Source organism: Mauremys mutica, chromosome 7 (genome assembly GCF_020497125.1).
Source record: "Mauremys mutica isolate MM-2020 ecotype Southern chromosome 7, ASM2049712v1, whole genome shotgun sequence".
Classification (NCBI taxonomy): Eukaryota; Metazoa; Chordata; order Testudines; family Geoemydidae; genus Mauremys; species Mauremys mutica.
Genome location: NC_059078.1, coordinates 106,722,821 through 106,794,909, shown reverse-complemented (window position 1 = coordinate 106,794,909; position 72,089 = coordinate 106,722,821). Strand labels below are relative to the sequence as shown.

General features: G+C 43.9%; 1 protein-coding gene across 5 annotated transcripts; it reads left to right on the top strand.

Annotated features, from left to right (window-relative positions):
* The first annotated feature begins 12,074 nt into the window (after positions 1 to 12,074).
* Positions 12,075 to 70,008, top strand: NPS (neuropeptide S). 5 transcript variants are annotated; one of them, XR_006581226.1, is made up of 6 exons: positions 12,075 to 12,213; positions 20,859 to 20,952; positions 38,631 to 38,707; positions 42,559 to 42,775; positions 44,637 to 44,738; positions 66,324 to 66,357. XR_006581226.1 is itself a non-coding variant. In XM_045025246.1 (3 exons), exons 1-3 carry the CDS (start codon positions 47,306 to 47,308, stop codon positions 69,046 to 69,048), a joined length of 297 nt encoding a protein of 98 aa, XP_044881181.1. In that variant the 5' UTR covers positions 47,243 to 47,305; the 3' UTR covers positions 69,049 to 70,008. The 5 variants fall into 5 exon arrangements, 1 of the variants encoding a protein (XP_044881181.1); XR_006581227.1 differs by lacking the exon at positions 38,631 to 38,707 and adding an exon at positions 33,434 to 33,557; XR_006581224.1 differs by lacking the exon at positions 38,631 to 38,707.
* Positions 70,009 to 72,089: the final 2,081 nt, after the last annotated feature.

The following is a 72,089-nucleotide window of genomic DNA, read 5'->3' as shown; positions in this document are numbered from 1 at the left end:
AAGATGACTAAGGCCTGGTCTACACTAGGAGTTTATGTCAAATTTAGCAGCGTTAATTTGACTTAACCGTGCACCCGTCCACACCAGGAAGCTAATTAGTTCGACCTAGAGGGCTCTTTAGTTCGAATTCTGTACTCCTCCCCGATGAGGGGAGTAGCGCTAAATTCGACATGGCTATGTCGAATTAGGCTATGTGTGGACGGAAATCGACCTTAGTAGCTCCAGGAGCTATCCCACAGTGCACCACCCTGTTGACGCTCTGGACAGCAGTCCGAGCTTGGATGTTCTGACCAGCCACACAGGAAATGCCCAGGGAAAATTTGACATGCTCCGGCGCCTTATGGATGTTCTGCAGGACTGCAGGCAGGAGGACAGAGCCCCCCTGCACTGTATCTGCAACCGCCCTCCCCCGCCACAAAGTTCCAACCTCCCCTCACCCAAAGTAACAAGAAGGAGGGGCGACAGGGGCCGTGAAAACTGTCACTGCACCCCTGCAGAGTGCACAAATACAAGGCGGCTCTCATTCCCTAAATGTTGAGAAGTCCTTCCCTTCCTGGCTCACCGAAGCCCCAATCCCAGTTTCATCCCCTAACTGTGTAGTTGATTATTAAAAGTAGTTTGCTGTTAATTACTATTTCCATCAAGTTTTTCTACAGAAGACTGTCTGTGAAGGGGTGGGGGGAAGGGGGTTGTTAATTGCATAGGACAGTCACCTTTACCAGGGTACAGACACGGGGGCAGGATCAACAGCAGGTCACACACACAGTGCAGTCAGCAGGCACCCTGGTCAGTCTGGGAGGTGTTTTCCATGTTCTGTGTGGGTGGGGGGTACGTGACTTTGTGGCATGGGAGGGCGGTTACAGAACTTATGCAGCGGTCCTTGTCCCGGACCACAGAGCCACGCAGCAGGGGAATCTGTAACCATCCTCACCCGCCACAAGGTCGCGTAGCCCCCGCACACAGAGTCCCGAAAAGGAGGGATGGCAGGCTCCGTTGAAACAACCAGTCTGGCACTGCAGACCGCTCTAGGAGCAGGAGCCTATCATTCCTCGAGTGTAGAAGCGGTGTTAACATCACTGCACACCCTACCCACCAAAGTCTGCGTCCCTGTTTCAACCCTTTAACGCAAAATCATTAATAAAGAAAACGTTGTTAATTAACAATGTTCCATTAACTTTATTTTTAAACGTGTGTTAGAAGGGGGGAAACGTGGTGAACGGGGTATGTAACCGCAGAAGAAAGTCAACAGTAACTGAAGCAGGGGCAGGTTCAGCTTCTCTGTAAAGAAACTGAACAGTCACACGTTACCCTGCTCCCTGAGGAACCTAGCTTTAAAAGCCTCCCGGATGCACAGCGCTTCCCACTGGGCTCTTCTAATTGCACGGCTGTCTGCCTGAGCATAATCAGCAGCCAGGCAATTTGCCTCAACCTCCCATCCCGCCATAAAGGTCTCCCCCTTGCTCTCACAGAGATTGTGGAGCATACAGCAAGCTGCAATAACAATGGGGATATTGGTTTCGCTGAGATCCGAGCGAGTCAGTAAGCTCCTCCATCTCCCCTTGAGACGTCCGAAAGCATGTTGAATGATGACAGTTACCCAAGACCACCCTCGACACATTTTTCCCTCCAGCATGCATTGTGGGGAAATCCCAGAATTCAAATGGGCAGCGGGGACTGCGGGAACTGTGGGATAGCTTCCCACAGTGCACCGCTTCCAATGTCGACGCTTGCCCCGATAGTGTGGACTCACAAAGTTGAATTAGTGTCCTTAGTGTGGACACACAAATTTGACTTTGTGAAGTCGATTCCACAAATTCAAATTAAGTTAAATCGAACTAATCTGGTAGTGTAGACATAGCCTAAGGGGAGATATGATTGAGGTCTATAAAATTATGACTGGTGTGGAGAAAGTAAATAAGAAAGTGTTATTTACTCCTCATAATACAAGAACTAGAGGTCACCAAATAAAATTAATAGGCACCAGGTTTAAAACAAACAAAAGGAAGTATTTCTTCACAGAATGCACAGTCAACCTGTGGAACTCCCTGCCAGAGGATGTTGTGAAGGCCAAGACTATAACATGGTTCATAAAAGTACTAGATAAATTCATGGAGGATAGGTCCATCAATAGCTATTAGACAGGATGGACAGGGATGGTGTCCCTAGCCTCTGTTTACCAGAAGCTGGGAATGAGCGACAGGGAATGGATCACTTGATGATCACCTGTTCTGTTCATTCCCTCTGGGGCACCTGGCATTGGCTATTGTCGGAAGATGGGATACTGGGCTAGATGGACCTTTGGTCTGAACCAGTATGGCCTTTCTTATAACTTTCCTCTTTCCTCCTCCTTGTTTCTTAGGTAGGTGCTCAACTTCCTCCACTCACACTATATTCAGGACATTTATTTCTAGTACCTCTCTCATCTCATTTACCACAGTAGTGAACAAGATGGTTGTCAACTTGGTTGCATAGGGCACAGATGTAAATGCAAGCAAAATGATTGTAGGGTGTTGATAAAGTCCTTCACATGGTGGCCCCAAAAAAGGCCCATTAGGTTTGGTAACCTTAAACTTGCTGGTCTGATCGAAAGGCATGGGCTCACATAAAAGTGACTGATGCACTTTTGAGTAAAGTTCAGGTTTGAGTAAAATGAAGTGTTTATTTTAAAAAAACAGAGTGGTTTTCTACATCAGATTCTTTGTTACATTCCATCCCTAGCCTCTGCTCCTGAGGTTCTTCTTCGAGTGCTTGCTCATATTCATTCCAGTTAGGTGTGTGCGCGCCGCGTGCACGTTCGTCGGAAGACTTTTTACCCTAGCAACACTCGGTGGGTCGGCTGGGCGCCCCCTGGAGTGGCGCCACCATGGCACCGGATATATACCCCGGCTGACCCATCCACCCCTCAGTTCCTTCTTACCGCCCGTGTCGGTCGTTGGAACAGTGGAGCATGGCTTAGCTGACCTCCACTTCCCTAGCTTCCTCGTAGTTTTTCTCGTTATTATTGTGTACATAGTTAGTTTTTACATATTATATAGTTATATTTACTGTTTAGTAGTATAGTTAGAGTAGTATTAGTTAGAGGGGTTCGGGGATTAGCCCCTTCCCCGCACCCGGTGCCGGAGCTCATGCCCGGCTCCCCGGGTTTCAAACCGTGCTCGGCCTGCCACAGGCCGATGCCAACAGGAGATCCTCATGACTCCTGTTTGAAGTGCCTCGTGGAATCAACTGCTAAGTGCCCCATTTGCAGAGCTTTCAAGCCATGCACTAAAAACATAAGACTTAGACAGCTCCTCATGGAGGTGGCTCTCACCCCTCCATCTTCGGCACCGAGCGCTGCCCAGTCGGAGACTAGAAGTGCCTCCTCAGCACCGGCCTGTACCAGTCTACCAAAGACCTCTTGGCACTGGACATCGCCGGCACCGAAATCGGGCCTGAGGTGCTCCCTCTCCCCGAGGGTAAAGAGAGCGAAGCCTGCTGCTGCCTCCGCACCGCCCGCATCGAGGCCAGAGAGTGCGCCTAGGTCGGACCACCCGGCGCCAACACCCGCCGCGGCACCGACTAGGCTGGCACCGCCGACTCCGGTCCCGCAAAGGCCATCGAGTCCGGCACCGGTGACCTCCCTGGCACAGGCCGCGGTAGAGCTCACCATACCATACACACTGGAGGCGTTCGCAGCGGCAAAAGACCTGATCGCCCTGACAGACTTGGCATTGCCTCCACCCACGGCACCTCCAGTGAGGGTGAGCCAATCAATTGGCAATCCAGCCTTGATTCGACCACCGTCTGTCAGCGCAGCAGACCAGCACCGCTCATAATCGCAGTTCTCATGGACTCTCCAGGTCTCGACGACACTCCCGCTCTCATCGCCGATCTCAACGCCGCTCGCAGTCCCGGCACCGGTCAGTCACACGGCACCGGTCAGACTCGAAGCACCGGTCTTTCTCTCGTTCCCTGGCTTGCTACTCCTGGCACTGCTCCAGATCCCGGTACCGCTACAGGCACCGTACCTCCCGGAGCCGCTCACGATGCCAGAATTCGAGATCTCAGTCGACCTCCTGGCACCGGCTTGGTCACAGGTCCCGATCTCGATCTCGCTACCAAGACATTTCACGGCACCGATCCCCAGTGCGTAGGGGAACAAGATCCATTGGCATATCTGCCCAAGGCTTCTCTGCTCCTCCTTGGCCCTCCAGACACACATCGGTGTCGTCCCGAGCGGACAGCTATTACGCTGAGGAGCGTGATTTGGATGTGCCCGCCGGGGTCTTCCAAGAGGCCAGGCATCCAAACCAACGCCCTCAACAATGGGGTTTTTTGGACGCCTTGGGCATACCATCAGGCCCAAGGTGCTCCGTTGCCTCCCGCTCACGCTGCGTCTTCGGAGCACCGTGCGCCTGAGGCCACAGTTAGCCGTCCCCCTCCGACTGAGATGGATGACCCGCTACCTCACTCTCCGAATTCCCCGGTACCGCCCGGGCAGGAACTGGTTCAGGACCCAGACATTGTACAGGACCCGCTCGTCCCAGGTGCTTCATCCTCTTCCTCTCCAGATAAGGCAGTGGCGGGGTCCTCTTCCTTGGGTCCACCACCGATTGACCTAAGGGCCCATCAGGACCACCTCAGGAGGGTCGCACTAAATATGAATCTACAGGTGGAGGAGGTACCGGAGGTGGAAGACCCAGTAGTCAGCATTTTGTCCACAGACACTCCCACCAGGGTGGCTCTGCCGTTTATCAAAACAATCCAAGCTAACGCTAACACCTTATGGCAGTTCCCCACCTCCATCCTCCCTACAGCGAAAGGTGTTGAGCATAAATACATGGTACCCTCTAGAGGGTACGAATACCTATATGTCCATCCTCCTCCCTCCTCTTTAATTGTCCAATCGGTCAACGAGAGGGAGCGCCACGGCCAGCAAGCACCAGCCCCAAAGTCTAAAGAGGCTAGGCGAATGTACCTGCTCGGTCGGAAGGTATACTCCGCAGGCACCCTACAACTCCGGGTAGCGAACCAGCAGGCACTACTGAGCCGGTACAGTCATAACACCTGGGCAGAGCACGGCAGATTTCAAGAGCTATTCCCACAGGACACACGCCAAGAATTTGCTGCTTTCCTGGAGGAAGGGAAGAAGGTGGCTCGAACCTCCCTTCAGGCCTCCTTAGACGCGGCCGATTCGGCAGCCAGAACTTTGGCCTCCAGTATAACCATGAGGCGCATCTCCTGGCTGCAATCCTCCAACCACCCACCGGAGTTGCAGTATATGATCCAGGACTTGCCCTTTGATGGGAAAGGTCTTTTTTCAGAGAAGACGGACCCCAGGCTCCAAAGCTTAAAAGACAATAGGATGATCATATGCACTTTGGGCATGCATACTCCCGTGACCCAACGCAGGCCTTTCCGCCCCCAACCTTACCGTCCATACTTTGTGCCTAGGAACAGACAAGATTTTTCTAGGCGACGCGGTCAAGGTGGGCGTAGGCGCCAGTCAGGACCCCAGACAGGCCAAAACCATGGTCCCTCAAAACCTCCGGGGGGTCCAAAGTCTACCTTTTGAAGGTTCGCCCGGGGACGGGGTACCAGTTTCTGGACAGGATCCTTTTCCTCCATTCGCCAACCGCCTTTCCTACTTCCTCCCGTCGTGGTCCCAACTGACTGCAGACATCTGGGTACTACGCACTGTGAAACAGGGATACCACCTCCAATTTGTTTCAACCCCGCCTTTCCACCCCCCCCATCCCGGTCCCTCTTTAGGGACCCCTCTCACGAGCAATTCCTCTTACAAGAGGTGCAGTCACTCCTCACTATCGGAGCAATAGAGGAGGTACCAACAGAGGAGAGGAACAAGGGGTTTTACTCATGTTACTTCCTGATCCCCAAGTCAAAAGGGGGCCTCAGGCCTATCCTAGACCTACGGGGCCTCAACAGGTTCATGACAAAGTTGAAGTTCCGGATGGTCTCCCTAGGGACCATTATCCCATCCTTGGATCCTGGAGACTGGTATGCTGCCCTCGATATGAAGGACATGTACTTTCACATTGCCATTTTTCCTCCGCACAGGAGGTATCTTCATTTTGTAGCCAGCCATCGTCATTTCAAATTTGCGGTCCTTCCCTTTGGCCTCTCCACAGCCCCAGGGATGTTCACAAAGTGCATGGCCGTCGTCGCCGCACACCTCCGCCGACGGGGGATTCACATGTTCCCTTATCTGGACGACTGGCTCATCAAGGGGCCCTCCGAGGCGCAAGTCCAGCAGCACGTGGGCATCGTCAGGGACCTATTTACACGTCTAGGCCTGATGCTCAATACCGAAAAGTCCACTCTAGTCCCCACTCAGCGGCTAGACTTCATAGGAGCTACCCTGGACTCCACTCTATCCAAGGCCTACCTACCTCAGCCTCGATTCCAGGCAATGGCAGTAATCATACGGTTCATGCAGAACTTCCCCACGACCTCGGTTCATACCTGCCTCAGTCTTCTAGGTCACATGGCGTCCTGCACTTATGTGACCAAATACGCCAGGCTCCGCCTTCGCCCCCTCCAAAAGTGGCTGAATTCTGTGTATCGTCCAGGCAGGGACCCATTGGACACAATACTCACCATTCCATCGAGTGCTCTACGCTCCCTGGACTGGTGGCTAACCCCATCCCAAGTGTGTGCAGGGCTACCATTCCACACGCCCCAACCCTCACTATCCCTGACAACAGACGCGTCGTCCCTCAGAGGTCTCCATCCCTACTATCCCTACTATCTTGGACTACCTCTGGTCCCTCAAGGAGCAGGGCTTGGCGTTGTCCTCCTTATGGGTGCACTTGGTGGCCATCTCCGCATTCCACCCAGGGGAAAGTGGTCACTCAGTTTTTTCTCACCCCTTAGCGACTCGTTTTCGTAAGGGACTCGAGCGCCTCTACCCCCAGGTACGCCACCCTACCCCTACCTGGGACCTCAACCTAGTCCTCAACAGGCTTATGATCCCGCCGTTTGAACCACTAGCCACTTGCTTACTGGAAGACAGTTTTCCTAGTAGCCATTACATCAGCTAGGAGGGTCTCCGAACTTCGGGCTCTTACGGTTGACCCGCCGTATACTGTTTTTCACAAGGACAAAGTGCAGTTGCGACCACATCCGGCATTCCTCTCGAAGGTGGTATCGGCCTTTCATACCAATCAGGACATCTTCCTCCCGGTTTTCTTCCCGAAGCCTCATTCATCCCCACGGGAGCAGCAGCTACACTCCCTAGATGTCCGTAGGGCGCTCGCTTTTTATATTGATCAGATAAGGCCGTTCCGCAAGTCCCCCCAACTATTCGTTGCAGTGGCCAACCGGATGAAAGGCCTATCCATATCCTCACAGAGGATCTCCTCTTGGTTAACGGCGTGCATACGCATGTGCTATGACTTGGCTCACATCCCTCCGGGACATCTCACCGCCCATTCTACCAGAGCGCAGGCCTCATCAGCCGCCTTCCTGGCCCATGTACCAATCCAGGAAATATGTCGCGCAGCTACATGGTCATTTTGGGAATGAGAAGTTTCCCACTCACCCACAGGCTTATCCTCCAAAGACTGTGTCAGTTTTTGAAGGTTACAGAATGTGCTACTGTTGTTTTGTTGTAACTTTACTTCATTTCTTCTTCTCACTGTCAGGGACTCTAACCCCGATAGCGAAGTTCGTTGTCTGACCAGAGAGAGACAGGCAACACCAGCAAGGTCCGATCAAAAGCTCTTTATTGACAAGTGCACGCATCAATAGAGAGCAGCTCGTCTCCAGAGAGAACCAGCCCCTCTTTACAGCTTAGTATTAGCCTATATAGACAGTTTTATTACGTCATAGATCATTCACTTGAGCAACCCACCCGCCTTTGTCTAACAACTTGAAACTAGACACTTTTAATATACACACATGCCTAGACTTTATGTCTACAACTTTAGATTATTAATAATACCTTAACAAGCACCAAAAGTTAGGAATGCAGGGGAGTTTTAAACAAGCCGATAACTAAACCAGGGAGTGAGAATCTGAACTGTGGGATTCTAGGGTTTCTGATCAGTTCTTCAGACACTATTCTTAACACAGCACAGCTGGTACTATGCCAGGAATGCAACCCCTGGCTTATCTCACCTTTTTTTCAGGGCTTTGTGAGACAATGCTGCTTCTCAGTATTTTTCCACTCTGGGATTACCCAGAAACCTCTATTAGCCTGACTTCAGTCAGGTTGGCATACCTGTTTTGTCTGCTATATCTTTATTCAGGCCTAACATCACCTCCCAGCAGTTTATGGTTGGGACCTTTACCAGAAAGGTCAAGTTCGGGTAATTATTGTTAGGGTGCCTCAGAAAGGTCCATTCCATGATGCAGGATTTCACCCTGCTGGTCTTGAACGTTTTGTGACGTAAAGATGGGCCCCAAAGCAAAACCTCAGACAAAGTAAGTTCCAAGCCAAATGGGGAGTTCATGGCTGATACCTCTATAAAGGATAAAAGCAAATCCCTATAGAATTTTGGATGTTTTTGGATCAGTATCTGAACTTCGAGGATGAGGCCTGTTGTTAGGCCAAAAGCAACCTATTATCCAGGATACACTGCTCAGTAGACGGGCCTCCAGAAAATCATCAAATTAGAAGCCTGCAGAATTATTTTAAACCAGTTTCCATTGAGTTGCTTATCCTTTAAAATTGCATTTATAGTGATCAGAATTACAAAAGATAATATTGTCAGCCTGAGATGCAGAATGCCTTTGTGATTCAAAAATAGCAGTGTCTTTCTAACCAATGTGCATCTTGATGTTATATATGTGCTCAATTACATTTAGTTAAAATGATTTTGTCTCCTGTGTTCGCTAATCATAGAATATTATTTTAAAGGAACTACAGTAAAAATGTTTGCTCCATTTTAGTACAGGAAAAGTATATCCCCAGAGCAGTGTGACCTCAAGTTGGCAGGTAATTGACAGTAGGGCACTGATCTTTAATGGGAATAAAGCAGCACTGCCATGCTTTCACTGAGATTCTGACAGGGTTATCTAACATATAATTATGTAACTTCAGCAGAAATGTTTTCTTTTTCTGTAGGCCATTATAGTACTGAAGAAACAATTTCTCTGCTTCGAACTTATTTTTCTGCATTGCTCTTTGTTTCTGGCTGACAACAAACGTTAGCTGATGTTGCAACATAATTGGAAGTGACCAGTGACCACAAAATCTTGTGTGGGAGTTCTTCCTTTAAAAAATGTTTGCATTGAAGATACTTTTTTTCCTCTATTCCTCGCCCTCTCTCCAGTCTGTGGAGGAATAGTACATTGAATGCACTGTAACCACCAAATTACAGCACAACATACAAATGTGTAAACATTTTAAAGCAGTACAGAATCTCCATTCATTTAGCATATCGCACCTTACTTAATCAGGGGAATGTTGTAAAAACATATTTCTGGGTGAAATTTTTGCTCGTGCAACTGAGGATTTAAAAGCATTGGCTGTGAGAGAGAGAGGCTCTTAAAATGATTAGGGACCTAGCCTTGGACTCCAGAGGCCCGGGTTCAGTTCAATGCTCTGCCTCAGACTTCTGGGTGTGATGTTGGCAATTCACTTAGCCCCTCTGTGCCTCAGTTCTTCATCTGCAAAATGGGGACAGTGGAACTCCCATACCTCAGAGAGGTGTTATGAGGATAAATACATTTACAGATTGGGAGTTGCTCAGATACTGTGGTGCTGGGGCCATATAAGTTCCTAAGATAGATGGTATGCTGGCTTTATGCATGCTTTCAGTCACAGCTCTGCCAATAAACCATTATCCTCCCTTTAAATTAAAATAGTATAATATTCTACAGTAATCGTCTAAAATACTACAGTTTGCAGTAATGTTATGGCTTAATACCCTAGAATATTTTACAAGGTCTGATATACAGCCTTCCCTACTACTATTAAATCTTTGGGATCCATTCAGCACCAGACTGGCCACTGCACCACACTGCCTAGTGTTTTTTTTTATTTCAGCAAATATCCGCTAGAGTTAAAATTACATGGCAACTGACACCATCCTAGCTTCCCTCTATTTCTGGTTTATGGTGTAATGGTGAGTCCTCACTCTGAATGTGGCATATTGATGAATATTTTGAAAATTATGAGCAATAGAGCAAACAAGTAAGCAAGCTTATACAATATACGGCAGTGTATTTAGATTTAGCATTTACTCCAAGGCTCAATATTTTAGTTTCTAATGAGCCATTCTTGCACAGCAACTGCATAGTTTCACTTCTTGGACTGCCTTGCTTCCCTAAAAATCTATGTCCATGTGTTCCGTTTATCATGCAGAATTGCACAGCCTCCATTTTCCCAAGGATAACATTTCATTCATAAACACCCTTGCTGGCAAAAAGGTGCATGAAGCCCCAAAATTGTGATGTAGGCCTTTTTCTTTCTTTCTTTTTTTTTAAGTGGGTATCTTTGCAGCTTCCCTGATGTTCACAGTTCCATATGTGACGTCATTAGACTATGTTAAGAGAAGGCATCATCAGGGAACAGACACTAGAGGATTAGTCCTCTTTTCTAGCAACAAAGCTCTTCAGGGGACAAAGGAAATTGCCCAATTCCTATGACCGTCCCAGCTAGTGACTGACAACCCACCTCCACTCTCAGCTTCCAAAGTTTCCCACCTTCCTTCAGAAGCCCAAACCATCCTGCATCTTGTTTCACAATAGCAAAAACAACTGTTTTGGCGTCTATCTTAAAAGGACTCCTGATCATCCTACTGGTGGTCAAGCAAGGCCTAATGGGCCTTCCTATATCCATCCCATTTCTTTAAAAAACTGTCTCTTGGAATCCTACCTGCTATCCAGAAGCAACTTAAAGTTTCTTCATGGTCTAGTTGCAGGAATTATGGGATCCATCTGTCCATTGGCTTCTGAGTACAGTTCTCAGGCAACACTCTGAAGTCAGATCTGCCTGGAAATCAAAGCTAACTCAGCTGCAAACAGACAATGGACAGATAAATACCACACTAAGCCAACATGGAACTTCAGGTGCTGTTTGGACATCAGCTAGACCTCCCTGCCCTCCAACCTGCCCTGGGATGCTGTGGATTTCTTAGACCTCACTAAGCAATGCGTATAGATGGAAAATGAAGTCTCTGGTAACACACAGAACCTGATGGTAGTCTAATGCCCCACCTTGCAAGGGTTTTCTGGGGGTAGGGTTCTTAGTGTCACACAGAGTCACTTTTGATCCTGAAATTAATCAAAATTTTAATGTAATTGAATTGTAATTAAAAAGTCAAGTTCTTACTCCTGCTGAAGAACTAATACAGTATTGGCTTTTTTAATGGTGACCACTTTCTGAAGCAAATCACTGATCATCGAGGATCTGCTACAGTCAAAATGGCAGACATCTGAACTAGCAAGGCATTCCTAAAGATGAAATTTTGGCCTTATTTAGTCAATAGTAAAACTCCCATTGACTTCAATAAGACCAGGATTTCTTTCTATTTCTGGGCAGACACTGAAACTTCTAGAAAGAAACGCTCTTTTAGGAAATGGTGGCTCTTTTCACAGTGTGCAAGATTCAAGCATCTGAAAAAACAGGCAACAAAACAAACAGAGGTACTCTTAAGTACTTCACCACACATGAAAATTTATCACATTGCAAAAGTCCCTCTTTGCATGGCACAAGTTCAGTACCATCTCTTTTAAAATGTACTGCATTGATATATTATTAATCTTGTAGCACTTTTCTGACCTGTGTTCATAATAATAAATCCAAATGTCTGAAATAACACAGTGTGCTGATTAAATGATTCAGGTGGGGTAAGTATGCCCTTTTTCAGGTAATTAAAAAAAGAGAGAAGGACTTTGAGGAGACATACTGCAAAATAAATAAAATCTTAACCTGAGATATATAACAGATGTGATTTTCCTACCGGAAAATAATTCATTTGATCAGCAGACCTGGCTACAGTAATTCCCAGTCTGTTGGTGGTGGGGTTTTTTGCTACCCACTGTTACTTTACAGCCCCCTGTTTAGAATATACAGATGTCACAATATGTTACTGGGAGTTACAGAATGCTTTCATAATTTTCCAGGAACCAGAATGCTAGCATGTGTTCTATTTTGTTCTTAGCCAGTTCTGCTCTTGCCTGAAGGTGCCTTCAGCTGCTCCATCATTCCCTTTTACAATGGAAGAGAGAAATCTAGGAGACATTTATTTTATAGCTCAAACACAGGTAAATTATCTAGAAATAGGTGAGAGCTTGGCTTTCCTCTCCTCAGTTTTTCCTACCATAGAAATAAAACACAGTAGATTTATTATTTTTAACAATAGCTAAGTTGGCTGAAGCAATATTTTCCATTCTCAAAGCATAATTATTAATAATTATATTTACTATAGGTTTTGCAATGCTGTTTAAATCAAAAGCCCATGCAACAGGAGAGACAAAAGAGTGATTTGGGGGGGGTTAAATGATGAGCTTCTACCCTCTAGAATTTTAGTTTAGACCAGGATGGAAATAAACTTGGTGGCCCACAGAACCACCAAATAATTCCCCAGGTCTGTGTTTGAAGGTGCTTAATCATATTGGGAAGCAAAGATTAAAGGCCAAAATATGGCAAGTTTTTGGGAAAATCATGGAAATGAGTAAAGTGAAACCCCGCTATAACGCGATAATTGGGGTCCAAAAAATTCGATCACGATAAATGTGGGGTCGCTTTATAGTGGGGTTACAAAAATTTACCATTTCAAGCCGGTCAGTTTAAGTCTTGTAAAAAAACTAACAGTTATCCCAGCGTGTTTTAAACACACCAGTAGTAACATGTACTGTACATGAAAGAAACATGTGAAATCGACTATACTAATCATTGCGCAGAGTGCAAAGTCAATCTGGTTGCATGACTCCATAATTTTAAATTTTATCCCTTCTTAAAAAAGTGTGGTCTGCTTATTTGCCGCGGACTGTTGGCTTCTAGCAAAGTCAAGTATGCTTCTGAGTTGGAGGATTTTGATGCTGTCCACGTCTTGAGTTTCCAGCCACCTCAAACTGGCTTCTTGGTGCTTTAATGCCTCAGACACTTTTGGTGGGGGAGTTGAGGTGCCATCATGGTCGTCATCATCATTAGTGCCACTGGTTTTGGGCTCTGGTGGTGCAGCTTCATTCTTCCCGCTGACATTTGCAACAATTTCGTCATCTGAGATGTGTTCATATATGGGGCAGATGTCATCTGCTGAAAACCAGTTGAAGATATCATGACGACTGTGCTCATATTCTCTGAGTGCTTTGGCTAAACATACATCGTCTTCAATGAATCTTGTAAATTCAGGCTCATCATCGTTACCATCATCGTATGTAGATGACGGAAAAGCTGGACCAAGACCCTGTATCCAGCATCGTTCAATGCAACGTGCAGAGAGAGCATCCCAGGCTTTCCTGCCAAGGTGACAGACTTCTTTCAAGCTGAGTGATGCCAATGATGTGTCGATGGAGGAGTTGTTATCCGCTACCATCCGCTTCATCATTTCGCAATGATAGTTTTGCTTAAATACTGATATGATGCCTTGGTCCAGTGTCTGGATTTCTGACATAGTGTTCTTCGGGAGATAAGAGACTTTAATCTTGCCATCATGACTGACAAGATTTTCTGCTGGGGGATGGGCAGAGAAATTATCCAGCAGGAGGAGAGCTTTTTCCTCCTGCTTGAGTTTCACAAATGAGCCCGAACTGCTGGCATGAAAGTTTTATGGAACCAGTCTTTAAATATGGAGCTATTCATCCATGCATTCTTGCTGTTGGTGTATTCAAAGGGAAGGGCCTTCATATTAACATGATGAAAACATCTGGGAGACCTCGCTTTTCCGATCATCAGAGGTCTGATTTTGTGGCTGCCAAACTTGTTGACAGAAAACAAGAGAGTGACTCAGTCCTTCCCCTGCTTAAAGCCTTCTCGTTTGTGACTATGGGTACGTCTACACTACAAGACTATTTCGAATCTACTTAATTCGAATTTGTGGAATCGACCTTATGAAGTCGAATTTGTGTATCCACACTAAATACACTAATTCGACTGTCTGAGTCCACAGTAACGGGGCCAGCGTCGACTTTGGAAGCGGTGCACTGTGGGAAGCTATCCCACAGTTCCCGCAGTCCCCGCTGCCCATTGGAATGCTGGGTAGAGCCCCCAATGCCTGCTGGGGGAAAAAATGTGTCGAGGGTGGTTTTGGGTAACTGTCATCATTCAACCGTCACTCCCGCCCTCTCTCCTTGAAAGCGCCGGCGGGAAATCTGTTCGCGCCCTTCTCTGGTCGGTTACAGCTCGGACGCCACAGCACTGCGAGCATGGAGCCCGCTGCGATCATCGCTGCACTTATGGCCGTTGTCAACTCCTCGCACCTTATCGTCCACCTCTTCCACAGTCAGCTGCTGAGAAATCGGGCGAGGAGGCTCCGTCAGCGCGGTGAGGACAGGAAGTCACAGAGTGGCGCAGACCTCTCACAAAGCAGGGTACGCCGCGCAGTGGAGATCATGGTGGCAATGGGTCAAGTTCATGGTGTGGAACGGCGATTCTGGGCCCGGGAAACAAGCACGGACTGGTGGGACCGCATAGTGCTGCAGGTCTGGGATGAATCACAATGGCTGCAAAACTTCAGGATGCGTAAGGGCACTTTCCTTGAACTCTGTGACTTGCTGTCCCCTGCCCTGAAGCGCCAGGACACCCGGATGCGAGCAGCCCTGACTGTGCAGAAGCGAGTGGCCATAGCCTTCTGGAAACTTGCAACGCCAGACAGCTACCGGTCAGTAGCGAACCACTTTGGCGTGGGCAAATCTACCGTAGGGCTTGCTGTGATTCAAGAAGCCCATGCAATCGTTGAGCAACTGCTCTCAAAGGTAGTGACCCTGGGAAACGTCCAGGTCATCATAGATGGCTTCGGCGCGATGGGATTCCCAAACTGCGGTGGGGCTATAGATGGGACTCACATCCCTATCCTGGGACCGGCCCACCAGGCCAGCGAGTACATTAACCGAAAGGGCTACTTTTCTATGGTGCTGCAAGCACTGGTGGACCATAGGGGACGTTTTACCAACATCTACGTCGGGTGGCCGGGCAAGGTTCATGACGCGCGTGTGTTTAGGAACTCTGGTCTGTTTAAACGCCTCCAGGCAGGTATTTTCTTCCCAGACCACAAAATAACGGTTGGGGATGTGCAGATGCCTACAGTGATCCTCGGGGACCCAGCCTACCCGCTAATGCCCTGGCTCATGAAGCCCTATACAGGCGCCTTGGACAGTGAGAAGGAGCTCTTCAACTACCGGCTGAGCAAGTGCAGAATGGTGGTGGAGTGTGCTTTCGGACGTCTCAAGGGGAGATGGCGGAGCTTACTGACTCGCTCGGACCTCAGCGAAAAAAATATCCCCGTTGTTATTGCTGCTTGCTGTGTGCTCCACAATCTCTGTGAGAGCAAGGGGGAGACCTTTATGGCGGGATGGGAGGTTGAGGCAAATCGCCTGGCTGCTGATTACGCTCAGCCAGACAGCCGTGCCGATAGAAGATCCCAGCGGGAAGCGCTGTGCATCCGGGAGGCTTTGAAAGCTAGGTTCCTCGGAGAGCAGGGTAACCTATGACTCTCCAGTTGATTTACAGAGAAGCTGAACCTGAGCCTGTTTCAGTGACTGTTGACTTCGATCTGCGGTTACATACCCCGTTCTCCAGGTTTCCCCCCTTCCAACACACGTTTTAAAATAAATTTAATGGAACACTGATTATTAACAAAGTTTTCTTTAATTATGAATTCCTGTTCAAGGGTTGAAACATGGACGCAGACTGTGGTGGGTACGGTGTGCACTGACGTACAGACCGCTTCTACACTAGAGGAATGACAGGCTCCTGCTCCTGCAGCGGTCTCTGGGGGGAGGACGGTTGCAGGTGAGTGTGCAGGAAGGGGTGGGTTTGCAGGAAGGGGTGAGGGGTGCCGTCTTTGGGACGGAGTTTGGATGCAGGCTCTGGGCTGGGGGTTGGGGCGTAGGAAGGGGTGAGGGGTGTGTGGGAAGGGTGAGTATGTGTCCGTGGATGAGGGCTCTTGCTGGGGCTCAGGGCATCGGAGAGGCTCGTGGCTAGGGTGGAAGGGCATGGTAAGGGCAGCCTGCCTTGCCATTTGTGGATGGCAGGCGCTAGGACCCTGGGGCAGCATACACCTCACAGACTGACCCGGGACAGCATACACCTCACAGACTGACCCTGGTGCCTAGTGAGTGCAGTCTGTGTGTGTCCTGCTGTTGATCCTGCCCCCAAGTCTGTACCCTGGTAATGGAGGCTGTCCTATGCAATTAAAAAACCCCTCCCCCCCTTCACACAAAGTCTTCTGACAAGGAAAACGTGACGGAAACAGTGAATAACAACAAACTACTCTTAATACTCAACTACACAGTGGGGGGATGAAACTTGGATTTGGGACTGGGTGATCCAGGAAGGGAAGCACTTCTCAAAATTTATGGCATGAGAGCTGTTTGGTACATGAGCACTCTGCTGGGGTGGAGTGACAGTTTTCACGGCCCCTAGCGCCCCTCCTTCTTGTGATTTTGGGTGAGGGGGGGACAGGACTTTGTGGCGGGGGAGGGCGGTTGCAGATACAGTTCAGGGGGGCTCTCTCCTCCTGCCTGCGGTCCTGCAGAACATCTACAAGGCGCCGGAGCGTGTCCGTTTGCTCCCTCATTAGCCCAAGCAGCGTTTGAGTCGCCTGCTGGTCTTCCTGCCGCCACCTGTCCTCCCGTTCGCTGTGTGAGCGCTGGTGCTGACATAGGGTCTCCCTCCACTGTCTCTGCTCGGCCGCCTTGGCTCTGGAGCAGGCCATCAGTTCTGAGAACATGTCATCCCTAGTCTTTTTCTTTCGCCGCCTAATCTGCGCCAGCCTCTGCGAGGGGGAAGCCGGGGCAGTTCGTGAAAGAGCCGCAGCTGTGTGATGGGAAAAAGGAAGTGATTTCCTTGAAAATATACATGTTTGCGAACACTGAACACAGTCTAGTCAGTTTCTGTGAACAAGACCATACAGGGCACCTAGTCTCACGAGCTCTCAGGACAAGTTCGAGATTTCGGAATACGCTTTCATTGGCTGCGGTCGTGCACAGGAGATCGGACAATCGGGGCGGTACAGCTGAATCCGTGTAGCAGCCAGGCCTGGTAAGCACTACACTATAGGCTGCTTAACAGTTAATGGATAAGCTGTGCCCTCCCGCTGAAGGCAATCTGGAAAGCATAAAGTCTGACCCTGTTCCAGCCCCTCGCGGCTGTGCCCGGGAAAGATCACTGTATGCTTTTCCTCTGCGGCCTCCAACACATGGCTGTTAAACGAAGGTCATTGCTATGCAAAGTAAAAGTCAAGCATTCACAATAGTAACAGTACACTAATTGCCCTAATTAGATGCAGCAGTCGCCGAACGAGATTACCCTGAGGCGGGTCACTCGGAGAGAGAGAGAGAGGATGCTGCGAGAATCCCTGCACAGATCAGGACCATATACTGCCATGCTGGTGGAGGCAATGATTCCGCTGTACATTAGGATGGCCTGGCGCGGAAGAGTGTGCTTCCACGGAGCACCAAATAAGGCACCTCTCCCCAGGAACCTCCTGCGGAGACTTTTCGAGCTGCTCTACAAGAGCTTCGTGGAAGTGTCCCAGGAGGATTTCTGTTCCATCCCTATATGTGTGGACCTTCTTTTTATATAGTTTTATAGGGAAAAGTTTTTATATAGTTTTTATACATTTTTTATTCCTGTTTTTTAAAAAATAAATGTTTCCATGTTTATAGCACTTACCGACTGATCCTTCCCCTGATTCTGAGTCCGGGTTAATGGCCGGGGAGGGTTGGTAGGGGATCTCTGTGAGGGTGATGAAGAGATCCTGGCTGTCGGGGAAAGCGGTATTGTAAGCGCTGTCGCCTGCGTCGTCCTCCACAAACCCTTCCTCATCTTCCCCATCGGCGAACATCGCCGAGGAACTGCCCGTCGACACTATGCCATCCTCAGAGTCCACGGTCACTGGTGGGGCAGTGGTGGCAGACCCACCTAGAATGGCATGCAGTGCCTCGTAGAAGCGGCATGTCTTGGGCTGGGCTCCGGAGCGTCCGTTTGCCGCGCTGACTTTTTGGTAGCCTTGTCTCAGGTCCTTAATTTTCACGTGGCACTGCGTTGTATCCCGGCTGTATCCTCTGAGTGCCATGGCTTTGGAGACCTTCTCGTAGGTCTTTGCATTCCGTTTGTTGGAGCGCAGCTCCGAAAGCACAGACTCATCGCCCCACACACCGATCAGATCCAGGACTTCCCGGTCTGTCCATGCTGGGGACCTCTTTCTATTCTGGGATTGCATGGACTCCTCTGCTGGAGAGCTCTGCATCGTTGCAGGTGCTGCTGAGCTCGCCCCGATGTCCAACCAGGACATCAGATTCAAAGTGCCCAGACAGGAAAAGGAATTCAAATTTTCCCGGGTCGTTTCCTGTGTGGCTGGTCAGAGAATCCAAGCTTGGACTGCTGTCCAGAGCGTCAACAGAGTGGTGCACTGTGGGATAGCTCCCGGAGCTACTAAGTTCGATTTGCATCCACACATAGCCTAATTCGAGATAGCCATGTCGAATTTAGCGCTACTCCCCTCGTCAGGGTGGAGTACCGAATTCGAACTAAAGAGCCCTCTAGGTCGAATTAAACGGCTTCCTGGTGTGGACGGTTGAGCGGTTAATTCGAATTAACGCTGCTAAATTCGATTTAAAGTCCTAGTGTAGACCAGGCCTATCAGTCCTGGTTGCGAGGATGTGATCAGGAAACATTTTAAAGCATAAACCAGTCTCATCGCAGTTGTAAACTTGATCGGCTGTGTAGCAACCTTCCTCCAGCAACTTTTTAAGCTCAGTTAGGTAGGAATCAGCAGCCTCTTTATCAGCTGAGCAGATTTCCCCAGACACAAGAACTTGGCTTATAGTGTGCCTTTTCTTGAATCTGTCCAGCCAGCCGTTACTCGCCTTAAATTTGGATTCATTTCCATTGATAAGGCGATCAAATTTCTCTGCTTGAGCTTTCAGAATAGGGCCAGAAATGGGAACTCCTTCTGAGCGAGCCTGAACAAACCATTGATACAAGGCTGAATCTAGGCTTTCATCATTAGCAAACTTGACCTTTCTACTCTGTAAACCAGTTTCCTCTTCAAGAATGCAGGGTAGGCTACGGAGCTTTTCTTCTTCTTTTTTCCACCCTTGCAGAGTGGACTCGCTAATTCCTAGATCTCTAGCAAGCTGAGTTTGTTGTTTGTTGTTTGCCCTTCTTTGGTTGATTCAGGGCATACAATTTCTCTTGGGCAGAAAACAACTTACATTTGCGAACTGGCGTATCCATAACGGTAAAATATTTTTAAAAATATAGGAAATTAATAACAAGTTGATAGGCAAACACCATACACATGTACAACCTGAGAACTAAGTGCAATGGGCCTGCAATGGCCACGAGTCACTTTATCCTGTAAGACCAGAAGAACGCGGTTTATTTATAAATGTCGTAAAAAAAGTATTCTGGCAAAACGCGAACAGTATTTACAGCCTTAAAGGGGTGCCAATTTAAGATCGTGTTATATCTGAATTTGCGTTATCGCGGGGCACGTTATTGCGAGGTTTGACTGTACCTAAACTGTCACATCTGACATCACATAATCCATAGTTGAAAATAGTGTTATTGTGGTTGTTTTGATCCCAGGATATCACATAATCCAGTTTCGTCCAAGGAGCAAATACTTAAATTTGGCCCTTGAACCCCACTTTCAACCCTGCTGGACATAGAGCACAGCTGGGCCTAAGAACCACTGGGTGAGATCCTGGCCTCACTGAAGTCAATGAGAGTTTGCCATTGACCTCACTGAAGCTAGGATTTTACTGTTATACTTACATTATGCTTTAATAAGCTCTTTGTCCTTTTTTTGCTATATAATTTTCTTAAATATTTAATTTATTTAAAGTGAATGGGTTTATAATACAAAGCATAAAGTCTGAGTATTATATGTATAAAGGATACATTTTTACACTGTATTTTAATGGAGCTGCTGGATATTCAGAACTTTTGAAAACCAGGCCTCTTTTTTAAGTACCTAAACATGGATTTAGGAACCTATTTTCAAGCACCCATTTTTGAAAATGTTGCTTAAATTTTTCACACCAAAGGGAATAAAAATCTGAAGAAAACAGACCTCAGGAATGTAGTGAATGAAACCTCAGTTGGTAGCAGTTCTGTACCATAAATTGACCATAACAACTCTTTTAAGCCCTCTAACTGACGTAGTCATCTCGACCAACTGTTTCTTGAAGTCCTATGTGTGTTAGCATTTGTTCCTTAAAATGTTCCACTATCACTACCACTCATGCAGTGTAGCTGGTGCTGGAAATATTGGTGAAAATAAGGCATCATTGGCATTTTAAGCTCAATTTGAACTGTCATTTCGTCTAGCTCTGCTCAGAGTAGATCTGTATAGCACAGTGGCTAAAACACTGGTGTCTGCTGGTGCCTTTCATACCCTAGAACTCCCATTGTTGCTATCGTCAGCAGAACTGCAACAGTGGAAAACTTTAGGGTGGAACAGTTTAGTGTAGACTGCCAAAAAATCTGGCAATATTCCCTAATTAACTGCTCTTGTGCTCCTTCTGTGTTCAGGTTCATCATCCTGGCTTTGGTCTCAAGATTATCTTCCCTATCACAGAGCATGCTATGTATCATTATAGGCAGAATTAATAACATAACTGAAAGAAGCATTTTCAGTTTCCTTAACATGAGCATCCAAATCTTTGATCTTGACATGGTCTCTCAATTCTGAACAAATTCACTGAGTTTTTTCTGTGCCTTTTCTCATTTCTCTTAGTCATAAAAGCCCTTCAAATTCTGCATATAGGTCTCCCTTCGGCCTCTCTGCATGGGATCAGAGACTCACAGTAACAGCAACAAGGCTGCAAAAGGTGAGTGTATTTTAGATTTAAAAGGGTTTTCTTTTAAGTGGATTAGATTTTTATCATTGTAGATGATCAAACTCTTCCCAATGCATCAAACTCTTATCAGCAGCATTGTAGCTGCTATTAAAAATGGGAATCAGCCATTCTGGCAGAGTTATAGGAAAAATATAATTGTCTAGACACCCCATCCCTTATCTAAGCACTAGAAAACACTCCCTCCATACTTTAACTCCAAGCTTTAAAGGCAAATATTGTAATAATATGCCAATACAAGTATAATGCTAACTTAATGTTGAAATTCAGAACCTGAGGTGGATCAATTTTACAATTTCTCTTTTAACTTTAGACTTGTCAGATGCCATTATTCTCAATACAGTCTGACAGTTCTAGGTTAAAAAGACATCAATTACCTTTTGAAATCACCCTCTTTGCTATAGGATTAGCTGAATTTCTGCTGACATAGAAAGTTCATTGTGCACAGTAGACTTTGAAAAAATTCGTAAAGTACTATATATAACCCTTTAGTGGGCACTGCAGTTGTGGCACCACTACTGAAAGTACATCCTGCTCTTGCTTGAATGCATCATGCAGGCATTCCATTCATTAACAAAAACTATGCTGATGAGGTTTGTGGTGCCATTTCACTAAACTTCACCTAATATGTGAAACCTGTACATTTTATATTTAAATATTGGATTATTCTACTAAATATGCAAATATCTGTGGAATCAGCATCTTGGAAGACTATGTGTATTGTATGAACCTATGCATTTTCATTAGTTATGCAATGTGCTGTTTTTACAATGGGTGTAGATATACAGTCACACATACACCCCTTTCATTCAGAGACTGTGTCTATCCTGTATCTAACAACATATGCTGCTATTACTTTTGTATTTCATCCCCATCATCCGCTTTCATTGCTAGTCAAAGCTTATGTGCTGTATTAGGAATTGTAGACCACTTTAGCAAAAGTGGGTGAGTTGATAATAGAAATGTTGTAATTTAATGTCGAATTAAAAGTCAGAGAGTATAACTAAGAAGATATGGTGACCAACAGACTGTCCTAGATTCTCACATCTTGTTTTGAAATTCTGTGACAGTCAGAATGCCCAAGGGTACCATATAATCAGCTTGCAGTTCACTGATACATTTTCTTTTAGCAGCTTGTAATTGATGTGTTTTTACCCTCTGCTGAATGTCAGAGGTGGGTTTTTCCAGTTGCAAAAAATAACTGAATTAAGATATATAATGGTTAGAAATAATTTTTACTCTAAGTTGGAGAGTAAAGTTTTTTTTTAAGCAACCCCTCTTCCCCCCAAATTTTCTCCCTTAATTATTTTTATTTGGTTACATCCTTTTTTTCACTTTCATAGGTCAATAGGCATGAATAACATCACAATAGCTTATTTTACTTTATGACCTATTAAGATGACTTCTAAATGCTTTAAATACATCCACCACACTGAAAACTCTTATTGTTGTTATCAAGTTCAGAGGACTACATTTGGTCTCATAGGAACTGTTTTGGGGTGTACTTGTAGAAAAAAAAATATTCTTTGAACAATTTTTTCAAATACTTGCACCAAAAGATGTTGTTACTTTAGCTGAGGTTAAAATCATTCATAAATTTGTTACAGATCCTCTCAACAGTGAAAATAATCCCTTTCAGATGAGAGGATAGGTGGAAAAACTAACAAGTATGCATCTCTGTGCTCTCTTTTAATTTTTCTTTCAATGTTGATCATCATTACTTACCAGGATGGCTTTACGTTTTTCTATTTCTTTACGTACATCAAACTGAAATCAATTAATACTAATAATAAAACAAATTAAATTAAATGGAAAAACTGTTAATTATATTTGTATTTAAATAAAAATTCCAAGTGAGAAGATCCCTCCTTATCTCTATGAAGGCTGCTAGACTCAGTTGTTTCTATTAATATCTTAAAATGTTAATCATCCATTTTAGGAGTTTCCACTGATCAGCCTGGCAATCACGTTGCATGTCTGGTGGTAAAATTGGGGCCCATAACTTTCCACTGGTGCAGCTCCACCAGTGATGATAGAAGCTGTAGGCACAGTGTCTCCATCGCAGCTTCCATCATTGCTATCACTGAGGATCGGGGAGCTGCAGCAGTGGTGAATTATGGGTCAGAGTTTTTCTAGTACTACTTGCAGGACTGGGACAGGTGGATTAAGGCCCATACTCTCAGCTATGGGAGAGGAAGCACTAGGCCCAGGCTGCAACTGAGTAAGTTGGACAGCAAATGAAAAAACAGGGACAGGAGTGACATCAAAGGTTGAAAATCAGCCAGAGGGGGACATCAAGCAGAGAACCCACACATTGCCTACTGCTCCTTAAAGGCATCTAAGGAGTTGGTGGATGCCAGCAAGAGGAACTCTGCCCAGAGACAAGGGAATGGAAAGAGGCCTCACAATCGCAGTGTACTCCCCATGTCCAGCTTCCTCCTCCTGGAGTGATGGATGGCCAGCATCAGGAAGAGGTTGATGAGGAGGTCCAATTACTTTGTGAGGCCAGGGATGAGGTGCTCATAAATGAGAAGACATATAGCCAGAACCTCAGTAAGGAGTTCTGGAGGAGCCAGAAGAGGGGCTGCAACCTGACACACTCTACATACATTTGTGCCAGGGTCTCACTTGCTGCAAAAAGGACAGGTCTCATGAACATCCCCAGGTACAGGCCCCGGTCATGACTCCGTGGAGGAGCCCCCAAATAATATTTCCGGTGGGCTGTGAAACCATAGTGGATTACAGATTGGCCCAGTGGGGTTCATCACCCTCCTCTGGTGGCAACAGCTCCTACCACTTGGTGTCGGGATAGGACACCAAGGCAGTGAAGTATATGATGTGAAGCATGAGCATGTATAGATGTTCTCCGAATATTGGGGTGGCTGGGGAGACTCACAGGGCAGGGGCTGATGATAAGTTCTGGAGGGTGAGGGGTGGGCAGGGATCACCCTTCCACAAGATCTGCTTGAGGAAAGTGAGAGAAGCAGAAGCATGGAGCACATGACAAGGGATGTACAGGGTGGGCAGCCCCATGTGCTGGCTGAGCATCGCGGGGTCCACTCAGTCTCTCTGATAGTAGTCCAGGAAGTCTCTGAGTCTGGTAGTATCAACCTCCAGTGCACCAAAGGGGACTCCACCATCTTCACACTAAGGTGTGGATTGTAGAGCAGGGATTCTGCTAGGAGGTACTCCCCCTCGGTGGCCACTATGAACCTCATCACTGAAACTAGCTTCCAGGTCCTGAGGAGGTCCTGGCAAAAGACCGGCATCTCACAGAGGTCTAAGTGGAGCCCGCTTGGGTGGAGATAATCCAGTCATATCAGAGCCCATGGAGGCAATGGAGGAATATCCTTCATAAAAATATTGTTATAATATGAATATGGCATAACTAAGATATGTTTTATGCAAGATGGGTCATGTCAGGTATCATTAGAAAGGTTATGATTTGCTGAATGTGATTATCCAATTTATATGCATGTATCAGTTCTATATCTGAAGTTAGGAATATTGACTATGTAACTATTACAACTGTGTGTGTACTTTGGGTAACGTACACAGTAAGCAATCAGCCTGAATGGTCCATTAGGAAAGACAATGGAATGGGTTTTTAAAGATGCTGATCTCTCATCTTCCTGGAGTTCCCTCCTGTGGACTTTACAAATAAACTTTGTCCCATGGTTGCTTTAACACTGTAAGGTCATGTGATGATGTCACCTGGTACGGAGTACCACCTTGGACACTGCTGATATTTTTCCACTGGAAACAAAGAATTCCTGCCTTATGTAAATCCTATTTAAGCTGGGAAGTGAGGTAATCTAGGCTCTTCTCTATTGCCTCCCTGCCTAAGAAGGAAGATTGCTGAAGGTAACTGAAGAAACAAAAGAACTAAGCTGGGGAAAGGCAAGGGCTGAGTCCAGGCTGAGACATGAGTCTAGCCTGTGAAGAGAAATAACTGGGACTCTAAGCTGCAGAAACTCTGTAACCTGCCTAAAACAACATTTAGGGTGCGAAATTACTATTTGTAACCTGTTTCTTTGGTATATTGAGCTTAGTTTGCGTGTTTTGTTTTATTTGCTCAGGAATCTGTTTTGTTCTGTTTGCTATCCCTTATAATCACTTAAAATCTGCCTTTTGTAGTTAATAAACTTGGTTTTTGTTTATTTCAAAACCCAGTTTGTGTAATTCGTATCTGCAGGCGAGGGGTGCAAAAAGCGGTGCATATCTCCCTCCACATTGAGGGAGGGGGCAGTTTTTATGAGCTTATGCTATATAGAGCTCTGTATAGCACAAGACAATATTATTTTAGGTTTACGCCCCAAAGGAGGTTTGCACGTGAGTGCTGGGCAAATCCCCAAGCGGAATCCTTCCACATAGAGCTGATTTCAGTCTATGTCTGCAGCTGGGTGTGGCCTTACCTGCGTGCATGTGCCAGAGAAGGCTTGAGGGCCTGGCACAGCAAGGACAGGGGGAGGAAGCCCAGGCTGATGGAACAGGTGGGCTCAGGGGGACCCCAGCACATCAGGTGGCATCCCGGATGGTGGGTCCAACCATCACAGAAGGCATATGCCAGCACACTCCATGCTGGACTCTAGAGAAGTCTCTGCAGGGTCTGGAGGTGGAAGGCATGGACTTGGCTGTTGAAGCCAACCAGGCCCTGTCTGCCCTCCCCACAGGGGGATCAGGACACCTTCGGGACAATCCAGAAACCCAGTGCAGCCCCAGCCATAAAAACTCCAGGACCTTCTTCTGGAGGCTGGCCAGGTTTCATGGGGGCAGACTCTGGGTGTTGAACCAGTGCCAGAGTATGGACAGGACTAGCTAATTGATTGCTAGTACCCTGCGCTGAAGGGAAAGGAACCAGAGCAGCCCCATCCACTTCCGAAACCAATCAAACACCCTGGCCTGTAGAAGATCGATCCAATTCTCCAGTGGGGAAGGATTGATGGCAGAAAGGTACATACCCAGCTATAGCAGTGTACCCTGTACCCCAGCTATAGCAGTGTACCTCCCTCCCACCCACATGGCATGGCATGTGGGTGGGAGGGAGCCCACCTACCACCCACCCCTGACCACCAGGCCAGTGCTCTTGACCCAGTTGAGCCAGGCAAAAGAGACTGCCAAACAGATTGCTTGGCAAGCCTCTACCCATGCCAGGTCTCCTGGGTCCTGGGCATATGCTGATGGGACCACCCACAAGTCCAGCTCCCACAGCACCAACTCTGTCATTCTGTTAAGAGTACATGGATGAAGGGCTTGATGGCGATGGTACAGAGCTGTCTCGACACCGAGTTTTCCTCGTATAGACAAGGCATTAGAAGTAGAACCCTGAGCATTTTCCAATTTCAGGCTGGAAGTTTAGTCCCAAATTCTGAGGATGACTGAAAAATATCAAAGCTGTGTAATTTGACAACTGACATGCAATTCATATTTTCTAAAACTCTAGAGCAAAAGTGGTAAGGCTGCAACAAATCAGTTAAAGTAAGGAAACTCAAACCTATATATCATATTCTGTCCTAGGCCCTGTTCTGCAACCCTGGCTCATGCTGAAGAGCATTTATACAAGTAGTTCTATTGATTTCAATGGACCACTAAATAAGTGCTGCTCAACCTAAGGCTTGAGACTGAATTTATTTCTCTCATTTCTGTGCTCCAGATGTTAAAAGTCATGCACATCTGGTGTTACAGGCATAGAGTATTAGAAAGACAATGCGTTTTAGAAGAAAAGCAAAGGGGAAAGAAAGGCAATGTTTGTTATAACTTACAAAAACATGTACATCCATACCTATAGCCAAGTAATATACACACATGATGTTTTTCTTTTCTATTAAGCAAGAAAGTGGTTTAAAAGCTGTACATACATATGCCACCCCCCAAAAAAAGTATGCTATTAAAATATATTATTAATGCAAAATAGACTTATTATAAAAAGTTGAACTAAATTTGAAGATCCCCATTTTAATGATATTTTTTGAAATTATGCCATATAGATCAAATAACAGAGGAAAAATGACCACTTTACATAAAATGTTAAAATGACCACATACATAATGTTAAAATTATCTAATACACAGGTTAAGGGAAAATTGTCTATACATCTGGGTATTATTCCAAAGTACAAAATTTGATTTAAAAGTCATAAAATACATGTAGTGTATAATCTTCAATATGCCAAATTAAGGTTAATAAATTTAACAATACAGTTAAAATATTAGCATCCAAATATTCGGGTACATCACTCAAAAAAAGTTATATTAAGAGTAGCTTATGGAAAACAAACATAGTAATGAGTGTAGATTGTCCTTCAGTAATTGAGAATTTAGTATACGTTGTCCCTCAGTAAATTCAATCCATCAGAGAAGTATTATTAATCTTGTTGAATTTGTGCTTTTCCAAGAACTCTCTGGATGGCATTTTCAAAAGCACTTAACATTGTATTAACTGCTCCCATTGAAGTGAAAGTGTGTTTTATCATTGAGTTTAATGGGAACAGAGATTGGCCAATGCTGTGCACTTTTGAAAATGTCATTCTTTGTGTACTGAGAAGATGATGAAGAAAATAGGTTTTATTGCGCATCAAGAGCACAGCTGTAGGGATGGAGGAGGAAGAAAGCCCATCTCATTGTCTACATAGAATCTATTTCATTTCTCTTTAATGAACATTCATAGATTGTCTGGCCAGAATGAACTATTGCGAACATCTAGTCTGACCTCCTGTATAACACAGGCCATAGAACATACCTGAATTAACTTGTGTTTGAACTAGAGTATATATTTTTAGAAATTATCCAATCTTGTTTTTAAAATGGTAATTGATGGAGAATCCAGCACAACCCTTGATAAGTATTCCAACAGTTAATTATCCTCACTGTTAAAAGTTTGCTCCTAATTTCCAGTCTGGATTGGTCTAGCTTCAACTTTCAGCCACTGGAGCTTCGTTATACCTTTGTCTGCTAGACAGATGAGCCCTCTATTTTCAATTTTTTGTTCTCCATGTAGCTACACCTCTACCTCAATATAACGCTGTCCTTGGGAGCCAAAAAATCTTACCGCATTATAGGTGAAACCGTGTTATACTGAACTTGCTTTGATCCACCGGAGTGGGCAGCCCTGCCCCCCCAGAGCACTGCTTTACCGTGTTATATCCAAATTCGTGTTATATCGGGTGGCGTTATATCGAGGTAGCAGTGTACTTAGAGACTGTGATCAAGTCCTCCTTTAATTTTCTCTTTGTTAAATTAAGCAGATTGTGCTCCTTAAGTCTTTCTCTAAAAGGCATGTTTTCCAATTCTTTAATCATTCTTGTGGCTCTTCCTGAACCCTCTCCAATTCATCAATATCCTTCTTGAATTATGGACACCAGAACCAGACACAGTATTCCAGTAGCGATCACATCAGTAACATATACAGAATGATATAACCTCCTTACTCATACTTAGGGCTCTACCAAATTCAAGGCAATGAAAAATGCATCATGGACCATGAAATCTGGTCTTTTGTGTGCTTTTACCCTATACTATACAGATTTCATGGGAGAGACCAGCGTTTCTCAAATTGGGGGTCCTGATCCAAAAGAGAGTCGCAGGGGGGTTACAAGGTTATTTTAGGGGGGGTCACGGCATTGCTACTCTTACTTCTGCACTGGCTTCAGAGCTGGGTGGCCAGAGAGAGGCGGCTGTTCGCTAAGCGCCCAGCTCTGAAGTCAGAGCCCTGCCAGCAGCTGCACAGAAGTAAGAGTGGCAATACCATACCATGCCACCCTTACTTCTGCACTGCTGCCTTCAGAGCTGGGCGGCTGGAGAGTGGCAGCTGCTCACTGAGGGCCCAGCTCCACAGGCAGCAGCGCAGAAGTAAAGGTGTCAATACTATACCATTCCATTCTTACTTCTGCGCTGCTGCTGGCGGTGGCTCTGCCTTTAGAGCTCTGCTCCCAGCCAGCAGCCACCGCTCTCCAGCTGCCCAGCTCTGAAGGCAGCGCCGCTGAAAGCAGCAGCGCAGAAGTACAGGTAAAAGAACCACAACCCCCCTTCTATAATAACCTTGTGACCACCCCCACAACTTCTTTACGGGTCAGGATCCCTCTAATTATAACACCATGTAATTTCAGATTTAAATAGCTGAAATAATGAAATTTATTATTTTTATAATAAATTACCAGAATGGACAATGGATTTGGTAGGGCCCTACTCATACTTGATATTCCCCAATTTATACATGCAAAGATCAAATTTGCCGTTTTGGCCACAGTGTTATACTTGGAGCTTATGTTCAACTGATTACACACCTTGAGCCCCAAGTTCTTTTCACAGGCATAGCTTCCAAGGATAGAGTTCCCCGCTCTGTAAATATAGCCTACATTCTTTGTTCCTAAATATATAACTTTATATTTAGCTTTTTAAAGCATATACTGTTTGCCTGCACCCAGCTTATCAAATGAACCAGACCACTCTCTAACAGTCACCTGTCCTCTTTATTTACCACTCCCTCAATCTTTCTACCATCTGCAAACTTTATCAGTGATGATACTGGGTTCTCTTCCAGGTCATTGATAAAAATGTTAAATACCATAGGGCAAAGAACCAATCTCTGTGGAACCCCACTAGAAATATACTCACCCAATGATGATTCTCCTTTTACAGTTGCATTTGTGAGACTTCCCAATTAGCCAGATTTTAATCCATTTAATGCTATGTTGATTTAATATTATTCTAATTGCTTAATCAATATTTTGTGTGGTAGTCAAGTGCCTTATGAAAGTCTATTACATCAACACTATTACTGTTTATCAACCAAATTTGTAATCTCATAAAAAAAATCAAGTTAGGCATGATCTGTTGTCTACAAATCCATGTTGATTGGTATTAATGATACTACCCTTCTTTAATTTTTTATTAATTGAGTCCTGTCTCCACTGTTTCAATATTTTTCCCAGGATCAATGTCAGACTGACAAGCCTTTAATTACTTGGGTTGTCCCATTTACCTTTTTAAAATATTGGCACAATATTAGCTTTCTCTAGTTCTCTGGTACTTCCCCAGTAATCCAAAACTTATTGAAAATCAGCATTAATGGCCCAAGGAGCTCCTTGGGCTCTTTTTTTAAAACTGTCAGATATTATTCCCATGCTGATTTTAAAATGTCTAGATTTAGTAGCTCCTGCTTGACATCCTCCTTAGTTACTGTTGAAATGGAAAGTATTTCATTATCATCATATGATATGACTACAGTATCTAACTTCAACCCAAATACAAAACAGAAATATTTATTGATTACTTCTACCCTTTCTGCATTGTTATTGACAATTCTACCATTTCTACTTAGTAATGGACCAATAACATTGTTGGTATTACTTTTAATCTTAATCTATTTAAAATAATTCCTTATTAGCCTTAACAATGCTGGCCATAGAGTTCTCCTTTTGTGCTTCCCTTATCAATTTTCTCTAGTTTCTAACTTATATTCAGTACTATCAGCTTCCCCTTTCTTCTGTTTTTTTAATATGGTGGTGGTGGCAGGACATTATTATTTTTTTCTATCTGCCTTCACTTTACTTCTAAGCCAAGTTTGGTTTTTTTAGTCAGTGTTACCTTCTTTTTGGACATCTAATAAAATGTGCTTAAACAGTTCCCAATTATCATTCATCTTTTTTCACCCAACTGATATGACCCATAATTGTTTTCCACTTTGTGAAACTGGCCCCTTTAAAGCACTGTGTGTGTGCGTGTGTGTGTGTGTGTGTGTGTATTACTGGTTTGGTCTTTATTCTGTCTGTACATAGCAAATATAATCACATCATGATCTCTTCTGCATGCGCTACCACTATTTTTTTTCTGCAATCCAGTCTTTATCTGTCAAGATGAGGACTAATATAGAATTCCCCTATGCTGGATGCAACACTTTTTGAGTTAGAAAATAGTCATCTATAAATTTTATAAATTCCAAAGACAATGTACTCCTGGCAGCATGAGACTTTTTTGAATACATCACTCAAATTGAGGTCCCCCATGATAACTCAGCTTCCCCCCCGCCCCCATATGTTACAGATATGTACTTAAAGATCAGCTTGCTGGGTTCTCTAGTGTGATTTGGTGGTCTGCAAAAACACCAAATACTACCCTCTCTTGTGTTTATCTTTTAGAACATTTACACATAAGAATTCAAAATAATTTTCTTCTGAATTGTCAGTGACTCAGAAACAGGTAATACTATTTCTAAATAGGTCAAAGTAGTGATTTTAACATTCCAACCATATGAATCTTCCCACCAAGTTTCAGTACTGCCAACTAGATTGAATTATAGCTCTCAAATGAGCAATTCTAACTCTTCTTGTTTGTTACCCAGGCTCCTAAAATTGGTGGATAGGCAATTTAAAAAGAATTTCTTCACTTCACGTCCTTTGGTTTCTTGATTACATTTTTGCTCAACATCTTGATTTTGTCCTAAACGAGTGCTCATTTGTTCTCTCTTTTCATGCTTCTCTTTTGTTATTAGTTTAATGCCATCTTTACTAGTCTAGCCAGACTGTCCCCTAGATCAGGGGTCCCCAACCCCCGGTCCGCGGCCCGGTACCGGTCCGCGGCCTCTTAGAAACCGGGCCGCGAACCGACCCAGTGGAGCTTCCGCAGGCATGCCTGCGGGAGGTCCAGCTGAGCCGCGGGACGAGCGCTCCCTCCGCAGTCGTGCCTGCGGAAGCTCCAGCTGAGCCCCGGGAGCAGCGGACCTCCCGCAGGCACGACTGCGGAGGGAGCGCTCGTCCCGCGGCTCAGCTGGACCTCCCGCAGGCACTCCTGCGGAGGGTCCGGCAAACGAAACTGGTCCCTGGACCTAAAAAGGTTGGGGACCCCTGCCCTAGATCATTGGTTCCCCTTATACTGAAATGGAGCAATCCAAACTGTACAATCTGCTTTCCCTATAAAAGATGAGCCAGTGTTCCACCAAACCAAAACTTTCTACCTTGTATCGCTTACCTAGCCAGCAGGCCACTTCAAGGATGGGGAATGAAATGATGCAATGAGATAACTTGACAGGAAGACATCTTCCTCATTTGCCTCAGCCAGACCTATGGAGAGAGCCTCTTTCACTTTGCAGAGCCCATCTTTCTTTGGATCATTGTAAGTTTCCCAAAATGCTGTTCCAAATCCTAATATTGCTTCAAATAATTATGCTCTGTGCTTCTCATTATTGGACAACTCATTATGAATCAGCTGCATGCCCTGAATCAGTTGACCTTGTTATTACTGCCTGGTTGCTGAGTCTATCATCCAAGAGACAACACATTTCCCCTACTGCTTCAGATAAAAACAGATCCTTCACATTCCCACGACTAGAAGAGCATCCTCTACCAGCTTCTCTTTGTGATGTGATTTTGCTGCATAAAATCAATAAGTAAAGATAAATTATGTAGGCTTACGTGCACATAAACACAGGTTTTCTTCACTACTACTATAGATAATTTTATTCTCCTAAACCCAGAAAAAAAAAAAAACAGGCAATGCAATACATCAAGAGCAGAATGGAAGCAGCTGCTGATAAAAACAGATAGCTGTAGCGCTGGATTTAAAGTCACAAGGCAAAGGAAAAGATAAGTTTAAAACTCCCTTCTCTTATTCCCATACAAGCTTTTAATAAGGCATGTTAATTAACACTTCAGCTTTGGACTGCCCCTGCACAGCACCACTCTCCAACCCCAGCCATGGTGAGTATGGCCTGCCAGGGGCAGGAGCAAGGCGGGGGAGGGGGAGGAAAGGAATTTCATGAAAAAATAAAATGTTGGTTTTTATTGGGTAATGGCACTGAATATTGGCACTATTGTGATTTTAGCTGATATCTCACTCCTGAGGGTTACAAGTGCACAGAGCACTCGGCTGCTACTGGCATTCTGAAGCATCTGGGGCTCATGTGTCACTAGTCTGTTTACTGCAATGGTGACAGTGAATTCATCATAGAGTGGCATGGAGGAAGAAATAAGGCAGCCATCCCTAGCAACCTTTGGGAAAGTCACAGGCTTAGGAGAGGATTGCAGAGTAGCTCCATGAAAGTTTCATCAAGATCTCTCAGGAGGATACAAGGGATATCCCTATGTAGATAAACAAGCTACTCTGTCTGGGCTCTCCCCGACCTCTTTGCCCCCTGTCTAATCCTACAGAGGAATGAAAAGCAGATACCAACTCTACCTCTGTTTGTTGTACTGCTATCCCCTTCTCATATGAGTAAAACAATGAAAAGTTGATTCCTGTGTCATGGTAACCTGGGATGGAGTAGGAGCCATCTTTAAATTTAAATATTGGAAAGGAGAGTGCATGCACACACTTACCCGAGGTCCCTTCCCTTTCATCGGGCTCGCCCATGGTTGGCTGGCAGGACTGGCTAGATTGTGGTGGCTTTTCAAATAGGTCCTGTCTTGTGGCATGGCTGGACTCCTGCACAACGTCTCCCTTCTCCTCCTTGTTGTTCACAGCAAGAGCCTCTGTCTCAGGGCTCCTCCAAGGTATCCATGGTGGTTTGCAGGGTGCTGGAGGGGTCTCCATCAAGTATGCCATGCAGCTCATTGTAAAAGCAGCAGGTCAGCAGCTCAGAACCAGGTCAGTTGTTGGTCTCCCTGGCCTTATGGTCTGACGGCCAAAGTTCCTTCATATGGCATTGATGCTGATCGCAGCTGTACCCCTTTGCCTGTCTCCTTCATGCAACCTTTTCATAGATGTCTGTGGCTGGTTCACAGTTGTGCTTGCCCAGTTTCTTCTCCCCACAGGCCCAGGAAATCCAGTACCTCCTGTCAATTCCAAGCAGGACTGTGTCTTGTGCATGGAGCCAGCATGGTCAGCTGAGCAGTTACACATAACAAAGGAGAGCTGCTAGGTATTCTTGCCAAGGTGGACAATCAGGAAAACACATTTCAACAATATGCTGAGGGTTTTAAACAGGAAAGGGAGGTGGCTTCCACTCCCTAGGCAGTGGAGATTACAACTGAGACCAGAATGGTCACTGTCTCATGGAATGAGGCATTGTGGGACAGTTGCTGGAGGACTGTTAGAGCCGACACAGGTCACACAGTGTCTACACTTGGACTGTGTTGACCTCGGTAGATCAACCTTGGCTCAACACTGTTCAGAGAGGTGGTTTTACTGTATCACCATAACAGGGCACTTATGACTGTTGGAGACAAATTTGAGTGTAGAAACATACACAAAAGTTGACATGAGGCGACTTACATCACCATAACTTTGTAATGTAGACCTGGCCTTAGCATGCTTGATGCAGTATACAGTCAGTGTGATGATTTGGACAATGTGTCTGCATAACTAATGAACTCTGGCTGATGCTATAAAGTTGTTCTTATGAAATTGCTCTTTAAAAAGGATGGGGAAAGATTCTCAGAGTCATGCAAGAAGCTGTGAAGAGGAGAGGGCAAGAGATGGGCATGCTTTTGTAGTGAGGGTGTAGAGGCAGATCAACTGCAGGACCAACCAAGGTCAAAGTAAGCTAACCTAGAGAGAGAGAGGCTCTGTGATTCTGAAGACAAGCTATGCACTGTAGGAGAAGGATTCTGGATGCCACAAAACACCCTAACCTTAATCCAAAGAATGTTCCAGAGTTGTGAGGAAACTGAGGCAGAGAAATACATGCAGAGTTTATTATTTTTGTCAAGATGTGTGCATTTCTCATTTTGCTATGTAAAAATCAATGATATTTTAGAATTCTGAACAAAGTCCATGTGTGTGTTGTATGTTACCTAGCACCTGCCCCTGAAGAAGTAAACTATAAACCCAGATCACCCACAAAGACAGAGTTCTGGGAAAGGAGGTTAATAAGCTATGGGGGTGGGAAGCCTGAGGGGTCACTAGTTGAATTGGATTGTCACAGCTGTCAGAAGGGGTGTGTGATGGGGTGTGCATTCCCAACACTAAGCAGGAAAGGGTTAATCCCACAATATGGGCGCCGGAAGTCCTGCTTCTTAGACCAGACTGGGCATGCTCCAAATGCTGCACTAGTATAAAGGAGAGCAGCCCAGTTCATTCCAGACTGACAGCCGGGGAAGGAGGACGCTCGGTGAAGGCTCCAACCCAGGAGCCACTTCAGCCCCTGACTGCAGGAACTAGAAAGCCTGAGGCCCAGACTGAAGACTGACTGGCTGTAGGCAGTCAACAGGAGTTGGAGTCCCAACAAGCTACCTGCGCCAAGGAGCTTAGAGATCCTGATGACGAATGGACCCCAGCTTCAGGACTCATGGTAAAAAGTGGCCCAGGGGGGATGTAGTGAGTGGTACCTCGCACCCGAGGAAAGTCAGCGTGTTACGGTAGGATCCCTGCTGACTGGGTGGTGACCATGTTCACTACTAACAGGGCCTTGGGCCAGGACCTGGTGGAGAGGGAGGGGCCAGGTTCCCCTACCCCCTCCACTGCCACCAACCCCTAGGTGGCAGCTCACTTCTCTGACCCTGGCCACTAGGCAATGCAGCCCTGACCCTAAGGGCCGTTGTACTGACCCTGGCCACTAGGCCACACAGCCCTGACCCCAAGGGCTGTTGTACTGAGACCGGCCACTAGGCCACGCAGCCCCGACCCCAAGGGCCATTGTACTGAGGCTGATGTGTAGGCTGCACAGCCCTGACTCCAAGGGCCTTTGTACTGAGACTGACCACTAGGCCACGCAGCCCCGACCCCAAGGGCCATTGTACTGAGGCTGGCATGTAGGCCGCACAGCCCCAACCCCAATAGCCATTGTACTGAGGCTGGCCTCTAGGCAGCACAGCCCCTATCTCAAGGGTCATTGTACTGACCCTGGCCTCTAGGCCGCACAGCCCTGACCCCAAGGGCCATTGTACTGAGGCTGGCCTGTAGGCCACACAGCCCTGACCCCCAAGGGCAGCGGTAATGAAGCTGGCCACTGGGCCTCACTCCCCTAAACCCAAGGGCCACCCTTTCGAATCTGATCATTGTCCCTTATTGTGGTGAAGCACGAGACAGTCGGGTAGACTGTAACTAGAGTTGCCAACTTTCTAATCGCACAAAACTGAATGCCTCTGCCCTGCCCCTTTCACGAGGCCCTGCCCCTGCCCCGCCACTTCTCAGAGGCCCAGCCCCTGCTCTCTCCATCCCCCCTGTCATAGGTTGATTCCCCACTTTGAACTTTAGCGTTCACAAGATGGGGACCTGCATGGACTCCTCTAAACTAAAATACTAGTTTAGATCTGGTTCTCGCTGCCACCAGTTAAGTTTAAAGTGGGTAACACACTGCCTGTTCCCCCAAAAACTTCCCCTGGGGAACACAGATTCAAACCCTTTGAATCTCACCAGAGAGAGAGAGAAACAGCCAGTTCCCCTCCCCCCCGCCCTTCCCTCTCTCCAGCCTGCTCCGGAGAGATACACACCGAGTCAAATCCTTGACTCAACACAAAGAGGGATTCACTTTTCCCCCTCCCCTTCCCCTGAAAATCCAAACAAGGGAAGAAATCACTCAGGTTCTAAAAGAAAAGATTTTATTAAAGAAAGAAAAAAAAGTACACTCTCTCTGTATTACCAGGATGCAAAAATACAGGGTCTAACTTATAAAAACTGGAGAGACTTCCCCCTCCCTCCTCCTCAGCATAATCAAAGTAACAGCAAACAGAAATAAAGAATTCCTTCAGCAAACACACAATTGCAAATATAGAAAGCAACTCAAAAGACTAATCCGCCTTTTTAACTAATACTCACTATACTGGATAGTAGGAAATACTCCAGGAGAACTTGGAGACATGTCTGGCCTCTCTTAGATCCAAAGAGAGCACACAGAGCAAACAAGGAACACAGACAAAGCCTTCCCTCCACAGAGATTTGAAATTATCCTGTCCCTTGATTGGTCCTCTGGTCAGGTGTTCCTCAGGTTACTGAGCTTGTTAACCCTTTACAGGTAAAAGAGACTTTAACCCTTAATTATCTGTTTATGACACCCCCTCTCTCCGTCACTTGCTTTCCCTCACCTTCACTCACTTTCCCCAAACTGGGGCAGGAGGTTGGGGTGCGGGATGGGGGTGAGGGTTTTGGCTGGAGGTGTAGGCTCTGGGGTGAGGCCAGAAATGGGTTCAGGGTGCAGGAGAGGACTCTGGGCTGGGGGAGGGCATTGGCATGTAGGGGGGTGAGGATTCTGTCTGGAGGTTCAGGCTCTGGGGTGGGGCCGGGAATGAGGGGCTTGGGGGTGGAGGAGGGGGTTCAGGGATGGGGTAGGGGGTTGGGGTGTTGAGGGGTGCAAGATGTGGGCTCCAGGAGGGAGTTTGGGTGCAGGAGGGGACTCTGGGACAGGGGGTTGGGTTACAGAAGGAGGTTTGGGATCCTGGCGGCACTAACCATGGCTCCCAGGAAGCAGCCACCAGGACCCTGCAGCCCATAGGTGCATGGGTGGCCAGGGAGGCTCTGCATGGTTCCTGGCCAAGGGGAGCTGCGGAGCCAGCACCTTGGGTGGGGGCAGTGCACAGAGCCTCCTTGGCCGCCCCAGCACCTAGAGGCTGCAAGGACCTGGCGGCTGCTTCCGGGAGCCACATGGAACTAGATCAGGCCTTAGTCCTGGGCCCTCGCTGCACCGCCAACTGGACTTTTACTGGCCCGGTAGGTGGTGCTAACCAGAGCCGCCAGCGTCCCTTTTCGACCGGGCATTCCAGTCAAAAACCAGACACCTGGCAACCCTAACTGTAACCACAATGTCAGCACACCCATTGTCTGCCTCAATAGGAGACAGCGTGTGCATACACCCCGCAGGGTGCTAGACAGAGAAGATCTGCACCTGAGGGTGGGCCTAGAAACCCCAACCTAGGGGCAATGCCTGGATTCTGGATGCCAAAGTACAGGTGGATTCAGTATGTTAATCCTCTCACAGCAGTCTGGTGAGTGTCCATGGGGGAGAGCTTGACTAGATCTTTGACACTGAGGCATTCAATGATGCAGCAATTACATACAATCAACCGGAATGTGTAAGTTCTACATTAGGAAATCTGTCAAACTCTTCACAGAGAGGTTTTCCCCCAGAAATCAGTTTGGGGTTTATTTTACTTCCGTTTTCTTCATTTTGTATGTCATGTAATTAGCTTTAAACTCTGCTTTCACTGCACTTTGTATTTATTAATGTCATATGGGCCACTTATCCTACTTATTAATGAGATCAGAAACCTGTGGTATATCACTTGATTCACACTTTATATTTACTGTTACTCTGATCTGGATCCATGGCAAGTTTCACTTAGTCCTCTACATAGATAAATAACATCTGTTTTATGTAATGAACCAGCTCTTTATCAGTTTTGAAGTTCCAAGCTGCATCCCCCAAGCTCATTTCTTACGCAAGACGCTGTGATGAGGAACAGTCTATTAATGTCTTTCTGAAAATCAAAATAAATGATTATGTATGCACTGTCATTATCAATATCTTAAACCCTCTTAAAAATTCAAGGACATTAATTAGATTCTCCATGCTGATCATGCCTTCCTGGATTATTAGTATACATGAACTATTCTCATTTTGCTTTCAGTGTACTTTGCATTGTTTTTAATGGCACAGCCTTGCAAGCTGCTGGCCGTGTAAATTCCTGGCATAATTTAGCACACAGTTTTGAACACAGTTAGTAAATATGCATGTGTAATCTCTCATTTATATACTGAATAAATAAAATTTGCATACTTTTCCAGAGTAAAACAATTCTGCACCATTGAAATCAAAGGAAATGTTGACACTGACCTTACAGGGAGAAAGATCTACCCTACCTGTGAGTAAAGGTCAAAGGAAGGATGGTCTAGTCATTAGCCTGGGACTCTGGAGACCTGGGTTCATTTGCTGCTCTGCTATGGATTTTCTGTGCGATCTTGGACAAGCCACTTAGGGTATGTCTACACTACAGTTAAACACCCACAGATGGCCTGGGCCAGCTGACTCAGTCTTGCAGGGCTCAGGCTAAGAGGATGGTTAATTGAGATGTAGATGTTTGGGCGCAGGCTGTAGCCTGTGCTCTGGACCCCGCCCTGCTCACAGGGTCCTAGAGCCCAGGCTCCAGCCTAGGCTCCAATGTCTACACCGCAATTAAACAGCTACTTAGCCCAAGCCAGTTGGCATGGGCCAGCAATGGGTGTGTAATTACAGTGTAGACATACCTTTAGTGTCTCTATGCCTCAGTTCGCCATCTGTAATATGAAGCTAATAGTACTTCCCTACTTCACATGAATGTTGTGAGGATAAATACATTACCGATTGTGAGGCACTTAGCTACAGTAATGGAGATCATATAAGTATCTTAGATAGATAGACCTGTTCATGGGCCTTACAGTATCAGCGTACAACAATATTGCAACAAATACCTGTACAATAACACCACACTTCATATCTGAAAACCTGTGTATTTTACATGCTTATGTCTTGTAATTTTTTTCTGTTATATAAGGAAAAAAGCAAGTTTATGCATGTATTTTAATTTGATTTCCATAGTGATTGGCATTGTCCTCTAAATTCTGCTCCTTTTAACACCTGGAAATTAATCTGTTTTATTGAAGAGAGTTGTTACTTTTAAATTGCCTTACCTGCCTCACTGGCCCTGGAGTTATCCATGGTACTGGTTATGTTCATTGCATTCTGGTGAGTATATAGAAAAAAAAGAAAAAAGTTCAGATGAGAAGATATGCATTTACTCTGTCTAAACACACGTATTTAAAAGGTTCTATCTGAATTCCTGATCCTGTGGTGTGGCAGTTGCACAATATAATGCCAAAGCTATAGAAAACCCATCTCTCTTTCAAGGCTGAACTTGTTGTGGAGGTTTGTACTTAGACCATCTGTCCTTTCAATAATCCATGAAATACTTAACAAGAATGCACTTGTGACATCTTGAGATAAGATGCTATGATGGCGCTGTTATCACTGAGCAGCTGGATGGATAGGAAAGGGAGGGTGAAAGCTCCAAATGAAGGGAACTGAAGCTTTTGAACTGTACCTGTTTTTAATGGTGGTGAAACTGAATGTTACCTTGGTGATGGTGGGCAGGTATAACAGGAAAGGGAGGGAAGAGGCGCTGTGGGAGTGGTATGGCAAAGTTGCTCCATCAGCACAAACCCATTTTGGCAGTAAAGGAGGAGCAGCACAAATGGTAGGAGAAACTACTAGAGTTAAAATAAGAAGGAGGGTGCCCTCGGACTAAGCTTGGGGGCAGGAACCTGTACAGGACATGAAACTATGACTCAGATCCATGTATTTATACAAAATAAACAGGCAGTTTTGAATTACTGGCTTTATCTACACTGTTGTAATGTGTTATCTGCAGAAACATCTCCTCCTTTCAGCCCCCTCAAAGGATTTACCTATGTTAGTCACTTAGAAAGCACCCATCACTGCAATATATATGATAGACACTAAATAAAAAAAATAACACCTGCATTTTATCCACAGAGGACCTCAGTTTTCCCACTGCTCCTAAATTTTGCCAACTGTTCCTTATACGGGGGGATTTTATTTTTCTCCCTTCCCTTCTTCATGTATGTAGTTCAGTGGGACTTCAGCCATTGTTACTGGGGAAAGCTTGCCCACAAAGATGGGCTTTGCAGTGTACTTTACAATTGATGCACCTTGAGTTCATCCTGACCTCGTTGATCAAGAGTTCCATAGGTAGGGGCATCAGTCATGCTTGCTGGTTGTTTACTCTTATTTTAAAACAGAACATTTCTAACCTTAGTTCTGATCAGTGCTATTACAATACAGTAATCCTTGGAGACATCCCCTTGCAGAGGCTCCAGAAACTCCCTTTTTTCCAGCTTCACCGCGCAACAGAAGCAGAGTAAGAGCTCCCAGGATGGAACTTCTGAGGCCCTGGGAATAGTTGGGATTCCCTCATCAACCACTAGGTGCAGAAGCAGTGGGTCAGCAGACACCTACATAGATGGGGCACTCATGTTCTCCTCAAGCCTCCTCAAGTTGAAATCAAAAGGAAAAGGCCCAGCTCTGATTCCAAGACAATCTACCCCTTCAAACTAATGAGTGTGGTTTTCTGCCTCCTCCTTAGACAAACACTCACACTCTCTTGTGTATCACAGACATGTTATCATGGCAATTCCTGATTTAACTCTGAACTCCTGAGCCTGGCTGACTATCTCACCATTTGCCTGAAGGGGAGTCTGCCAGAGCTCAGGTAGAGCTACTTCAGCCTGTCACAATGCTATTGCTATATTTTAAAATAACACGTGAAATACTGTAGTTGCTCTTCCATTTCTTCCAGCCACTCCAGCTATTTTGACTGTGAGCAATAGTAGTAGGCTGTTTAGATATATTAAAATGAGGTAAAACAATATAAAATATAACACAAAATATAAAAGCCTGCTAAAGAGCAATGATGGCATTCTTGTCTCATGGTAATATCTTGGCATTTTGTTCCTATTTAAAACAAACTTAGCAGAGAGGGACTAGATGTCTCCAGGAATTGGTAATTGGATATTGATTCATTCACCTCTAGGTGGCTAGTTTGAATCCAGCCCACGCTGATAGCGGCTCTTTGATAGCCTATATGAAATAGGTTTGCTGACCTACATGAGAGGCATCCACATCACAAAAACACCACCTCACTAAGCACTAATTTGACAGCCTCATTGGCAGTCTCTGCTGAAAGACCAAAGATTTGACTGAGCATGGAGATTGAATTACCCTATCAACCCCAAGAGGTCATCCTTTCAAGCCAAGTTTGAGGCAGGTGGTGGAGATTGGGGCAACTTCATTTGTCTCTGCTGACTGGTCTGATTGTCTGGCATTTTTTGTGAGCACTAAACTACCAGAAATTTGTATTAAAACCAGAAAAAAAAAAAGAAAAAGTAATTTAATTTTATTTATTTTTATCCGAAAGAGCTAGCATTTTATCCCAAAGAGATAGCTGATTATGACAATGTGCTTGGTCTGTCAACATCATCTCTTATGCTAACATCAGATGTCAACTGAAATAAGAAACATTTTATTCCTAAAGTGGCTAATCTGGTAATTAATTTCTAAGCACCTTACCTGAACCTTAGAATAATTAAAACCACAATTAAATCAAAACAGTGTAAAAATCCCTTTAAGAGGCTACATTTTAAAAGGACCCAAAAAATTGATGATAGTTATAGGACCAAATTTAACACTAGCAGCAGTAGGCACAAATGCAATTGAATTCCACTTACCCGAGCTCTGAATTTGACCTACTGTGACCTAAGGAAAAAAGACATCAGCAATACTCAAATTTTACATTCTTCAAAGTATATAGATGCTTTTCTTATTGAATGAAATTTATTTATTTAAACTTTATCAATGAACGGTCAGCATTAGAAATAAAAGACCTTGTCTCCATTTGTTTATAATACTTTCACAAAGAAGAATTGCTATACATTTTTGTTGTACATGAACAAACTATACTAAACATACAATAATGAAACTAATTATGTTCTCCAATAGGTGGAATTTAAAGCTTGCTGTAAAGTAATTATGTTTATGCGTAGTATGAGCATAATAAACTGGAAATTCACACTACAATGAATGACATGATAAAAGGGTATGTATGATTTTAATGATATACTGAACCATATCTAAAATACTGAAAATTACCTTGTTTTTCAGATGCAGCAGTAGATTTTACTGGTGAAACCCTGGAACATTTACCAAAGTACCTCAAATTAAAAAAAAAGTATCAAGTTAGCTATATATGCACCTTAGCCTCCATTTTCCATGCGTGCGAACAGCATGATCCAGTAATTCCTTTAACATATTGATCCCTGTTTACAACAGAAAAAATGTGCTAGTGGAGCACTCCCGAATGCTGTCTTACACCTCTGAGGTATGTGTATGCTTTTATCCTACAGTTAAGCTACTTATAGGGTGCAACATATTCTCAGCTAAGGTTATCATGGATTCTTTGTTGGCTGTACTAGTAGAGCAGCCCTGTCCATTAGAATCAGAACTTTAAAAAGACCTAGTAACATGTTTTTTACTCCCACTACTCCTTCTCCCCTTACTTAACTTCTTGGATGAAGGAGTTGGATCTTCCAGAGAAAAAGACTGTTTCTGGCAGTTGATATGCTGGGATCTTGAAGTACAAAATGGAGTTTAGTGTCCATGGCTAGGTTTTGGTATTCCTGTAGGAAACACAGCTTTGGGTCCCAGTTTGTGGCCTAGAGTGTTGATGATATAAAGATGTATTTCAGCTTAAGAGCCCTGTATCACACTTTTGTAATAACTGGGGCTACAATTGACCCAAATTCTGAGCTCAACTATAATAAGCGAGTGAAAGTTCTTAAAATGCACAACAACTTATCATAAATGATGGGGAAAGATACAAAAGGGAGACAGATTGAAATTAGTATAAACAAAAACGTCTATTGGTATAATTCAAGGACTGGGTTGCGACCATGCCTGATAAACAAGAGACGTGTGGGACTAGAAATCAATTAATAAAAGTGGTATGTCAGAAATTAGGCCTAATTGGTGGACAAAATAATACGGGGATGGGCTATTCCACCATTATTCCCTTTTTGGGGGTCCTACAAATATTTTGAGGGGAAAATTAGGAGGGAAGGAAATACAAAAATTTCTCACTGAAAGAAAGGGAAAGAGTGAGCTTTGCAATCATGGCTGCCAACCTCACCATCTTCTAGGACCCGGGATGTACTGTAATGCTATTAGGCCTTCATCATCCTGACCAGACCAGGAGAGAGAGAGGGACCCAGGTGACATCACCACCTTCACCTGCTTTGGCTGAATCCTACCGCCCCTTTCCCCCCCACACACACAACACACACCTGGGTTCTTCACTTTTCTATCCTCCTTTTTCCTTCTGTCTAATAAGAGTTTGACTTAGTTGGCCAATACCGTATATTTCACAACACTGCTGTAAGCCTGTCACCAGAGAGTCAGATAAAGGCAATCGCTGAAACAACCCGATGCTGGTACAAGTTTGCCAGGTCTCAAAGTGGTGGATAAGACCATGTGCTGTTCCTATGTTTCTCCAGCAGTGTGAAGATAGAAGTTGCATTTTCTATCTTTGCTATTCTTTTCTCTTGTGTGTGTTTTGTTTTGTTTTCTGGGAAATGGGATTGGATTTTAACAGCAACAAAAATTGCTCCAACACAGCTCAACTAACTTCTTCTCTTCCTCTACCCCTAAGGACAGTTATTACCATCTTTAATACCATCTAAAAGACTGCCAAATAGGGTTGGGTGGGAGGAGAGGAGGATTCTTTATAAAAACTCTTTCCATCTTAAGAGAAATGTAAGAAGGGAAGTCATTAAAATGAAAGTCTTACTTAATACTTCTTATTTCAAATGCTTCAACACTTCTCCCCTTTCTTTTCTGTATCTTTAATAAAAGGTTAATAAAAAAATCAATGATGTGTTTGCCATGGCACTAAGCAAGCTGAAGTCTCCATATACAAAATCACAACCTTTGTTTAACACTATTTTATGTTGGACAGTGACAGGGTCATGTTAACACCTTTTCCTCTTTGGGTCCATTTAGTCCATTGAAATTAATACAACACGCAGAGAAAATTTGAAAGCACGTTGTTGTCTTGTGATTTGAGTAAGCAAGCAGTAGGATTGTACTGAATTATTTATTTAAGATAACTCCAGAGATATAAAGAGTTTTCCAGCACCACATTATTATATTTCCTTCCCCTTTCTTCTCTAAACCTCCTCTCATAGTCTCCTTGGATTTAGACATAATACCCAGAGCTGACATGTTCCCAAGGACGAGTTTGTGCAATCCCCACTGAAGTCAATTGAATGTGAAAACACAGGTATAAGGTCAGAATACGGCTCATTGTATTTTAATAAAACCCCATCTAACTTTATTTCCTTACTTCTTATTGCTTACTATCATATATTTTTATCTGGCCAGTAGTATTATTCTCTGCCTGCTGCTCCTATCTCTAAATTATTTAGAGATCCTTCATTCTAGAATTGGTATGGGGATATGTATGTGATGCCATGAATATTGCATTGTGACACCATGGAAAGACTCAGGAGAAGTGAACAAGCTGATCATGCTGCAAAAATCTAAACTTTCAGTTAGGTGCAAATGCTCTTGTGCTTGTTGTTATGGGAAACAATATGTAGACAAATGGCCTGACTGTTCAGTGATGGTTTCTAATTTTTCTTTTTTCTTTTGTTTTTAATATGATCCTGATGGTAATTTGGCTGATATTAAAAGTGGCTTGTGTGGTTCCTTTAAAAAACAAAGAATCCCCAACATACAATATTCCGATCTTCATTCACAACCAGCCAAACTAAATAAATTATCCCAATCCTCAAATAACCCTGACTCCCTGTGATTACAGATTATCTGCCTCACCTGATAGAGCTCACTGAACTGCTAATAATATACCAGATGGTTTGAGAACGTTTTTTCTTTCTAGCACTAGTTAAACCTGGAATGTGAAGGGTTCTAAGAATAATCCACCTTTACAGCAGAAGATGAGATTTGTTGATATTGGACACTGAACGGTTTGTATTGCATTTAACATTAGGAAAATGCCTCTAACGCCACAAAACAGTTAATCAATTTTAGCAGGTTGCAATCTAAATTTTATCCAATGTCAGGTTTTTCTCCCGACACAGCATATAGGCAAGGTGATAAACTCATATCTAAAGATAAACATATAGAATATATTTTAGTGATCTCATGTATACAAAGAGAGTGGTTTCCCAGGCAACAGTAATATCTTGAGATGTAATAGGGTCCAGGAGCTCAGCTTTGCCCATATTCCTTTCTTGCTGGTACAGAATGCTTTCCCATTTTTGTTGATGTTGGGAGAGCAAATCTGGTGAGCTGGCTCAGAACTTTCCCCTCTGAGGTTTGGGTGATTTTATGGGTGAAATGCAATGAATGAAGGCTATAGGAATGCTCAGGTTCAAAGGAATTAGGTAAACACTGAGAGATGAAGGCTATGCCCCCATTATTCTATGCTGCTTATGCAGCTAAGAAGACATTAGAAATGGAGGGCAGCATCTGTAAACCAAATGAGGCAGGCAGGTGTGCATATAACCAATTAGTACCAAGTGCACTGTATCCACAGATAGGTTACCCAATTATTATCCAGTTCTCAATATAAATTTTAATAATACTACATAAGAAGTAAGATATGTGGCTGGTGAGACTAAGGGAGTTAGCCATCTGGTGCATATCTCTAGACCACTTCTGTCTTATTGCCATTGATTAATTTTGGGGGACAAAAAGGAACACTTTTCTGTGCTGGGAACTTGCCATGAAGTTTGGTAGGACTCTGGGCTGGTTTGCTGTGTTTGGTGTGCTGGGAGATTAAGGGAGTTAGCCAGCTGAGTTTCCCAGCAGAGAAAGGCAGGGAGAAAGATTCTCTTCCCCCCCCCTCCTTAACTTGCAGGTACTACACAAGGAAGAACCTATAATGGGAAGAAAATGGAAAAGGAAAACGGTGCATTGCTCTTCATCTGCCTGAACCTATGAAGGCCCTGGCCTTGGCCAGCCAGACATCCTGATCCAGGAGGCTTCTAACCAGGTCCTAGTCTTGACTTACTGGGGATGCAGCTTGCATGCCCCTTCCACAGAAAGCCAGGCAAAGTGAAAGACCCAGTGTGAGAGATGTGTAATGATGGAGTCCCTCAGGAAGCAGGTAAGGGAGCTGCAAGAGGAGGGGGCTTATCTGTGTAGCCTCCGGCAGGGCCAGCTCCAGGCATCAGCCCAGCAAGCAGGTGCTTGGGGTGTCCAACAGAGAGGGGCAGCACATCCGGCTCTTCAGTGGCAATTCGGCTGCGGGTACCTCACTCCCTCTCAGAGCGAAGGACCAGCCGTCAAAGACTGAAGCAGCAGCAGTAGTGCCGCAGATCGCCATCATGGATCTTTTTTTTTTTTTTGCTGCTTGGGGTGGCAAAAACCCTGGAGCCGGCTCTGGCCTCCGGAAGCACGTGTACTTCATCAGCAGGATGCACATGGAGCTGGGATGGAGGATGTTAGCCTGATGACTACAGTGGCACCAGAGGAAGGAGGAGAACTGGCTACTGGGCACTTTGGGCAGTATACAGTTCTCGAGCCCCCACCCAGGCCCCCTGTCCATTGAGGTCAAGAATTGGTATGCCGTTCTAGCAACAAGAAGTGTGAGGAGCAGACCCTGACATCTGAGGAGGAGGAGCCACCTGCTCCAAAGACTGAGAGGCTCACAACCATCACACCAAAAAGGAGGAGACATAGAGTGCTATGGTTTGGACTCCCTTCTGAGGGAGACAGAAACATCCATCTGACAACCTGACATGGTGTCCCAATAAGTGTGCTGCATGACTGGAGCCCGCATACAAGATAGTATGGAAAGGTTGCTGAGGCTCATTCATCTCTCTGACCTATGCTGCTTATCTATTTGGCCACTAATGATATTACCAGGTAGGATCCTAAACAGATTAGCAGTGACTACAGGGCTCTGGGAGCAAGGATGAAGGAGTTGGGGGTGCAGGGTTTTTTTCTCATCCATCTTCCCAGTTGAAGGTAAGAGCAAAGGCAGGGACACAAACATCCTATTGAGGACTGAATGGATGGCTTTGGCTTTCTGTACCATGGTGTTCTGGGAAGAAGGACTGCTGGGAAGAGGGGGAGGAGGATTACACTTGATTCTTTGCAATATCTGCTTATCATTATCAAGGAACATAAACACACCATATTTGTTCAGAACAATGGTCCATTGACTATTTTGTCTTCAAAATGGTCAGTACTAGCTGTCTCTGTGGAACATAAAAGGAAACTCTGCTGTATGCAGTTATAGGATAGTCTGCCCACAGGGAAAATGACTTCCTCTTACTATTGGTAATCCTTATTACTGATTAAAGAGTGTCATTAATAGACTCTAAAATAAGTAATAGACTCTAAAATGAGTCCTGTCTAGTCTTCCTCAGACAGATTAAGGCTCCTCATCCAGATTAGGGACCTTAAAGTTAAAATGGGAATTTAGAAGGCCAAAAAGGCAGTAGATTAAAGTAGATTAAATACTAATGTAAGAGACCAAACAATAACGGTCCCAGAGGAAACACCCTAAAGACATACTCATGTCAGTGTGTTAAATTACCATTATTAACTGTGGAGGGATGCATGATAGCTTTTAAGGGAGAAAGCTGAAAACTCTGATGTCCCTTGGTATGTGATATTCTTGGATGAGTCGTTTTATTGTGGGGCAGGGGAACCAGGTTCAAAAGCTTACATTCAGACAAAAGGCATGTCAGGCTGGGCACTGAATTGTACGACAGCAACATTAGCTTTATTCTACATGAGGACCTTTATGCCAGCAATGATAGTCATCAAATAATGATCTGGCCCTGACATTTGCAGTAGTAGTAAAGCTCCTTGCTGTCAGTCATAAACTTAACAAAGGGTACCATCTGATAACTGATGACTAGAGCTGTGTAGATATAGAGCACCTGCTCTCACCCTATCCCTCCTACTTATGGGCTTTTTGTCCTGGCTGAATGCTATAGCAAGGCAGAATAATGGTTTGATTTTATCTTTTTTACCGGCGATAATTTAAAAATATTCATGTATACACACTGTGAAATTTGCTTGAGTATGAAGTGGTCCCTTTAAAACATCCCCCAGGTTTTCTGTAGTTTAGTAAGACACTCATGTAAAGACCATTTCTAGGCAAAAGGTTTTTGATGGGTTGGGTGATGCGAGGTTGTAGTGTTCGAGAGTATCTGCTGGGGACACGGTAGAAAAAAAATAAATACTAATTAAAGGGACACATTGGCCAGGCATAATGAAAACTAGTTCTTGCAAGCTGAGTTTTGGAAAAGGGACTTGCACAAATTCCCTCCCCACTCACAAATGATGTGCAGGTTCCTAGAGTCCACATTGCCAGTCACTTATGCAGGAACGTCTTCCTCTTGTATGGAGGATATGGGCTCTCTGGTGACCAGCCTCTATTAATCCCTAATCAATCTCTAATCTGTAGGAGGGCTGAATTCCACTGCATCCAAAATGATCAAATTTATGAGGACATGAACCTTCATTTACTTGTAGTCTAAATAATGGACTATGGGCATCAAGATACAGCTTACATACTGCTTAGTTGTCATTGCCTGCATCATCACCCCTAGTCCTACGTGGCTCTACCTGGGACATTGAGGGGACCTCCAGCTGATGGGCCTGCTGATCTGCATTTCACTTTCAGGGATACACTGCTGTAATTAAAAACCTGCCAAACTGCTAGCACCTTATCCCTTCCCACTTATAAAGCCCTATTCATCCAGTGTGTAAAAGATGGGGACATTCAGTGTAAATTTCTTGGTTTTCCCCCTCTAGTTTCCTCCTCTTGCTCACTGCTCTAAGTACTGGCTCTAAGGCCTGATCTACACTTAAAAATTAGATCAACCTAGCTACATCAATCAGGGCTGTCAAAATTTTTGCACTCTGAGCACTGTAGTTAGATTGACATCATCCATGGTATAGGCTGAAATTCTTCCATCAACCTAGCTACCACCTGTTGGAGAAGTGATTAACTACATCAATGGAAAGCCCCTTTTTGTCAATGTAGGAAGCATCTACACTATGGCGATACAGCAACACACCTGCAGCACCATAAATGAGCCACTATACTGTAGACATACCTTAACTAACCCTCTCAGTAGCCAAAGATCTACAGATTTCTGTTGGATTGATTGTCTCCCAACATAGTGGTTGACTGCCTGGCTGTCACAATGAGTGGTCTGTGTCCCACCTTTCTTTGCCTTTCTATTACTAAAATCGGGATTATTCCGATTTTACATAAACCGGTTTAGCAAAACAGATTGTATAAAATCGAGTGCGCGCGGCCACACTAAACACATTAAATCGGTGGTGTGCGTCCACGGTCCGAGGCTAGCGTCGACTTCTGGAGCGTTGCACTGTGGGTAGCTATTCCGTAGCTATCCCATAGTTCCCGCAGCCTCCCCCGCCCCTTGGAATTTCCGGGTTGAGATCCCAGTGCCTGATGGGGCAAAAATCATTGTCGCAGGTGGTTCTGGGTACAGCCTCACCCCTCCCTCCCTGAAAGCAGCAGACAACCGTTTCGCGCCTTTTTTGCTTTGTGAACTGTGCAGACGCCATAACACAGCAAGCATGGACCCTGCTCAGCTCAATACCGCAATCGTGCATGTTTTAAACACCTCGTACACTATCGTGCAGTATATGGTGAACCAGGACCTTCAATCCGAGGCGAGGAGGAGGCGGATATGGCAGCATGGCGATGACAGTGATGAGGACGTAGACACAGAATTCTCTCAAACCGCGGGCCCCTGGGCTTTGGAGATCCTGATGGTAATGGGGCAGATTCTATCCATTGAACTCCGATTTTGGGCCCGGGAAACAAGCACTGACTGGTGGGACCGCATTGTGTTGCAGGTGTGGGACGATTCCCAGTGGCTGCGAAACTTTCGCATGCGTAAGGGCACTTTCATGGAACTTTGTGACTTGCTTGCCCCTGCCCTGAAACGCCATAATACCAAGATGAGAGCAGCCCTCACAGTAGAGAAGCGAGTGGCGATAGCCCTGTGGAAGCTTGCAACGCCAGACAGCTACCGGTCAGTCGGGAATCAATTTGGAGTTGGAAAATCTACTGTGGGGGCTGCTGTGATGCAAGTAGCCAAAGCAATCACTAAGCTGCTGCTACAAAACATTGTGACTCTGGGAAATGTGCAGGCCATATTGGATGGCTTTGCTGCACTGGGATTCCCTAACTGTGGGGGGGCGATAGATGGAACCCATATCCCTATCTTGGCACCGGAGCACCAGGGCACCCAGTACGTAAACCGGAAGGGGTACTTTTCAATGGTGCTGCAAGCACTGGTGGATCACAAGAGACGTTTCACCAACATCCACGTGGGATGGCCAGGGAGGGTTCATGACGCTCGCGTATTCAGAAGCACTACTCTGTTTAAACGGCTGCAGCAAGGGAATTACTTCCCAGACCAGAAAATAACAGTTGGGGATGTTGAAATGCCTGTCGTTATCCTGGGGGACCCAGCCTACCCCTTGATGCCATGGCTCATGAAGCCATACACAGGCAGCCTGGACAGTGGTCAGGATCTGTTCAACTACAGGCTGAGCAAGTGCAGAATGGTGGTGGAATGTGCCTTTGGCCATTTAAAGGCGCGCTGACGCACATTACTGACTCGCTCAGACCTCAGCCAAACCAATGTCCCCTATGTTATTGCTGCTTGCTGTGTTCTCCACAATCTCTGTGAGAGTAAGGGGGAGACCTTTATGGCGGGGTGGGAGGCTGAGGCAAATCACCTGGCCGCTGATTACGCGCAGCCAGACACCAGGGAGATTAGAAGAGCACACCAGGAAGCGGTGCGCATCAGAGAAGCTTTGAAAACGAGCTTCATCAATGGCCAGGGTACAGTGTGACTGCTGTGTTTGTTGATGAACACCCACCCCTCTTGACTGACTCATTCCCTGTAAGCAACTCACCCTCCCCCTTCGAGTACAGCTTACTTATGCAAATAAAGTCACTCTCGTTTAAAAATCATGAATTCTTTATTAATTCATTATAAAAAGAGGGAGAGAAGTAAGAGTGTGGTTTGGGAGGAGGATTGGGGGGATGGAGAAGGCCAGTAAAAAAATTTCACATTAATGACAGCCTTCTGGTTGGGCTGTCCACGGGGGTGGAGTGGGCGGGTGCACGGAGCCTCCCCCCACGCGTTCTTACACGTCTGGGTGAGGAGGATGTGGAACATGGTGAGGGTTCAGGGTGGTTATACAGGGGCTGCAGCGGCACTCTGTGATCCTGCTGCCGTTCCTGAAGCTCCACCAGACGCCGGAGCATGTCAGTTTGATCATGCAGCAGCCCCAGAGTTGCATCCCGCCACCACTGATTTTCCTGCCGGTCTTCCTGCCGCCACCTCTCATCTTGGGTGTCTCTCCTGTCCTCACGTTCACTGGCATCTTTCCTGTAATTTGATACCACGTCCTTCCACTCATTCAGATGAGCTCTTTCCTTGCGTGTAACTTCCATAATATCCGAGAACATTTAATCTCGCGTCTTCTTTTTCCTCCGCCTTATCTGGGCTAGCCTTTGGGATGGAGTAGGGAGGCTTGAAAAATTTGCAGCTGCATGAGGGAGAGAAGTATTTAAAAAGATACATTTTACAGAACAATGGTTATACTCTTTCACAGTGAACAGCACTATTCACCTTACATAGCACATGTGATTTCCCTACAAGGTCGCATTTTTCATCTTAATACTGAGTGCCTGCAGCTCTGGGGTTACAGATCTCACAGACACAGGTCCGGGCATCAGAATTCAGCTTGCATGCGGCCATGGTAAGCCACTGTCTTTCGGCTTCTGCAGTGATTTACCCCTCCCCCCAACGCATGGCTAATACCATGCTAGCTCCCTGCTAATCAACACCCTTCCCCCCACCCACTGCGTGGCTGGTAGCTTGGGGAAGATCCCCGCTGACCAAACACGAAAAAGATCATCGGCATTTCACTCCTCCCCTCCCCCCGCTTGGCTACGTGCAGGAAAGGATTTTTTTTTAAGCTGCTGCAGTCCACGAACCCAGTAGGAAAATGGCCATCCCCCTTACTTAAATTCCTGATTTTTAACCAGGTTATCCTGAACGATATCACTTTGCTGAGGATAACACAGCGAGATAAAGAATGGATGCTTCTTGAATGCCAGCAATCACCGGGACCATACACAGCTATGCTTTGCCATGCAATGATACCTGATTACTTGCTACATGCATGGCGTGGTAAAGTGTCCTACTTTTCTAAGTAACTATACTGTCTGCGAATGCATCCCAAGTCCTCAGGGCAAATCAATCATTAAAAAACGCTTGCTTAAAAAACAATGTTTGATATTTGCAAAGGTACACTCACCAGAGGTCCCTTCCATGGCTTCATTGTCTGGGGTAGTGGCTTGTGAGGGTAATTCCGTCAGGGTGAGAAAAAGCTCCTGGCTGTTGGGGCTCACGGAGTGCTGTGTGCTCTCTGCTAGCTCGTCCTCCTCTTCTTCATCTTCATCTTCCCCGTCCGCATAATCCTCAGCCATGGCAGAGATTACAACCCCCACCTCGGAATCCACGGACAGGGGTGGGGTACTTGTGGCGCAGCCCCCTAAAATTGCATGCAGCTCAGCGTAGAAGCGGCATGTTTTTGGCCCTGCCCCGGACCTTCCGTTTGCTTCTTTGGTTTTCTGGTAGGCTTGTCTGAGCTCCTTAACTTTCACTCTGCACTGCAGTGAGTCCCTGGTGTGGCCTTTATCCGTCATAGACCTTGCAATTCTTTCAAATACTTTTTCATTTCATCTTTTTGAACGCAGTTCTGTTAGCACTGAATCCTCTCCCCATATAGCGATCAGATCCAGTACCTCCCGTGCAGTCCATGCTGGGGCTCTTTTTCGATTCTCAGGAGACTGCATTGTTACCTGTGCAGATGAGCTGTGAGTGGTCACCTGTGCTGATGAGCTCTCCACGCTGGGGAAGCAGGAAATGAATTTCAAAAGTTCGCGGGGCTTTTCCTGTTTATCTGGCCAGTGCATCAGAGTTCAGAATGCTGTCCAGAGCGGTCACAGTGGTGCACTGTGGGATACCGCCCGGAGGCCAATACCGTCGATTTGCGGCCACACTAACCCTATTCCGATATGTTAATCCCGATATTAGCGCTACTCCTCTCGTCGGGGAGGAGTACAGAAACCGATTTAAAGAGCCATTAAAATCGATATAAGGGACCTCTTAGTGTGGACGGGTGTGGCGTTAAATCGGTTTAACGCTCCTAAAACCGGTTTAAACGCGTAGTGTAGACCAGGCTTACGTTATATAACACTATGGTAGCTGAGTACCTTAAAGAGTAGAGCAATTTGAGTTTGGTAGCTTTATTCTAGGTGAGCTTCCTTGGGTCTGACAACTCTTTAGCCAGAAGATTTAACTTATACCTTAGAAAAATGGTCACCACTACTACCTCCACCCCCAAAAGCCACCCAGTCATTGATTCCCACTAATTGATTATTTCCTTGGCAAACTCCCTCAGCATTTCGCTGAAGGAACAGGATGCTGGGATGGGGCTCTAGAGAGGTTTTAGAAACCCTACTGGAAAATTGCTCTGGGACACACACTGGTGGTTTGGTCTGTGGATAAGCTGTAGTAAGTGGCTGTAGAGAGGTGGACTGCACTGGAGGCTTCTGGCCACCTTGCCTCAGTGGCTAGTGCCAGTCATCAGCTAGCCCCCACTTCCTGGGGCAGACTGCAATCTATAAACCACTCATCAACAGCAAGGGGGGGTTGAACCAGCTGCCTCTGCCTATATCTGGGCTGCCCCTCTGCAACCCCAGTACCCCTTTTGTGGGCCCTTAACTAAGCCTGCAGCCTGGGGTCTTGCTAGGCTGGCGCTCCCCAGCTCCCTCTGCCCTTCCCCAGCACTGCTCCACCCTAGGTACCCTCCTCAGCTTCTCAGGCAGCCCGGTCCTTCTCTCTCTAAGGAGCTAGAGAGAGTGTTTCTTTTCAGTCTCTGGCCCTCAGCCCTCTTATAGGGCCAGCTGGGCCCTGATTGAGCTGGCCACAGTTGTGGCGGCTTCTCCAATCAGCCCAGCTTTTACCAGGCACAGCCCTCTCCAGGGCTGCTTTAACCCCTTCAGGGATGGAACGGGGTGACCATCCCACTACAGAGGGCCACAGTGGAAGTCACCCGAGCATTAGAACAAGACAGCTAAGCTGAGAAGCAAGAGTGAGACCCAGTACCCAAAGGAGAAACTATGTCCCAAGAGGAAAAACAATTCCCCACTGTCGGAAGACGAGTGGTGGACTGGTTGGTTCTAGGGCTGAGCAAGCATTGGGGAGTAAGACCAGGAGAGAATAATGCCTCTCTGGTGGCAAGGAATACAGTGTGAGGAGACATCTGCTATAGATTATAGTTCTTTGTCTTGACATCCATAGTTCAAAAGTCAAATGGGAGACAGAAGAAACAGGCTGGACCCTTGCCGAATACCTGTTCTTGTGGCCACATGATGCCAGAGTAGTAAACAGAAATGACAGCCACTATCTGGGGCCTGCAGGCCATAACCATCTGCCATAAATCCTGGCTTTGCGCACTCTCCCAGCAGCCCTGGAGATCAGCCACACACTGGGGAGGTCAGAATTCTAGTCTTCACATTGACTGACATGTAAAACCCATGCTGCTCACCTGTCCAGGAGAGCTCTTGGAGTGTGGGGATTAAGAGAGCTGCTGGTCTACTTTTATATTCTCCTACTGCCCCATAAAAGCCTGGACAAAGTGAAATGTGCCTGTATGTTAAGAAACTGAAATATATTTACTATACATAAAAATGGATAGGGACAGACAGTGATGATGAAGTTACAGGTGAATCACCTGTTAAGACAGTGTATCCTGTACATAATAGGCCTAATTCTCTTCTGTTACCTTGGTGTAAATCCATTGAAGTCAAAGACATTTCTCTGGCTTTGAACCAGGGCAACTGAGAGCATGGTGTAGTACAATACACACATGACTGTGTTCATAAAAAATCTTGACTCAGGATGGGTTAAAGTTTCCCCTAAACCAAGCTACTCTCCAGTAGACCAGGCATATTTGCTTCTGTTGGTTTCTTTATAGTGGGATCTCTTCTTAAGTCATTCCAATGTTTCTTCAGTTTCCTTTTGTCCCCGCCGCTACCCACCACATTGATTTTTAAGGCTTTGCTATGCTGCATTTTCTCTTTCTTGTATGGACTCATCCTTGCTGCTCCATCAGACACTAAATGTTTATCCTACTTTCTCAGTTGGGGCAGCTCTTCCATCTAAACTGAAATTAGATTTAACCTTTGACAGATGTCTTTAGCCTGATACTGACATATTTTCTTAGATTTTAAGGGAAGTTGCTACCTATCTGAGAAGTTTCTGAATGCATAATTTATGTTGGTGTGCAAATATGCATAGCAAATATGCTAATTACTCTTCTCCTAAATTTGTTTAGCAGTTTTTGCCTGCTGTATTTTTCTAAATACAAGCTCTCAAATTATTTGCACATTTGGGCTTTTGCATGCTAAACAATTTGTCTCCAACAATCTTTAACTTTTATCATTAGGCACCATGTAAATTCTTTTTTGGAAGATTTGCTTAAAAATTCAAGATTATTTATAAATATGATTTTTTTCCACCCGTGCCTTACATAAAATGGGTTATTCTCGTCATTTGCAGTGGGCTACAGATATGCACTTGGTGGTTTCAGCAGAGGTCCCAGTGGATGTTAATGCATTTCACAAAGAGCCAGATGTTGTGTAGCACTAAGGACTGAAGTCAATAGGTGATGATGACATTCAGCAGGAGCATGCTCAAAACCACTGCACAGTTTGGCATAATTGGCAGTGATGTGGATTGTCAGAGCTGTATGAGGAAACATTCACCATATGAGCCCACGCTATTCCTATATGCTTGAACTATAATGGGAAAACAGAATGTAATTATAGATTATGACTTAAACTTTAAAAATACAGGATTGTGACTCTGATGCTGTTGAGGACACCTTTTGAATAAGTCCAAGACAGGATCCACAAAATGTGATTTTACAGCTAATTTCTATTTCTGGCATCATGGAACAAATTATGGCTTTAAGCCACCTTACTGTGACAGAGTGACATGCACCTGCACAAGTCTTATCACACAGAAATGCTTAGAAATAGCATAGAAGCCAGAGCTCTTGGGTTCTACTTCCAGCAGTTGACTTGTTATGAGACCTTGAGCTGATCACTGGGTGAGATTCTGTGTTGCATCCTTTTTCAGACTGGGGTGACTAGAATAGTACACAGCATTAAAAAGGTTTCAGAGTAGCAGCCGTGTTAGTCTGTATCCGCAAAAAGTACAGGAGTACTTGTGGCACTTTAGAGACTAACAAATTTATTTCAGCATAAGCTTTCGTGGGCTACAGCTCACTTCTTCGGATGCATAAAATGGAGCACACAGAAAGAAGATATTTATACATACACAGAACATGAAAAGGTGGAAGTAGCCATGCCAACTGTAAGAGGCCAATCAATTGAGATGAGCTATCATCAGCAGGAAGGCCATTGTCTTGACTAATGGCCTTTTTATTTTTTCCATATTATTCTCTATCCTATTCCTTATGCATCCTAACATCATTTGGTTTTGCTTGTTTACTACAGCTACACACTTCCTGGCTCCTAGAAATCTGCCCATTCAAAGCAAACACACACACAAAAGTCACTGTGAAGTGAGAGGAAGGACTGGCAAATGCTTCTTCTTAAATACCAAAGATTCCCCCTCCCAATTTGTTTTCTTCCTTTTTTGTGAATTTTGTATGTTAAAGCTGCACATAAGGGCTTGTATCAAATCAGCTTTTACATATCAATAATGTTTATTTGATATAAAGTGGAAATAATGTTATAGTGGAATTACTGAAAAATAGGAGTTGTATCTTTAAAGAGATGGTTTCAATGTAACATCTTAGACTAGGGACAGTAAACATTTGGAAGGTGGTTAATTAGTATACCAAATGGGATTTCTTCCAACTGCACACCTTCACTCTGCAGATGGGGACACATGCATGTGAGCTAGGAGACAACAATTGTGTGGCTACATCTTCCAGAGAACTTTCTAAGTTTAAAAAGGATTACAGCAGAAACAGGACTGCAAAACCTTTTTTCCAGATCAGCAAATACAGTTCTGAATGTGGAACTGTCATATCCTCCTCAGATAGTGCCTCTGTATACCTGCATGCGGGAAGATCAAAGTAAAAGGTACAATGGGCAGATTCTAGGAGATGGAGGGGGATTACAGGGTTGCCAGTTTTGGTTGGATGTATTCCTGGAGGTTTCATCACATGATATAATCTTTAATTAAAGAGCATTCTTTAATTTCTGGAGACACCAGGGCAATCCTGGAGGGTTGGTAACCCTAAGGGGGACTGACACTTATTCTGAGACTGGAGGCGGAGTCCCGGTCATGCTGCTCAGCCAAATGATAGAAGGAGAACAAGACAAGCTGGAAAAACAAGAGGCACTCTCTAGAAGTGTAAGATATGCTTTTTTTTATTACAGCTGCACAGATTATCTATCTGGATTTGATTTTGAGGTGTCGTGTGAACCATTTTTTCTAATATTAATTTATTTCCCTATTCTTTTGTATTCACTGAGATTAATCCTTAGCATTCTTAGGCTTTGCATCATCTTCTCCCCCAGTCCTGAGGCTGATTCAGCCCCCTCCTCTCAGTACAAATTAGAGCAGTTACAAGGCTTGCATGTATTTGTAGCAGGCTCCTCACTGGCCAAGGATGGCTGGATCATAGTCAGCTCTTGCCCTGCAACATACCCCTAAACTTGCTCTGTGCTAGAAGAGCTGGAGAGGGGATAATGTTGGAGTATGGTGGCATGGCAAGGAAATCCTCAATGGTCTGCTTATGGTCACCGTCTAGCAGCCCCTATGTGCCACTCTGGAAGATCTGCCCTATTGTCTGTCTGGCTCATTTGACAGGCTCTGCTAATAGCAAGAGCTGAGCAAATCTTCAATAATCTCAGGAGGGAGGAATAAACCCTCGGATGCCTTCTGAATTCTGTTTTTTTGCGGCCTTTGTATCTTCCTGGGATTTCCATTATCACTGAGTCAGTATCAGAATTACAGCCCGCGATAGTTTGATTAGTTTCAGTTTTGCTCTATGCTATGATCTTAAAGCAAACAATCCTGTCTCTTCAGTTTCCTGATTACCAAATTCTTGAAACCAAGCAAGGAAAGTTTCAAATACAGTTGTTATTTTACAGAAAGGAGCAAAACAATTCCATCCTTGAGGGGGAAAACATTTTTATCTCTTTTCCCCTATACAGGCCACCAGATTGTCATGGTTTATTGATCTGTTATGTGTTAATTTAATGGAACACATAGATAGTGCTAGGTAGGTTCTTTTGACAGTTTCTAGCTTTATTTCTCAACAATGGCGCAAGATGTTCAAAACCTTTTTATTAAAAATATTGGCATGCAAGTTACAAAACCAGTTGTAACTCTTTTGATTTACCAGTATGATGTGGGGGTGGGGTGGGGGGAATATTAACTGAGTTATAATAAATGTCAAAGGCTTACTTACACATTTTGTTAAATCAATTGTCCCAGACCAAATCTAGACAACCCCAAACAAAAGAACCAAAGGAACATGAAAGAATGATCCTTTTACCATTAGATAGGGATGGTTTTTGCTGCTGTCATTTTAGGCACATAAAATGACTTTCTTATCTGATGAGTGGAGTTCCTTGGTCCATCTCAGGTCAGCTGGATTGGGAGGTGAAGCCCAGTAATCTGCTTGGCCTGTTCCCAAGGCCAGAGAGCAGTGAAGGCAACATCAGAGAAGTTGATATACTCCATGTCCAGGATCATCTAGGGAACATTGTGATACCTGAGAAATTGAGGAATGAAGTTATGCAGACAGTTAGCAAGCCACTTGAAAGCATAACTGAGATCAAGAAAATAAAGAGCAGAGGAAAAAAAGAGACGTGATCACATTCAGTGCCAGGAAAAGAGACACTCAATGCCAAGGTGAACCATCTACCTCAAAGTAATCCTCGGTTTTTATAACTTTCCAGTCCACAGAAAAACCTTGGAGTCCTTTACCAGATTTTCCATCAATTCCCAATAACTAAAACAATCTTAGCTTATAATTGGCGCAACCTTACAACAGATCAACAAAGTCCAGTTCTCAAGACTGTAAGGTCTTTAGGCAAGACCTGGCTTTACTCTGTTTGTACAACGCCTGGCACAATGAGGCCCTGATCTCTGAGGCTTCCAGATGCTACTGCAACACACATAATAATAATAATAATTAATAATACAAAGATTCGTAGCATGTATCAAAGTCCTCTTAACATGACTTTAGTTAGGTGGATTTAGGCCTTTCAGACCGGGATCATAAGTAACATTTTCAAAGTGCCTAAGTGACATAGGAGCCAAATTCCCATTTTCTAAAGTGATTTAAGGTCAGATTTTTAAAGGTTATGTTTTTAGATTTTCGAAAGTGTACAGGGATCTACCTCTCATTGAAATCAAGGCACTTAGTAGCCTAAATCCAAAATCATTTATGCTCTTGGAAAATTTTATTCTCAGTCTCCTCCCATTAGGTAGCCCAGATTCATTAGAATATATTGACAAAATCAATAATGATATAACATCCTCTTGTAGATGGTAGAGGCTTCCGCAAAATAATGTTTCAATTGCTGTGTGTTTATTTGTTCATGAATAAAAACCTAATAAGAACTATAAAGTTAAGGAGTACAAAGTAGAAAAAAAGCTATGGGACATATATATATATATAATATAAAAAGACACTAATAAAATGTATCAGACTCGAAAACTTTTCAGAAGCCTGGCAGAAGAGCTAAGCTTAAATAACAAAGGCAAGGAAAGATTTGGTGTCTGAGAGTGAACATTTATAACACGAACATGAGACATGTTAGCCCTCAGACTCTTAACTTCAGTCCTCTCTAGTTTGAGGACAGATAGTGCTGGTTTTCAAAAACAAATTTTGGTTTTTATTGTTTTGGTTTTTTTTAATTGATTTTCAGGCAGAGGTGTGCTGAGTTTTGGGTTCTGGAATGTTTGTGCATCATGAAACCTCAAGAGTCTCCCTTCTCACATCCATTGCATGGAAGTTCTTTAGTAGCCATTTAACAAGTTTGATGTATGAGTGAGAAAGAAGGCAGTGAGAGGGCAGGTCTACACTACGGGGGAAAATCGATATAAGATATGCAACTTCAGCTACGTGAATAACGTAGCTGAAGTCGAAGTATCTTATATCGAATTACTTACCATCCTCACGGCGCGGGATCGACGTCCGCGGCTCCCCATGTCGACTCCGCTACCGCCGTTGCATTGGTGGAGTTACGGAGTCGATATGAGCGCGTTCGGGGATCGATATATCGCGTCTAGATGAGACGCGATATATCGATCCCCGAGAAATCGATTGCTACCCGCCGATACGGCGGGTAGTGAAGACGTACCCCCAGAGTCACAGTAACAAATTCCAGTGTATTCACATGCAGAGATAGACACAGGAGGTAAAGAAGTCAGAAGGCTGAGCATAAGGGAGGAAGTGATAGTCCTAAGCAGGTTTGCCAAATAGGGAAATATCTGTGAAGCCCCCTTCAGAAACCACCCCTGTTCCCCAAGCTGACTGATTGCTCCCTTTCAGTGGCTCTGTGACCTTTCTTAAAACCAGTGAGCCCTAGGTTCTCTGTGCACCTTGCCTTCCTCCTTCAAAGAGCAACAGAGCTGCATCTCTTCCCGTTGCTGGAAGCAGACTCCCTGCAGTCAGCTTCTTTCCTCTCATGCCCCAGAAAGCTGTGTCTGTCCAATCTCAGTTCATATGTATGAGCAGGCCCAGCTATATGTAGGCTGGCTGGGGTCTGCAATTGGCTGCTCTGACATATATCACTGAGGCTCCTTGTCCCCACAGGCTGTTCATGCCTCAGGCATCTGAGTAAGCAGGCTTTTGGGGTCCTGATATTCCTTCTCCCCTATGGAGTCTGAAAATAGTATGGTCCTACATCTGGGAAAGCTTCTGGATGTGTGGGGCATAGAGGTGGGAATGCTAGATCCTGGTCAGGCAGGAAAGAAGTTACCCAGGGACTAGGGTTGCCAACTTTGGCTGGATAAATTCTTGGAGGTTTCATCACATGACATTAGCTTTAATTAAAGATTAACCTTTATTTCCTGGAGACTCCAGGACAACCCTGGAAGGTTGGCAACCCTACGGACTGACCTATTTACAAATGAGGGAACTGTGTCACAGAGAAGTTGAGTGATTTGCCCAAAGTCACATGGGGTGTCTGTGGCCGAGCTATGCATTGCACCCTGGTGTCCTGAACCTTAATCACAAGACCATCCATTTCTCCACACAATAGACTGTGAAGGTTAATGTATATTGAAATTGGGCTAACGAGTGTGGATAAGATGAAAACTGATGCTACATTTCACTCAAGCAGAACCAAACCCAAACTGATTTTGACTGTAACAGAAACACCCAGATAATCTGATTATCTCTTGGAGTTGGACATGCTGTACCTGTTGGGACTTGATGTTCAATTAAAATGAAAGGCTTTTCTCCATGAATAAGACAGTAAGTGCTGAATATATAAACAGTCACATGCTCACTTAATAATCTTTATAACTGAGGGGATTGCTAGTGTCTTTAAATCAGGATATTTTCATTTTATATTTCTATCACCCCTTTGGCCCTGAAGGATTCCAAAGTACTTTACAAAGCAGGATGTTATGTTAGTTATGAGTTTTGTGACCAGCAATTACAAACATATCTCTTTAGACCACTGGATTGCAGCAAGCCTTGACATAGAGGACAGCAGCTGGGTGGGTAATTAGGTGTACTATAGTGCATGGCAGTGAAGAGAGGGAAAATTTTCAGCCAAGGACATTGGACAAACTCCTACTTTTAAGAAAAAATGCTCAGGACGTTTAATACCATTGCAAGTTTTCAGACTTTGTCTCAAAGGGCCACTGCAGTAAACTTCATGACGTTGCATGTATATAGCTCCGAAGGATGTAGGGTTGGATCAATCTCGCCATAATTCCTAACTGCTCATTTGCCCCCAAACCTCTCCGTGGGGTCTCATTCGGTAACCCTCTCCAATCAATTTTTTCTGTGTGTGAGGAAACATAAAAGGGAACCCTGCCACATTTTGGGCCACGGTGCCATTGGTGCCCACATGACTAAAACCGAGTGAATATCTAAGGGAGAAAATCCTTAAATGTATCACTCAGGTGAAAACAATTGAATTCACTTTGTCAGCTTTTGCCCATCTTTTGTTTGCTTTCTCTGAATATTCCAGTGATATAAGCATGTTTAAAATGAATTTTAGGAATATGCAAAGCAATCACATTTTACATTTGTAAACATGAATATTTGCGCCGGAAACCTGACCTTAGGAATTATTCTAACCCAATCAGGGAGACAAAATAAGACCATTGTCCAGATTTTTAAAAGCATTTAAGCATCTGAAGATGCAGATAGGGATCTTGCTGGGATTTTTCATAAATGCCTAGGGAACTAACTCCACTGGCTAGCCAGGTGGCATTGGGCAAGTCACTTCACTTTGTGCCTCAGTTTCCTGAACTATAAAATGGGAAAATGACACTTATCTTTGTAAATTGCTTTGAGAGCTATTATTACAATTGTCAACCGAATTGTTCCCTGTGAATTATTCATTCTCTTCTACACCTCTGCATGCACAGAGAAAGACAAATTGGATTAAATTTTATTTGGACAAAATAGAGGAGTTACTGGTGAGTAAAGAGAGACCTGTGGTTTAGCAGAGATTTTATCTGCTGCTGCTTTTGAAATGCTGTGCTCAGCTTTCAAGGATATTTGCAAATTATGGATCCTTTGCTACTCCTGGATTCCCATGCAGCAATGGTGGCCAAGAGTCCTTTTTCACATTTATGACTCACTGTAAGACTGAGAACTTTTATTTCAGATGGCATCTATTCATGATTTTTCCTCTGTTCCCTTTGCATCACTCAGAGAATCTAGCCTTTTTTTTTTCATTGTTGTGCACTAGGTAAACCAAATATAGGGTACTCAATTGTGCCAGCATAAGTTTTGAGGGAGAGGTTTTCTTTATAGATGTAAGCAGAGTCAGGATGAGCTCTACCCTGACATCCAGTGGTAAATTATGAGGAGTGGGCAAAGGAATTTCAAGAATGTGCATTTGCATTGGTAAACCAACTCCACTTAGCATAACACACAGCAGCCTGGGATGGTTATTTTCATAGCTGTGGGATCCCCAATTTCTTTGTTATTGGGGAAGGAAGGAAAAAAAGTGCTGTCACCTTAATTATGTGAATGAGGAACTATGAGACTGCTTGATGACAGAAATGACTCAACCTACATTAAATAGTACTTGCTAGACAAGGGACATGGGTTCCAAAACCCAGTGAAGAGAGAGAGGTTGGGGACTGGTGTGTGTACCTGATGGTATGGGCCCCTTTTGAGGGCCTGGAACACCAATTGCACATCCTCCTCTCTCCACTGTTAAAGAGCAGAGCTAATTTTGAATCCTTTAGGAGTCCATCTAGAGGCTGCTGACCTGAATTCACGTTTGGCCAATGTGGCACTGGGGCTCCCCTACTACAAGCTGAAACCACTAAGAGCTGAAATCACTAAAAGAGCTGAGCTTACTGAGCTGAGATCACTGAGTGGGGGAGCCTGAAGATCGATCACTAAGCGGCTGGCAGAGCGGAGCAGTCTGCAGCATGTTGGAGCAGCCCATAGAACAGTGAGCAGTGTGGAGCGGTTTGTGGGGACGGCTGACGTGGTTCACGGGTCTGCTGGAGGAGCCGCACAGCTGGTGGAGTGGAGCCAGTCGTGGTGAAGGCTGCAGCAGAACTCCACGGAGAAGCGGGGCAGTCGGCCCTGGCCCATGTAAGGTGTCCCTTAACACCCTGTGTGCGCCCCCCCATTTCCACCCAGGCTGGGGGAGGGTAAAACTCTGCAGATAAACTTTTGAACTCTGGGGTGGCACTGACCAGAGACAGAGACTTTTGGGTTGTTGGACTTTGGGGTGATTGGACTTAAGACCCTAAGGGGGAAAGGACAGTGCCAAATGTACTTGGGGGTGGGTTTTTGCTTATGGTTTGTGTATAGTCCTGTTTATGGTGTCTCTCCAACGTGATGCCGCATTGGTTCCCTCCTTTATTAAAAAGATTTTGCTCTACACGGACTCTGTGCTTGCGAGTGGGGAAGTATTGCCTCCTAGAGGCGCCCCGGGGGGTGGTAGGTAATTGTCCCAGGTCACTGGGTGGAGGCTCGAGCCGGTTTTGCATTGTGTTATTGAAACGGAACCCCTGGATACTGAACCCAGCCCTTGTTGCTGCCAACTTAGAGGGGCAGAAGGGTTACATACATGTAAGTCTTTCTTTTACCTAAAAATATTGTTTATAATGAATAATCCAAGGAATAAATACAGATTTTAATTACAGAAAACAAAAGCTCTCAAACTAGAAACCCAAAAGATCCAGAGAAGTCTGTGAATTCTCAGACTTCACAAGGTTCAATCCACCCTAATAAACATCGTGCCAACTAAAATACTTAGAGCAAAATAGTGATGCGCTAAATTTCAGAAACCACGTTCTAGTAATGCTAGATAAAAGTTTGATAGATAGATTAAAGTTAATGGGAACTTCCCATCAGTAAATAAACAATAACATCAGCAGATACTGCATGCACAGGCCTAGAAATTAATTTAATTAATGAAGCTGAGGTTGAGTAAGATAGTGTCCAGATGATAATTCCAAGAAGGCCAAATAAAGACTAAATTAAATGTTATACTTATACAGACACTAGTATTCTGCCGCACATCAGTTTGGTGCACTTCAGTTAGGCTCATGGTTTCTGAATATGAATCTAGTTCCACTTGGACCTTGTCAAACTGAACAATCAAGCCATTTTAGAAGGAATTGTATTAAATTCAAGTTTGAACATAATTAAAAACTCAATACATATGAGGCCTAAACAATATTCACAGAAAAGTCTAGAAAATGGTGGGACTTCCATGGTGCAATGCGTGGGTTTTCTAAAAGGACCAGATCATGCATGTGAGTAGGGCATTGGCCCCATCAGCTTGCTCTAGCTGTAAGAAAGTCTGTTCATTTCATATAAATATTGTCTATCCCCTTAGTCTGGGAATGAACAACAAATAGGGGAATGTACCATATAAAACAAAAATACAATTCATGACAGAAGTTAAACAGATTTTTGCTGAGATAAAAAAGTCCTTGGAAATATTTATTATTTTTTATCCCAATGAATTATAATCTGCTTTGAGGAACTGGCAGCTGAATTTACATTTTGGCTACTTTTTGTGTGCTACTAGGTGTGCATGACACATATAGAGGGTTAACATAGCATACAGTAATTGATGAAACTCTTGTTAAAATAAATTTTTGTGGAATCTTGAGACCTTTTACCATTTGTGCCATGATAATACGGGCTGGAAGTATACTCACTTGAAGGACATCTTAATGGCAACACATTTAATGAAGTCAATTGGTAGTTTTATAATGGCAGTAGAGAGTGTTCTTGCCATTTTCCCATTTAAAAAGAATAAAAGGCCAACCAAGGACCAGTCAGTCAAACTGAAATAGGATTTGCTGACATTTTCATTCCTGAACTCTTGGTATAAAATGGTCATCTAAGAAAGAACTGATCGGAAATGTGAGAAATTTGGCACTAAAACTGCATAATTGCACGTAAGTGCTGAAAGAAAAAAAATGATCAGGTAAAGATATTGCACTTTATATTATATCTTTGGACAGTTTGTATTGGTGTATATGTATGTGTATATTAAGTTTTCTTTTTAAAAAAATTAAACTAATTTGAGTTTTTCCTTGCAGTCTGTTCAGGTTAAACTTCATTTTAATTATTTGGATCTCAACAATGCACCTGTGGGGGTGTTACCCAACTGTCCCTTCTACGGTAAGCTAATCTTTGAACATCATCTACTTCATTTGGTTTAAATAGACATTTTAGTTAAATTTAGTTGAGTTATTTTTAAATACTATTTGATCAAACTTGTTTTTATGTTAAAGGTGTAGAATAAATATTACTATCAAATGTTCCTTGTTATGAAGAATTTTTGCTTTAGTTGCTAGCAAGGTTGACAGGATTCTCTCTAAAATAATCTATTAGGCATGAAGTGTTTATGCTTTTGTGCATGGGATGCAGTGTATGCAGTGGTTCAGCCATGGGACAGAGAATGGGAAGCACTGAGCTCTGACATTGACTTCCTCTCTATTTCTTCTCCCTATATTAGCTTCCCCATCTGTAAAATAGAAATAACAACATGTATTTACTACATACTCTTGTTAGTTATTATTTGTAAAGTTCTGTAACTGTTAGGCATTCTTAATAGGTTTGTATGCTGAAGATAACTCCTAAACAGTAGTGGAGTTGTCTTGTTAAAAGGAACCGATGTGAAAAACCCATCAGCCTATAGAATGAACAGTAATATTTTCTCCATTTTATGTATCTATGTATTTTAATAAAGTTCTGTAAAGTAAAAGCAAACAGGATATTTTAAAGGTAGTACATGCCAATATTTGATGTTTGGGATGGGAGAAATTACTATAGTAGAATATTAAATGTTATATAAAGTACCTCATGAAAGATTATGCAAACATGTTCTGAATTAGATGTCTTGCTCCAAATAGTAATTAAGTAGTTCAATGTTCAATTTCCATGTTAGGATGTAGTTTTATTTAAAGTATTTTGTTGTATTATTTGTAACTAGAATATTATTTCCTGGAATCTTAGTTGGGATTCCTTTTTTTTCCCCTTTCAGGCATGTATTTTATATCACCAGATTTTCATTAATGAAATCTATCTCCACTACAAATAGTATCTACTTGTGTGGCTGTTTTCTTTTTATGTTGATGTTAAGTTCGAATTAATCTTCATCAATCAGTCTTCTGATTTTTGTGTGTATGTTTTATTTGTGTAACTGTTTAATCCTGTTTCATCTTTGATCATATATTGTTTAGACCTATTATGAGCTATTTGACTAACCATATTTCATTTCAGATCTCATTATGGCAATGACATAGTATGTCAAATGCTTTTTAATTGTTTAATATATGCCCAATGCCTTTCACTTTCAAATAAGATTAACAGAATGATGACCTTGTTATCCATTAGTACAAATCCTTGTATGGGTTGCAGTGGTGTCCTTAAAATCTCGAGATGGAATTTGCTTGCTTTTTGAAGATTTTATTTTTGTAATAAAAATGGATCATTTCCATTTGTAAGAAAGCCATAAGCAGAGAGATTGTGTAATGCAGTGGATGGGGTGTGTTACTGGGAATTTGCCTCAGACTCGCTGGGTGATCTTAGGCAAATCATAATAATAATACCCATCTTTTGTAAAATGTTTAGAGAACTATTAATGAGAATATTATTAAGTATTATTAAGTATTAGATGGTATTATTATAAATAATTATCAGATCAATACTAATATTCCATGGGAGTTTTGCCATTGACTTCATTGGAGCCAGATTTTTCACCTCATGGCTTTATATTTAGTGACTTCTCAAACATTAATGAAACATCTGAAGATATGTACACATAGACATATACGGTATGTATATAGTACAATAGATACCCCCTATTGACTGCTAGTGTAATAGGATGAAAGGCTTTATATAACTACTGTATGAGAGGATAGAAAATATAGCCAGTATTGCTCCCTCAGTATGTATTTTATACATTTTTATAATTGTAAGATACAGTAAAAGCTCTGTGTGTATATGTGTGAGAGAAAGAAGGGGAGGGGGAGAGAGAGAGAAAGCTACCAGACTACTTAAATGCAAATAATAAAAAATATTTTTGTCAGTATTAAGAAATATAATCATGACTGTAACTATAATAGTGGAAGAGAAACCCCCAAAGCTGCTGTGCATTACAGATGTTTCCATTTCTGATGTTATCTATCTTTTAAACTAAATAGATTTCATGTAAACGGTAGTGAAATTGCTGTTAAATTATTAATAGAAAAATCTTATTTTATAATGGCAAATGTGTACTGTACTGTAGAGAAAAGTGACTGTCACCTGCCACAACAGACAACGTCAGTAGTGCTACATAGAAAATAACATGTTTCAGATCATAAATATAACTATAGAAATATCAGAATTTTATACAGGTAAAACACCACTTGCATTTTCAGAAAAGCTATAAAAACATCCAATTTGGATACTTTTAATCCAAAGCAAATAATCGATAATCCTTGTCATTTTAAGTGTAAATGACTTTTTTGTCTTTGGGCTTTGCTTTTTACAGTGGGCAAGTCCCAGCAAATGTGCAAATCCATTATTATGGCTTTTCTGATCTGTGATATATATTTTTTTAATCTTCTGAGCAATAATCCTTTTTATTTGAATTGCCAGCTGTCCAGGAAATCTGATTACTGTCTCATCCTGCTGAATAGCTGCTTAGCCAAGCTGGACAAGAGTGAAGAATTGACTTTTCTAAAACCTTTCCTGGAGAAGTCTTTCATTAAAAGGTCCTTTCGCAATGGAGTTGGATCAGGAATTAAAAAAACTTCCTTTCAAAGAGCAAATTAATAAATAACTGCTCAGGAAAGTACCCTCAACTTTAGCATCTAACATTTAACTGTGAGCTTAAAATAATTTGCAATGCATTTCTGTTATAAAAACAAAAGAGACAAATGTATCAGCATGTTCATAATGTAAACAGATGTGTATTTCAAATAGTGCAAGCCAAGTGAAGCAGATTAAATTGTTCAGTATAGGCATTGTTTTCAAAGTTACAATATCATAAAGTTTTGTATTGATATAAATGTGTTTTCAGCTGGTTAATTCCCCGTTTGTAAAACTACAGATTTAATCAGATTGCTCTTGATTAACACAAAAATAGTTCTGTGCTTTGAAAGCATGCACACATGCAACAAGTCTTTAGGATGGCAGCATTATATCCTACATATACTCATCTTTGGTCTAAAAGATATCCTTATGGTTAATGCAGGGCATGGCTTCATTTTATTAGCCTGATTATCATTTACATGAGGACCACTTTACACCACTCTGGTAATATAAGGCGGGTCTTAAAATGTAATTTAAGACATCTTTACATTGCTCTACAGGTATAAAGGGCCATTCGTGAAAAAGAGAATCAGGCCCTATGTTTAAACTCTAATTTATTTTTAATATAGTTATTTAAAATGACTTCAGCAGGAAGTAATCTCTTGAGATGTCATTTCATTTTCAAGAGTGTCCTGGGAAATCATTCTCAGTCACTGTAGCAGTGCATGTCCCTCTGCTTCAATTAATCAATTAATGTAGGCAACAAACATCTGATGATATCTGCCAAATATAGGGCTTGCCTATTTTCTGCTGTTATGGTTGCGCTCTAATGAACAGTGGTCCAGTTTTGTTTTTTCTTTGCTGTAAAGTAACTGGTTAGATGTTTGTTCTCAAAATATTGTAGATTTTGTCAGCTGGAAAGGTCATCTGCTGAGTTACATTATTTGTGTGAATTTTACCTTGTGGCCATTTCCTTCGAAAAGTGATGTAACAAACTCTGAATGTTGGCTTAAAAATGTAGCAATGTGTATTTGTTCAGATGCATTTTGAATTCCAAAAAATCTATTAATAAATCAATGTATGGATCATTTCACATATCTCATTTCTAACATTATGAAAAATGAAATGGTGTTATTAGGCTGGGAACAGTGTTTATTTGTCTGAACTGTCACAAAAGGAACATTGTAATTAATCATTGTTTGAGTGTTAAGAAAAGATTGGCTACAAGTGCTCAGCTCAGTGGTGCTCATTGCCTACTGGTTGCAGCTGAGGGGGGTGGGGGAAGTTCAAAGTAACTGGTTGCTGCTCCCTGATTCTGGGGACAATTCTATATTGATCCTAGTGTACTTTAGAACAGCTATGGGACTTCTCCAAAGCATGTCTGGAGATATCTCTAGAAGCCATTAGGGGTATGTCTACACAGCAAAGAAAAACCTGCAGCTGGCCCATGCCAACTAGGCTCAAAGGGATCAGGCTGCAGGGTTATTTCATTGCTGTGTAGACATCTAGGCTCAGGCTGGAGCCTGGGCTCTAGGAGCCTGCAAGGTGGGAGGGTCCCAGAGCTTGGGCTCCAGCTTGAACCCAGAAGTCTACACAGAAATGAAACAGTCCTGCAACCCAAGCCCTGCAAGTCTAGTCAGTTGGCATAGGCCACCTGCAGGTATTTCTTTGCTGTGCAGACCTATCCCTGATACATGCACAGATTTTTAAAGGTGTTGCCCTATTCAGCATTATAAGTAGGGTTGGCAGAATTTGATTTTAATCTTTCCCCCTCCAATTTTTATTGCTTTAAATGTTCACAGTTGTGGGAAATTAAGGGGTTGGGTTAGATAATAATTATTTAATGTCAATAAACATTGAGATTTATAAAGTTAAAGCTTTATACCCATTAAAACACAAATTATCAACATATCAGATTATACAAAGCACATATCCTTAAACCATAATAAGTTCTCAAGCAGCATTTTTCTTACTTTGCCTACCTGTACATTTCAATTATTATCATTAGAAATATTTTTTCACTGGGTTATGTGTGTATGGTGAAATTGAAGTTTACCAACAGTTAACATAAAAATCTAGTCTGTCCAAGCCTAATCACAAATTCTAAGTGCCTTAGATAGCTACGTCCCACTTTCAAAAGTCACTTAATCACTTAGGAGCTTATGTCTCATTGAAAGTCAATGAGACTTAGGCTCCACAGTGCCTAAATCACTTTTAAGTGGCATTCTGCCCAGTATTCATGTAAAGGACAATATAAAGCCTGAGCGATATAAAGCCTGAAAAGTGCCCGGTCTCCAACTGAATTACACAAGTGGCTCTGCCATCTGTTGTCTGATCTTGCATTCACTGCACACGCGAATCTCTCATTGCTGATGCTGTCTTTTATAGGAATGCTAAAATCCTTTCTATGCTTTAAAGGTAGATTTTTTTTTGAAGGAACATAGAGTAACCATAGTGACCTCTGTCAGAAAATAAGGATGTAAGACTGTGGTGGTGGCACTGTTAAGAACATTAATGTTTGCTCCATTTGCCTATACAGTCATAGTCCACTTGATAAAGAGATTTCTTATCCTGAAAATATGATATATAGGGCTACGTTTTCAATGCACAAATACCCATAATGAAGGATGCAGAAATATTGGCCTATAGCATTATAAAACTATACAAACAAATTACATTGCCATCAATACTTTTTCATTATTCCGTGACAAAACATATCATTCACTTCCACTGTTTATTAGTTATTCTTGCAAACACGAGAGAGAGAGAGAGAGAGAGAGGACAACCAGATTTAGAGAGAGACAGGTGTGATCTAGGGATTGGAGCACAATAGAGGGAGCCAGGAATTCCTGAGATCTATCCCAGCTATTAACAGTGACTCTTTCTGTATCATAGAATCATAGAATCATAGAACTTAAGATCAGAAAGGACCATTATGATCATCTAGTCTGACCTCCCGCAAGATGCAGGCCACAAAAGCTGACCCACCCACTCCTGAAATAATTCTCTCCCTTGACTCAGCTGTTGAAGTCCCCAAATCCTGATTTAAAGACTTCAAGTAG

What these genes read in the sequence shown, in the direction of transcription:
- NPS (XM_045025246.1), top strand. Translation starts at nt 47,306, where the DNA reads ATGCTGCTTATCTATTTGGCCACTAATGATATTACCAG. An exon ending in GCCACTAATGATATTACCAG is followed by an intron (nt 47,344 to 66,323) that starts GTAGGATCCTAA and finishes TTTTCCTTGCAG; the next exon opens with TCTGTTCAGGTTAAACTTCA. An exon ending in ACCCAACTGTCCCTTCTACG is followed by an intron (nt 66,406 to 68,871) that starts GTAAGCTAATCT and finishes TTGAATTGCCAG; the next exon opens with CTGTCCAGGAAATCTGATTA.